Source organism: Poecilia reticulata, chromosome 14 (genome assembly GCF_904066995.2).
Source record: "Poecilia reticulata chromosome 14, P_reticulata-male-v2, whole genome shotgun sequence".
Lineage (NCBI taxonomy): Eukaryota > Metazoa > Chordata > Actinopteri > Cyprinodontiformes > Poeciliidae > Poecilia > Poecilia reticulata.
This window is the reverse complement of record NC_088843.1, coordinates 8249828-8320185: the sequence shown is the minus strand read 5'-3', so window position 1 is coordinate 8320185 and position 70358 is coordinate 8249828. Positions and strand designations below refer to the sequence as shown.

The 70358-nt window shown below is 37.5% G+C and overlaps 6 protein-coding genes and 1 long non-coding RNA gene across 11 annotated transcripts in view; 3 read left to right on the top strand and 4 right to left on the bottom strand.

Annotated features, from left to right (window-relative positions):
- inpp5kb (inositol polyphosphate-5-phosphatase Kb) overlaps positions 1-2404 on the bottom strand; it is a 9878-nt gene extending 7474 nt beyond the window's left edge. For both annotated transcript variants that reach the window (XM_008427164.3, XM_008427163.3), the window contains exon 1: positions 2234-2404. The gene's annotated coding sequence lies outside the window, so the exon portion shown is untranslated. The remainder of the gene's footprint in view (positions 1-2233) is intronic.
- A 1163-nt stretch (positions 2405-3567) lies between these two features.
- On the bottom strand, positions 3568-21238 carry pitpnab (phosphatidylinositol transfer protein, alpha b). Its single transcript, XM_008427160.3, has 12 exons — positions 20925-21238; positions 15202-15232; positions 12933-13078; positions 11581-11672; positions 10802-10809; positions 10425-10499; positions 9620-9703; positions 9450-9527; positions 8387-8497; positions 7988-8110; positions 7319-7400; positions 3568-7175 (listed from the first exon to the last, which is right to left on the bottom strand). The coding sequence occupies exons 1-11, from the start codon at positions 20939-20941 to the stop codon at positions 7353-7355; spliced, it is 813 nt and encodes a 270-aa protein (XP_008425382.1). The 5' UTR covers positions 20942-21238; the 3' UTR covers positions 3568-7175; positions 7319-7352.
- LOC103475497 (uncharacterized) lies at positions 4025-16964 on the top strand. Its single transcript, XR_535335.2, has 2 exons — positions 4025-4115; positions 16741-16964. It is a non-coding gene; the product is annotated as an uncharacterized LOC103475497 (long non-coding RNA).
- Positions 21239-23909: 2671 nt separating the features above from the next.
- On the bottom strand, positions 23910-34994 carry slc43a2b (solute carrier family 43 member 2b). 2 transcript variants are annotated; one of them, XM_008427165.3, is made up of 15 exons: positions 34853-34994; positions 33897-34175; positions 31290-31581; positions 31057-31112; positions 30892-30968; positions 28799-28891; positions 28291-28424; positions 27970-28166; positions 27722-27865; positions 27585-27602; positions 26964-27096; positions 26335-26467; positions 26059-26132; positions 25793-25916; positions 23910-25713 (listed from the first exon to the last, which is right to left on the bottom strand). In XM_008427165.3, the coding sequence occupies exons 2-15, from the start codon at positions 34054-34056 to the stop codon at positions 25552-25554; spliced, it is 1797 nt and encodes a 598-aa protein (XP_008425387.1). In that variant the 5' UTR covers positions 34057-34175; positions 34853-34994; the 3' UTR covers positions 23910-25551. The 2 variants fall into 2 exon arrangements, with proteins under 2 accessions (XP_008425387.1, XP_081471676.1); XM_081615550.1 differs by lacking the exon at positions 27585-27602.
- A 771-nt stretch (positions 34995-35765) lies between these two features.
- On the bottom strand, positions 35766-53600 carry hephl1b (hephaestin-like 1b). 3 transcript variants are annotated; one of them, XM_081615548.1, is made up of 20 exons: positions 53146-53600; positions 50778-51022; positions 49220-49432; positions 48816-49007; positions 48347-48601; positions 46184-46352; positions 44538-44668; positions 44299-44430; positions 43706-43911; positions 43385-43529; positions 43043-43255; positions 42146-42362; positions 41893-42023; positions 41690-41815; positions 41492-41598; positions 41162-41396; positions 40350-40489; positions 40090-40243; positions 39968-39988; positions 35766-38061 (listed from the first exon to the last, which is right to left on the bottom strand). In XM_081615548.1, the coding sequence occupies exons 1-20, from the start codon at positions 53559-53561 to the stop codon at positions 37976-37978; spliced, it is 3534 nt and encodes a 1177-aa protein (XP_081471674.1). In that variant the 5' UTR covers positions 53562-53600; the 3' UTR covers positions 35766-37975. The 3 variants fall into 3 exon arrangements, with proteins under 3 accessions (XP_081471674.1, XP_017164233.2, XP_081471675.1); XM_017308744.2 differs by lacking the exon at positions 39968-39988 and adding an exon at positions 39845-39865 and having other exon boundaries at positions 53146-53599; XM_081615549.1 differs by lacking the exon at positions 39968-39988.
- Positions 53601-57143: 3543 nt separating this feature from the next.
- On the top strand, positions 57144-64975 carry tmem135 (transmembrane protein 135). Its single transcript, XM_008427168.3, has 15 exons — positions 57144-57385; positions 59023-59150; positions 59853-59945; positions 60088-60121; positions 60206-60271; positions 61028-61074; positions 61455-61496; positions 61589-61750; positions 61844-61913; positions 62024-62191; positions 62314-62377; positions 62465-62541; positions 63330-63428; positions 63534-63601; positions 63894-64975. The coding sequence occupies exons 1-15, from the start codon at positions 57248-57250 to the stop codon at positions 64021-64023; spliced, it is 1386 nt and encodes a 461-aa protein (XP_008425390.1). The 5' UTR covers positions 57144-57247; the 3' UTR covers positions 64024-64975.
- A 2256-nt stretch (positions 64976-67231) lies between these two features.
- The window catches only part of ltn1 (listerin E3 ubiquitin protein ligase 1), a 14354-nt gene continuing 11227 nt past the window's right edge, over positions 67232-70358 (top strand). Inside the window, exons 1-7 of the mRNA XM_008427169.3 lie at positions 67232-67392; positions 67583-67789; positions 67967-68065; positions 68481-68711; positions 69275-69327; positions 69447-69627; positions 69764-69937. Of these exons, the coding sequence (XP_008425391.2) occupies positions 67351-67392; positions 67583-67789; positions 67967-68065; positions 68481-68711; positions 69275-69327; positions 69447-69627; positions 69764-69937 (987 nt within the window). The 5' untranslated portion in view covers positions 67232-67350. The remainder of the gene's footprint in view (positions 67393-67582; positions 67790-67966; positions 68066-68480; positions 68712-69274; positions 69328-69446; positions 69628-69763; positions 69938-70358) is intronic.

The window sequence follows — 70358 nt, the reverse complement described above, 5'->3', positions numbered from 1 at the left end:
CACAATTCTTGTAAGTAGTGTTTCAGAAAAGATAAGTAGTATTCTTATGTTTTTGAACAATAACAATATTTTTTAATCTGTTGCTAAGCAATGAGCAAGTTTTCTGGTATCCAAGTGCCACGAAGTAAACATCTGTTTTTACTTTTGCAAAATTTAACTATAAATTTCTTGAGTTTAAGCAGATAAGCAGTATTTCAAGCTTTTGCTTTATAAACAATAATATTACGTGTTATTAATTTGATGTTAAGAGATGAGCGTTTTTTTCTGGTAACAAATTGCCACAAAATATAAATCAGATTTTTAGTTTTGTGTTGAATGTCTGTTTTATAATATATTTACCACCACTGACAAAAGGACAAAAAAGAACTTTCTGCCAAATTCACCAACTGCACAATTCTTAAGTAGTAAGTAGTGTAAGATAAGTAGTATTTCAAAAGAGAAAGAGAAATCTTATGTTTTTTGAACAATAACAATGTTTGTTGTTAATCTGTTGCTAAGAGATGCATGTTTTCTGGTAACCAAGTGCCACAAAGTACTTTAGCACTCTGGATGGAGGAAGTCAATGTAAGACAACATGCTAGTTATACCCCTCATGTCACATTTAGGCTAACATTAGCATTTATGGCGAATTTTAGATTATACACTAATTTTAATATACTGAAAGGATTAAGTACATGTTACTCAACATGCTTGCGACTCTCCACATGCTATTGAGTGCATGGTAGCTTAATTTAGCTTTGATGCTAACTCTTAGCATCAGAACGCTGGGTTCTAACCAACGGGCACACTTTAGCAGGCCCCGTTTAAATTTCTTCAGAAATTTTATAGTTACCTACTTTTTTCTTCTGTATCACCTGCAATTATTCTGTTTGGCCACATGAGGGCAGCACTGTTAGTTTCAAGAAACTCCAAAAAATCTCTAAATATGGCATTCTTCAAGCTGTGAAGTTTTTTTTTTCTCGTCAGAAGGAGTTTGAGTGACACTAAACTTTAATTTAGTCAATATACCACTGAAGACAGGTGACTGTCTTCAGTTTTCTGGTCAGCCTTATAAGGAAATATTATAATTAAAGGGATAGCTCAAGATTTTAAAATTATTAGCTAGTGTTTTATAGTAAATTGAGATTTGTTTGCCCTGGTTAGTTTAAGAGGTTGCCAAAACCAAAGTAGACTTTTAAAAATAACTTAAAACATCAAAGTGGTTTATGTCAAATCTACTTAAACTGTTATAATTTTAATAATAAGCAGTTATTTACGAAATCATACTGTTTCCATTGAAATCCAGGTTGGGATGGTAGACCAACAGTTAGCATCCTCTTTGAAACACCTACTAAGAAATAAATATAGAAAAATATCCCCCCAGACTAACTATCTACTGATAAAGGAAGAGACTGTAAAAAAATCCATTAAATAGAGAAACACTACATGTTCTGCTCTCAATATGTTCAAATAAGGAAGATCGGTTTTGGTGTCCAGCCTTCTACCTCTATGTTACACATAAATATTCTTTGGTGTCTCTGTAAATTATCACCTAATGTAAACAAAAGATACATTTATTTGTTAGAACAGGCTACATGATGTTGATTAGAGTTGTTTTAACACAATAGTCCAATAGTAAAATGATACAATTACATTTAGCAAGCTTAAGTATGTTTTTCATGACATTTAATCCGTAGAATTGCACAGTGAGATTTCTCTTTGTGAAAATAACAATTTAGCTCAGAATTGGAAGTGAAATCTGCACCAGACCCGGAATATAAATGAATAACACATCAAGCAACTGCCCCAGGGAACCACACAGTGTCACAACTGTGCTTTACCTTTTAAATGTCACTGAAAGGACACAACTAAAGAGAGACACAACATGACTTAAAACACACACACATACACAGCAGAGCCACTGTAAAATCTCCATAGGAATATAAAACACATCAGAAATGTTGAAATTTAACTAGAAAAGAGAACTAAAACAAACTAAAAGAAAGCATGACAGTTAACACAAGAAATGAAAATGATTATAAAGATAAAACCAATACAGATATGATTCATACATCGTTTTTGTGAAAATTATTTTCTTGCTATTGTCATTATAAACCCTTTAACTTGTTTTTTGTTTGTTTTTTACTTTAAGCATTCACAGCCAAGACAGAGACTTTCCTACTGAAAAATTTTTCATGACAGAAAAATCAAAAGAACAAAGTAAAAAAGAAAAACAAAGCACTTGAAATTCTACCGTTGTTGGTATATCAATCTTATGTTGTCCAGAAAAATTGTCTTCAAAGGTAAAGATCTCCAAAGACGTGACGAGAAATGTAGTTTCTTCCTCTCTGGAAGGCTGTGATGTTATTTGACAGTTTGTTAATTTCCCTTGTTGTACTGTGCCCTGAACCACAGCAGACTAACAGCGTAACATCGGATTAAGCTAATATCCTTGGTTGGTTAATAACCCAGTGAGAAAGTATTCATGAATAGCTATAATGGACGTATTGTATGTTTAGAAATAATCCCTAGATATTTTAACAGTATGGAATGTGAAAGGTGCTCGAGTATCATAACGCATTTCTTTTTTTATATTAACTGAAAATAACATCTGACAAATAGACAGTGGAAAAGCTTAAAGTCTGCTATCAATGTGATTTCATGTACAGCATTCTGAAAAGTACAAACCTCAGTTTATATTACAAGTGCTTAAACACATTATTGCGACTATAATTACTTTAGGATATATTTGGTTGTTAGCTTGAATGCAAAATTATTTGGAAATGTTATTAGGGTAAGTAGACTAAAACCCTTTTGGTTACTTATTTTTACATTTTCAGCTAATGACTAATATTAATATTTCAAGAGAATCTTTCTCTAACTCCCACAAAGAGAAATTGTCATCCACATTCAATAAGAACGTGTTGCAGCTCTCCTTGTCAGGCTCAGGGTTGATCTTTGGCATCCAATGCCTGATTAATTTTACTACACTTAATATGTCTGTTTTATCTAATGCCAGTAACTGTATGTTCTTGAAAGGAAGACTGAGTTAGGTAATAATTGTAATGTCAACTTCAGTCAGGCCTGCAAAAGTATTCATGAACTGTTTTTACACTTTGTCACATTGCAAACACAAATCTTAGATTGTACCTACATACCAAAACACTATGTGTTGCAGAAAACACTCTGAGCAAAACATTTTCTGTTAAACTTGGTGGTGGCAGCATCATGCTTTTTGACTGTCTTTCAATTTTGACCACACGAGAAGTTGGTCAGTCTTGATTGGACAATTAATGGAGTTAAATACAGATGTAATGTCAAATGTATGTGTTCCCATTCTATTTCTGATCTACCCCACTTGTTTCCCATGACCTTATTAATTTTAGGTCATGGGAAACAAGTTATGTTGAAAGACACTTTTAGGTCTTTCAACATAACATTTGACAATGTGAATACTGAACAGCTATTAAAGGACTTTCCATTCGTAACCCATGAAGTTTATTACAACGCAATGATTTTGTTATGAGTCTGACACCACAGAAACTCTAACAATGCTTCAGGACAAAGTAATCCACATCATGCTCTAAATTCGTATAGTCACTTTGAGTCTTTATTCATTTCGTTATGTCTCTGATGTACAGTAGTGTTATTAGAGAATAAGATGACAAAAAGGCACAAATTCACAATAAAATAAAATAAAAAACAGGAGACAAGGTAACAGGAGTGAGAGGAAAAAGAGAGACAGAGAGATTTAAAAACAGTTCAGGATTATGGAATCATTTGGTTTCTTCATACTCCAATTAAAAATCAAGGAATCTAAAAAGAGATATATTAGATTGTCTCTGTTAAAATATGTTCTCTCATAACTTTTGTGTCTTTGAGCTCTTAAAATCACCCTTCTCTCAGCATCTGCTTGGAAACCACATTCCTTATCAGGGTTCTTCTGTGCTTCCATTGAAGGCCATGTAGAATAATCACCCTTCACGGCTAACGACGGGAGTGCCACAATCCGACATGCATCGGGGATCCACTTCGACGATTTTGCCAAGATGTGGATGAATGCACTGACCCAAGCTACAGTAACGTCTACCTTTTCAGTGAGAGAAGAGAATGTAATCCAGAGACTGACAACAGAGGTACTACAACATTCAGAACAAAAATATATATTTATACACTGTCCTGCCAGTGAGAGGACGTCCCCTCTGAGGGGACAGTGAACGGGGTGCTTGCTTCACTTCAAATGTTCTCCTCTGAATACAAATAGCAAAGCTCAACTGCTGCTAATTTTTTATATGTAAAAATTGTTTTCCTAAATAAATAAATTTCATATTGTTCTTCACAATTTCTTACCTGCACTAAATTTTAGCTACTATAACTCTACATTTTCACACTCAAATGTTTCTGTAGGAGTCTGTGAGGCTTTTGAATAATGGATCAGGAGTGTCTGAGAGGGTGTTGTGCACACTTGGCAGGACAGTCTCACCTATATATATGTGTTCATCTACATTAATTTATTTACTATTTACAAAGTCAGTACACACAGTACATCCACAAATCTCCATGACCCAGTTGACAAACCCAAACAGAGAGGGATGGTGGACACAGACGTGGAGGGGTGGGACATCCATGTTCTCTTCAGAGGAGGTAAAAGACAGTGGGAAGCAATTTGGCTGTTGAGGGCCAAAAGTGCCACAAGTCAATGCATAAAAGAGAAGTTAAACAAACATATGTACATGTGATTTAAATGAAATAAAATCCATTAATTTAACACAAAATACTTTATTGGAAAACAAGCTAAACAAATAATCAAATACTTTGTTAAATTTGGAAATAATTACTTAAGTTGTCCACTCATTATGTTGAAAGGATGCTTGAATATGTCAGTATTTAATCCCATATTGCACGTCATCAAGAATTTATTTCATCTTCCAGCCTTACCTGTCAAGGTAAGTGGGCGGGGCTAACTGCCATGCAGATGGCAATTACAGATGATTGGTCTGTAATTGAGCTGTGTGACTTGTGAGTACATGATTTATTCAACATATAACTGTTGATTTTCACTAGTTTTCACTAGTTTTTAAAAAAATACATTGGTTTAAAAATTATATAAATACAAAACAAAGTAACATATTTATAAATATTTAATATATTTATTGACATTTTATTTAAAGTCTAACTGATATAGATAATTATTCATCAATTTATTAGTTCATTGGATTGTGTCACTTTTGACGCCTGGAAGGCCTATTGAATTACACCGCTGTGAAAAAAAAGACTTCTAACATAATGAAAGAAGATTCTAAAAAGTATAGATGATAATAGTTGCTCTCTCTAATGATTTTATCTCATATTGTTTGTTAAATTATTTAAGTGATCAGTTCAGTTTCTGGATTTACTGTGAAACAAAGAAATGACTGAATTTGTCTAGACCTAATAAACTGACCTAAAACCTAATTTAGGATTAAAATTAAGTCAGTGATGACGTGATGATGACTCATCCTTATTCCAAACAAGCGTTCCCGTAAGCACAATTTCTACAACAGAGGGATCAGTAAAACTTTATAAAATGTCAAATTAAACCAGCTTTTTTTTAAAAAACAAACTATGACTGTACTTCATGTGGTTTATGTCTAATAAAGGCCAATGGGAAGCCCTTCCACTGAATCTTTTATTATTGCAAATAAATATTTATATAGACTCCACATATGTGTCCAGAATTAATCCTTTGAAATTGTTGGACCTAAAGTTCCAAAAATAAATATAATTTTGTAATTTATTGTCTCCAAAAAAAGACTGAAATTGATTAAAATCTATACCATTATGTAAGTATATTGAATCAAACATCTGCTATAGCAACTTTCACAACAATAGCATACGCATGGATTAATTTTTTTAAAAATTTTGTGGCAGTTTTTGTAGCGATCCAAATATAACCAATCTAAGCATCAATGTAATTGATTGGCTCCTTTATGTTGTCTCTTGCACACTCTCCTGTGAAAGTACATGGAATGATAAAAGTGTATGAAATCTATAAAATAAGAAAAAGAATAATAACAAAGGAGACGATAAAAACAGAGAACAATGATGTCGAGTGAGCTGTTCCTCACTTCTTCACCCAGTCGTTCATCAGCTCTCTGCAAACTGTCACATCACTAATCGTTACTCATTCAGTCCTAAGCACAATACCAGAGAAAATGAGTAAGAACAATGAAATAAATAACAAGATAACACTCTATGGAAAGACTGACACTTAAAACCAGCACTTCTGTTAAGCTAATGACATTCAGTTCAGGCTCTGCTTTCCTAAAACTGACCTCACAACAGAAACAAAATAAGGACTAAAACAGATTTGTGATGATAAAAAAAGGAGACCAACATGTCATGATAGTTATTGCTTTTGCTGGATAAGACCATTTATCCACTGGAAATGACACGTCAAGAAAAAAAAAAAACGACAGTCCTCAAATCATTTATGGCTGTTTTCATTTACTGTAGCAACTGTGATTAATATTTTATGTGCATCTCTTTAGACTATTTCTACCTAAATATTCATAGAGTTAGACATAATCTTCATATTACTGCATGTTCATCCAGAGCTTGAAATAAAGTGTTGAAGAAAAACCTGGCTGGAAACTTTGACGACCTATCAACACACACCGGCACACAACAGAAGCATTTACACACAGACACACACACAAACTCACAAAGCAGCAGAAAAACTGACAAACGCCTTGAAGTCGGAAGGCAGGTACTGGGGATAAAACCTTACTAGCTGGTTAGAAGTACACAGCAGACTGCATTACACGCTACTGATGCGCCACTGTGATATTTTGTCTAAAATATGTCCTTAGTTGTAGAGATGAACGACAGAGTTCTCACTGTTCTCTGCAGTTTAGAACAAAATCGAGAGAAAAAGATCGGAGTAACTCACAATATCAGTAATGGTGCTACTGGAGGCTTTAAAAAGTTTAAGCTAGATGGAAGCAGCAAATGAGTAAAAGCAACGAAACAAAATAAGACAAGAAGGACTCAAGGAAGGACAGACGATGTAGAGGAGATCAGCTGAAAACTGGGAGTGCACTGGGTCCAGGTCCGAGAAGACCAAAATGTACTGCGGAAAGTAGGATTTGGACCGTCCAGTCAGATGTATCAGTTGAGACAAAAGGAGGAGTGAATCCGCTGGTTTCAGGTCTAATCTGGTGGGAAAGGGAGACATGAGTGATAGAGAAAAAAACAAAAGCAAAGTTTCTTTATGGTTCACCATGAAGAAACGAAGCTAACGTGTAGATATGCCGACGGACATATTTACACATCTGTTTCCATTACAACTCTGCTTTACCTGATGAGCGGCAGCATTTATGTCCAACAAAGTCTCAGTCCTCTAGAGCCACCATTCCTTTCACAGGATCTTTGACTCTCATCTGACAAGAATATAGAACAACATGCTCATTAGAGAGACACTGAGAAATTATTGAATGAAGGGTATTGGATGGTAGATGTCAGACTAATCACAACCTGTGTTCAACTGCGATGGGGTTGCATCATAAGTACTACTGTAAAGGTGTTTAAAAATGAAGTGAGGTGAAGCACCAAAAAGTGTGAGAAATTTCTAGAAGAAGCTGCTACCTTTAAATAGAGAGAAGCCTCAGCAGATAACAGGAAGGCTCTTTTGCTCTCAGGGTTTTTTTAGAAACTTAATTTTAATAAGGTTAAGACATTTTTAAAATTTTGTGCTTTAAATCTAAGAAGTTGTAATATTTAAATTAGAATAGAACGATCTTTTTAATTCCGTCTTTGCAAAATATGAATTTACAAAAATCGCTATTAGCAGATTGGAACTTAAAAAACTGATAATCAGAACCTGGCCCCAAATTCTCAGGTCATCCTGCATCTCAAATGTCGGTCCAGTCAGTTTTAACTGTAGATAATTTAACATTCTGGGTTATAAGAAACAAGTTTCATATTTGTGTAAGAGATTTGGCAGTGTGTGATATTTCTTTTGGCTTACTTCATCTAGCTCCCTACGAGTCTCCTCCTCCATGCGACGAATATCGTCCATGTTCAGTTCAATCCACTTATCAATCCAGCAAAACAGTTGGCGGTGGAAATTTGTGAACAAGCGCTTCTCTTGCTGTAAGACAGCAACGGAAAAAATCAAATAGCTTATTGTGGCCCAAGGATAATAGATGCTTATTTCCTTATGAATGGATATTAGTAGCATTATCATAATTATTTATGCTTTATTACCACACTTCAAGCTGCTGTACTGCCAGCTATTCTTAGCACATTAAACAAAAATAAGATCTGGAAATTCAGTAAGAAATGTATATTATTCCCTGACTCGACCACTATCTTGTACAAAAGTTGAAAAGCATAATAAGGCAAGAAAAAACAACAGTCAACAAACCTTTTGGATAAAGTTTTCCACTTTATTCTGCAGACCCCACCACTTGAATTTGACAGTGACCAGTTTGTAGGCACACATGTGTGGGCAGTCTTTCTTGTTAGGAAGCTCCTTCTGCATGTAAACAGAAACACTAGCATTAGGGTTGTCATAGGCAACGGGGACCTACTGATACACTTTTGGACTCAGATTTAATGTTTAAACCAACTGTTTTCTAGATCTGTAGCAGAAATGAAAAAACGAATAATATAAGCTGTGGGGCTGATTATGGGCTGTTTATGCATTAGGATACAAAAAGGCTTTAAAAGTTATTGTTTCAAAAGCACAAAAACATGTTCTCATACTGTTCCCAAGTTGACGAGAAAGAGTAAGAGTAACAATTTTATTCAGCTTTTGGGAGCAATTGGTGCATTTTAATTATACATGGAAGTCATGGTTTCTATGTTCCAAGACAGAAATACAACAAGGACATTCAAAGCTGAAATTATGCCTTAGGAAGTTGCAAATTGACAGGTGGAGGTGGAAACTATTACAGAAATTTGTGTCTTCTTCTTGTGTCTGATTCCCTCAGGGCAAAATGTTAGCTTAGAGAACGCTCACTAGACGTCATAGCTGCTGGACAACACATGCCAGTGGGAGGGAGATTTCTTTTCATTTGGCAAATTAACAGAGATTAGGTTGCATGTGTGTTTTATGGAAGCTAACAATGAGACATGGTCCAATAACAAATGAAAGTATTAAGGAACAGTACATGAAACATAGGAAGAACTGAAAATGTATCTCTTTAGGTTAAGTTACTAATATCTTTTAGAACAAAAAGTTGAGAAAAACACCTTGAAAGATTTACAAGGGCTTTGTGCAGGATTAACCATCAGCTGCTTCACAACATGTGAAAACCAAATACTAGGAAAGCCACCGCAGAGAGTAACAACAAAAAGAAAAAAACATTCCAAAACCCTGTAATGAAACCTTTATGAATCAATTTTTTAACACCAGAATTTATAATGTAATTCATAATACGGAATGTAGCATTTACTGTAAAGATGAAAATGTTGGTATTGTTTACCTTCCAGTCTGGTCCTAGAGGACCTCGTCCTGTCTTTGCTGACTTGTACTTGCAGGGATCCTCCTCTGGTTTGTAGTCCTGATACAGACAAGATGTATGTGGGGCATGAAACAATACAAACAACAGCTGCATTCATCATTCCAGCAGTAAAAATGGGCTGACTGATTTACCTTTGGCTCCACCTGGCTTCTGTCTGCAATATCAATATAGACTACATCCACCTTTTTCCAGGTTTCTGCATCCAAACCGTGTACCTAAAACACAACCACAGGGCAAAATCAGAAAAATTGGTCTACAAATTTAAATTACATGCAGAATGTTTATGCAATGTGTTCCTAATGTCAAAGTTATAAGCCTAAACTCAAGAAAAAATACAATCCAATAAATGTTTACCATGTAAAATGACACAGAAATGAAAGAGTTGATAAAAATCATGTCTGTGATCAACATTTTAAAATAATAAACTTCATGGTCTTTATGATTGTAAGTAATAGACCAGCATAAAATAAGTAGATGTGGTGAAGGAGGAAAGTGATAAATGGCTTTCAATTTTTGTTATTAATAAAAATCTAACAATTGTGACATGCATGATATATTACCCTGCAAAGAACTGTCAAACAAAAAAACACATTGCTAAACATACTCCAGAAAGATCTGTAGCTCTTTTTTCTATGAAAATAGTTGTACACAATGCAAGCCGATGTAACTCCACACTTAACAGTATTTGACTTTATTAAATAACAAAAACTAAGACATTTTGAAAACCATGTATCATTTTTCTTCCACTATACACATTATGCACTTTGTGTGGCTCTATCATAAAAACATCCCATTTAAACAGGCTTTTATGGTTGTAGTGTGACGAAACATGATTTGTGTTGACAATTTATTAAAGTTCTCTCTTTCATACCTGAATTCATAATTTTGTTCAGACATGAAAATACACTCCCATAGCTTATGATCTTATTCACTAACATTTTCCTGGTGTCCCATGTCAGGTTTGTGCCACGTTTCAATCTTGATCAGGAAGTTATCTTTCATATACTCATTCTGCAAAGAAAAACACAGACAACCCAGAGTGAAGGCAGTAAAGCACTTTGAAAGAATCCCTTGTAAAAATCTATAAAAGGTTCAGCTGACAGGGATCGGTATCTTGCTGTCGTTCACTAACACCCAGCTACACAAACACAGTCACAGTGTATTGCTATCCTTGTTACAGTCTCACTAAAAAGATCACATTTCTTTCTCGGCTTTCAGGTTAGGCACCTTCTCCTTGTGCACCATAGCTTAGTGTGTCGCATGTGTTGATTTCTGAATTCTTCAAAGCAAACACAAGCAAAGGAAATACTCACAGTGATGACTGCAGAGCCAGGTGGAGGGGGGGGGGGGGGGGGGGGAGTGCAGCCCCAAACACAGAGAAAGACACAATTAACGACAGCAAACGATATCTGAGAAAGCTATTAGCATTTGCACAAGCTGGCAATCTCAAAATGATACGAGAGCAGTGTTTGAGATGCAGTTGGTTTGTGCCTTTAAATGTGTTTGTGTGACAGATGGCGGTCTGGCAGCTGGCAGTGTGTACGGGTGGCGGGATCTTTGCCTGAACGGCTCAAGTGATTGCACAGCTCTTCTCACAGGACATGTAGTAAATTATTCAACTACTCCTTGAAAGTGACAGAGACCCAAAGGCACAAGGAAAGAAGAGAGGAAGAGAGGAATCTAGAGCATGAAAGCATTTTTTTACCTGAAGCAATTTAAAACGTTCATAAATACACCTTTTTGAAGACAACAACAAAGAAATCTCCATTGTTTCTTTTAGTTGACAAAGACGCCACACCAAAATGTGCATTGGGCATGTAGACAAAACTGTTAGCATTAGTAATTTAGCTGGGAGGTTAGCTCCATTGCAGGAACTTGTTCACAACTTATTCCCAGAAGGGATTTGGAACGTCCAAGGTCTGGTCCAAAAGTAGATCATAATTAAAAAAATTAGGCTCAAATCTTCAATCAAGTCTAGACGAAATGACTGTACTTACTAGAAAAAAACGCAATCAGGGTTTTGCAGAGTTCAAATGTATGTTAGTCTGTAAATAGCTGTGTGTGCCCATCCACAGTGTGCAATTATACATACCTGTACGACAATAAGGATATGCATTCCAGGCTTTCTCGTGGATGTTCAGAGCTGAAGATGGAGCCAACATTCTGACGAATGATGGCACTTTACTACAAGAGAATAGAAAACAAACTACATGAGTTTAACTGCTATAAACTTATGTATAGCAGTTGTCCTTGATATATAAAGGTGGTAGAATTTTTTACATCCAGCAAGCATAAATCACTAAATCTGGGGATGAGAAAGTAGCAAGAAGATAGCCATTGTTGAAAGAAGTTTAAATGGCCACAATCTATATAGGGGACACTGAAAACATGGAAGACTTAGACCTAAACGTGATGTGGGAAGGCATTTTTTGAGCCAGGACAACTACCGGTAACTTGGTTAGAGTGACGGGAACATGGCGGGAGCTAAGTACGGGTAAAGATAGGGTGAAAACCTTTAGATTTGAAACTGGGGCAGAGGTTAATCCTTCAACAAGATGACATAAAACCAGAATTTTAATCTGATTATTTAGATTGGAATATATCCAGGTCTTAGAATGGCCCAGTCAAAGTCCAGACCTAAATCCAATTGAGAATCAATGGCAAAAATTGAAAGTGTATGCTCTGTGGTCTCCATTTAATCTGTTTCAACCTCAGTTAATTTCCACTCAACAATGGGGGATAAAAAAAACAGTTTCTACATGTGAATGGCGATTCTATCGCTGAATAAAATAACATTCAAAATCTTTCAAATTAGTTACAGTAAGGAAGATTAAAAACTCTCACTTTTGTGCACTACTTTGTTCTAGTCCATTGGATTGGAATTGCAGGTACAAACTAAACAAAATGTGAAGGAGTTATAGAGACATGACTACTATTATATGGCATTACTAGTACAATGGTATCAATTGTTAATGTGCAATTGCACCATCATTAATAGAAGAAAAAAAGAGTCTCTGCAAAAAGGTCAATCATATAAAACTGATCTATGGACAATCAAAGTGTTTAATGTTTGGCTTAGTTATTTTTTATTTAAAATACTTCTGGTTTGTATCACCAGAATTTTAATATTTCCACCATTGACACACTAACAATAGGCAGGTGTACTGTAATCTGAATAACTGGAGCAATATTATTAACCATAGTATATTTAAAAACTTTTCATTAGAGTCGAATAAAGACCAAACTGCTACACTTTATGATCCAAATAGTGTAGCTAAAGTATTGAGTTCCTGGTGACTGAAAGATGTTGAAAAAGGTCTGAGTGGCTATAAAAAAGAGAGAATGTATTTAAAACATAAAATGAGAAATTCATTCTGTGTGAACGTGATATGTGGACGTTCTACAAGACACACTTTCTGGCACACCTCTTGTGAAAATGCTTACCTCTGCAAATGGTAAATTTTGTGTGTGTACTGGCCCTTCTCTCCATCCTTCTCATACGGTTCATTTTTTAGCACCTCTACTCCTTCGCCTCCGCCCGTCTCATTCTTACTGGCTTCAGCTACAGAGTACAGCTGGCCCACCTGGTACTGAAAAACACAGAACAATGGATTGGACTGTTAATGAAAATCGAGTAAAACAAAAGTCCATAATCACAGGTTATATTTAAAATTAATACCTTATTTTCTCTCTTATTTTTATTTAATGGAGCTCTGAATCATTTAATCTGTTGTTGCAAATATAAACTCCTTTCTCGTTCTCCTCATTTCACCTCCTTCTCCATCTTAAGGCGTTGCATTCAAGCGATTTTAAAACAGAAAACAATGGTTTCCTTTTTGTCTTAATCAGCTCTAATCCATCATATAACCTCAACAAATCTGAGCCTTGGCACAATTATAACACAGCAAGCATGGAGTGACTCAATGAAGGCTCATTTACTCTATTGTTTTCACAATTAAGATGTTTAGTTTCATTTATCTAGCATTTTGAACAGCAAAGTTCAAACTATATAAGCATAACTGAGTCAATGCTGGAAAAAGTTTTTAATGGTAATATATTATATACTTTTAGTTAGAAGGTGTGAGGTTGAAGGAATTAAAATAACTTCACTCATGCCTTTAATTACAGGCAATCAAACTCAAAGGATAAAATCTGTTGTCTTTTTTTCACAGAGCAATTTTATTGAATTTTCTCAAACTAAATCAAACTGTGGACATACACTGAAAGATTGAACTAATGGCAGAATGAATAAGGAGGTTGGGTAGTTGGCAACATTTTCCACTTGGTTGCAAATAACAGAAGACAACAGTTTCCAAGTTACTTAGAAATAAAAGATGTTCCTCCCTGGCTCTTTTCCACTCCTGACTCATTCTAAGAGACTTAGTCTGATGGAGGACAAACTGATCACTTCCTCTACTAATCTCCAATTAACATTATATGCTGTTATTTGCTGAGATAAATCTGCCCAAAACTAAACTCTCTCCCTCTTGATATTGAGTTTTTACTTTTCATTGACATATATATATATATATATATATATATATATATATATATATATATATATATATATATATATATATATATATATTATATATATACAGGCAACGAACAAACAAAACTGGAATCTGAAAAGTTGATCAGTTCTTGCTGACCTAGTTAAGCAAGACTATACACAGTTGTGTATAAAGAATATTATCACATTTACGTGTGCAAAATGTAAGTGTTACACCATTCATTAGATCTTGATTGATTCAATCTTACAAAAAATCTTGAAATGTGTGCTTGCTAAAGGTTATGTGGGTTGTTTATACTTATTTTCTTGAATCTTTGCAGATAATAAAAATGTTTTTGTTTTTCTAACACTGGAAAAAAAAAAAATCTGACTTAAATATTTAGTTTCTGGCACATTTTTATATTAGTTACTTCTTCTGACTGATGCATTTTAATTGAAATTTTGTGTCAGACATAACTAAATCATGAAAGTCAACATTATGAGGACCAATCAGACATTAGCGAAGCTTTTCTATCACTAGTGCATCCCTCTAGTAAGCTTCACATGATAGTAAAAATACTCAGCAACATAATGACAAAGACTACAAGGAATGAGATTTAATGACAGTACAAGACAACATCAATGGTCTCTCATTTAGAGGTCCCCATGTCATTGATGTGATGTGGCACACTGAAGCACTTACTGGTGCTTCACACTCATGCTTGAGACCACAGTGTGTGTGAGCACAGTTTTTCAGATTAAACTGGATTATTTTGCCTGTCTAAAATGACTGTTTTTATAATGTGCATCAAAAGTTCAATTTAAAGTAGCATACAGAGGTGGGTGAGCATGTGATGTCATGGAAGTAGTTTCAGATAACTCATCTGCGATGCAGGCCTTAATAGAGGGGGAAACTACAGTTGAAATAATTATGGTAAGGCCCAAACAGATGGAGAGGGAGAGAGAGAGGCAGAGAGAGAGGGATGATAATAAGCTGTTTGCTTTAAAAAGTCCTATTTAAAGGAACAGCTTTCAGGGTTCCTACACATTTTGCATGTCAACAAATCACACTTGTCCAGTCTCAAATTTCCAGAGTTAATACTGTGTTTAAGCTCATGGCCTAAAAGTGGAAGTGAATCGGTCGATGGATAGACGGATGTATGGATGGATGGAGTCAGCTAACTCACACACAGATATTGAAGAGTGTTAAACTGCACTTACCTCTTCCACAGAGATGGGAAGAATCACTCGACTGCAAGAAAAAAAAAAGAAGTTATTCAAACAAGGACTCGGAAATTCTAGTTCTCCTAAACAGAAATACCATACAAGAGAGCAAAAACAACAAAAAAGATATATCCATGTGGTCACATACTGAACTGCTTTAGTCAAACCAGCAACCCAGATTGGCCTAGATTGCAAGTTTAGCCTTTTGAGAAACATGAAGTTGAATCCTAAAGCGTTCCTTCTCTACAAATTAATTTATGACAGTTATTGACCTAAAACTTTACCAAAACTCAGAAACTGAGGAATCAATAGTTCTATCTTGGAACCAAACTGAATAAAAGCAATACATTGATAAATTAATCAGATCACTGCTTTGCAAGAGACATTGAGAATGTTCCTTGCTGAAGCAACATGAGGGTAAACGAAGCTGAATCTTACAGGCATTTCATTATGTTTCAATTAGATTTCTGAATAGGTAATGTTCACGCTTATGTTTCAGGCCTCATTTAGCGGAAGTCAATAAAAATGATGTTGATGTGCTGCTTACTTTTTTTTTTTTAGCTTTTTACAATACGCCTGAAACTGTCAGTAATTCTCTGTTCCGCCTTTGTTTACAAGAGCATGAAGAAAGCTGCTGGCTACCAAATGATCCTAAACGTTACAGATCACCCACAAAATGATGATGTGGCTCTTAGCTAAATGTCCTCGCACAGAAATGTATATGTAAAAACTAAGTTTTATGCACAAATGATGAATGACACACCTGCAAACAAAGTACATTGTTGGGTACAGAATTTCTTTGAGAAGGAATAGGAATATGTATTTGCCCTTGGGTTTGCTTAAGGATGTAGCATTGACCTAAGCTATTAATTGACAGCTTACCTAATCCAGTTGCTGTGACAACACTAAGATCTTCCTCTATTTTGCTAAAGTCGGGATGCACCGATTTCAGTTTTCAGACTAATAAATCTGAAATGGTCAAAGTTTCAGCTGCCACTAAAACAGGTGACATATACAGGACAATTTTGCTTTGAGAAGCATTAAAACCCCTTTTACACCATAGAATATCTGCTTTACATTTCAATAGTGTGACGATATGCATATCGTCACACTATTGACGATATGCATGGGTCATTACATGCCAAATACTCAATCATTGCCTTTCTATGCATGTTATGCTGTCAACACTGCTTTGAAATTGTGTAAGTCCTTACACATGTTGTAGCAATATTACGATAATTCTTTTTGCTTTTATCACTAATTTAGTTTACAATTAAGATTTTAATAGACAGACATATAACAAGGGAACTTTAAATAATAGAGATATTTCGCAGACATGACAAAACTTGGTGTTTCACAAAATACACTTTAAGGATGCGCTAGTTTATGGCAAAAGAGAAAACTGTGGTTCAGTATGTTAAATTTGCAAAAAATTGTACAAATGTAAATAATGTCAGTTTAATTATGTTTGTCAATGTGTAATTAGTAGAGTAGACTGTGTCAAACAATCCATCCATCCATTTTATGTTTCTGCAGGTTCGTGGTCACAGTGCAGCTCTCTGCAGCCATTGATGACAGAAGCTGATTACAGCCTGGACAAGCTGGCAGGTCATTACATGGTCTGAACTTATAAAAAAAAAAAAAAACTGTCTGTGAGAAGGTACACGTGTTTGTTTTGTAAAATTTGTGCCTCCAGCCATGAAGGTGTGAACTACAGGGAACAAATACAATAAGAACTATAAATCCCACAGTGCATGGCATCAATGGATTATTTTGTCTTTCATGTTTTGCTAGTAGTTTAGTTGGGTGTTACTGGTTAAGCGAGTTTATTGAATAAAGTATTTAAATAGAAGGTTGGATTTGTTTTGTTAAATAAACTCTTATGTGACAAAACAAACTACAAGAAATAATAACAAGTTTCCTGTAATTATTTCTCAATCTGTGTCAAGTTTGCTGTTTAAAAACGCCAATGCTGGACTTAGTCCTTCATCTGTTGTTATTTTAATATCTAAGCCAGGGGTGTCAAACTCCAGTCCTGAAGGGCCGCTGTCCTGCAGTTTTTAGATGTGCCACAGGTACAAAACACCTGAATCAAATGGCTTAATTACCTCCTCAGTTCTCCAGAGTCTTGCTAATTACTTAATTATTCTATTCAGGTGTGGTGCAGCAGAGGCACTTCTAAAAGTTGCAGGACGCCGGCCCTCGAGGACTGGAGTTTGACACCCCTGATCTAAGCAATAACTGACACTGAACATTTTGTCTTTATTTTATTTTATTTTTTTCTTCATTTTACAGGATTTGATGTGGTAAAAAGGTGATCTGGTACAGTTTTACACAAAATGTTGAAGTTTTGCCCTGTAAATTGTTTCATATTTTTCTAGTCAAAATTTTAACCCAAACAGAGTAAAAAAAAATGCATCTGTTCATTATAGATCTCAAGGAGAAATCTGAATTGCTATTACAAAAATAGACAATCTAGACAAAGTACAAAAACTCTATAATGTAACACAAGTGATAACCAAAAAAAATCTAAAATAAAAAGTCACTGAATTAAGTTCTTCTTTGAAACTGTTTTAAGATAAAGTCCTGTTCAGTTTAGAAAACGTAACTAACGTCAGCAGCCACCACACTTTGGCTGCTGAAGGGAGGGATCTTAGTCTAGAATGGGAGCCCACACATTTACATCTAACAACAATGAAACATGGATTCATTTATGACAGAATTTGCAATGTGCATATTTCCAAATTCAGAAACCTCATCCGATGACGTTCCTGCAATTCACAATGCTTCCACCGTTAAAACGCACTGCTCTGCTTCCGCTCTCTGACCTGTCTGCATCTCATACCACTCTATGCACGCATACAGTATGCAGCTTTGTTGATTTTGTTATGTGAGCATGTGAAGTATGCCAAAATTCCCATAATCCTACACCCACCTGCCACTTAATGTAATCTGGGTCCCACAAAGGCGCTCACTGAATAGTAGGCCATATGCTGCTGCGGTTTACAGCTGCTCATTGCAAAAATATTTTAATGCTCTTTCTTAAAAGATGCACCTCATATAACACTTTTTGCCAAGTGTCTGTATCAAAAATCTGAATTTAATTCTAAAATGAAAAACAAGAACTGAAGATAATTTTTTTCCTGTCTTTGGAAGTCTCCTTGGTCCAAAGGTCTTGAGGGATCATGTGTCTCTCTGTGGCTTCAGGAAACAAACACCCCTTCTGCATTGCTCATCTTATATGTCCTTGTAGCTTATTTCTCTTTCTCTATTCATCCTCTTCCCTCTTTCAGCTTCTACATAATTCGCTTTATTGCTTCACATATTGCAAAAAGGATTATTTATTTATTTTTATAAGCACCAAAACCTACTGGGAAATAAGGAAATAAAAGGAGATCTAGGTCAGTGTCAGGTAAGGATCACTAGGTCACAAAGCACCTGTAAGACTTGACTCCTGGCCTCCATGATGGTTTCCTGTTATAGTGGATGCACAAGTCTCTTGCCTGTGTGTTGACAGTGTGTAGAAGCTTTTAGCCTTTAATAGTAACCAATTTAATTAATATCCAGGCTTACTGCAGAGGGCCTGACTCTCCCTAATCACTTCAGATCTTTGGCCATGCCACCACTCTGATCTGCGGCTTTTTGCTGACATTCATTGATTAAATACATGTGATAGGAAATCAACACAACGGTTGTAGGTGATTAGTCTCCAACACACGGAGCAGCGTTCACACCCACCAAACTTCCTCGGATTTTCCCACAAACTTCAATGGACTTACTTTGGATTTTGTGAGGAAGCGTAAGTCAAAACATTACATGAAGTAGAATGATGATGAAATTACTGGTGTGCACTTGTAGTCAGTTGCAGAGCGAACATTTTGCCCATGGTAACTCGGAAGGAGCTCCAGAAATCCATAGCTCAGGTGGGAACATCTGTTGCCAGGACAACTACTTGTGATACATCCCAAAAATACTCAGTATTATAGAAGACTGACAAGAGGTCAATGTGAAAACAAATGACTTCTGAACTTTGCCACATAGAGAGCACAAAAAATATGAGTTAGAAGCTAATCTGGTCAGGTGAAGCCAAAGTCAAACTTGCTTGTCTTCATGCAAAAGAAGATAAACAACTGTGTGGTGCGGAATCCTTTCATCCTGAATAAACCATCCCCACTGTGACACTTTGTGGTGGCAACCTCATGCTGTGGAAATGCCTTTTCAGGAGAAACGGGAAAGAGCTGTTTCCCGAATGGAGCTATTTGCAGGGCAGCACTAGATGAAACGTTGTTAGAAGTTGAAGTGGTGATCCATGCAGCACGCTGACCTTAAGCATCCAGTCAGGACTACAATGGAGTTGTTTAGAAAAAAGCTTATTCGTGTTAAATTGGCCCAGTCAAAGTCCAGACATAAATACACTCGAGAATCAGTGTAAAAATTCAGACTGACCTTAACCAATAATTCAAAAAAGAATGAGCAAAGATTGCAGCCTTTATTGACTAAAATTTGTAAAAAGTCTTAAACCATGTATATTTTCATTCACTTCAAAGTTATGCACAATTTTGTATTGGTGTATCGCGTAAAAGCCGAATGAAAAACTTTTTGCTTGTGAAAGGACAAAATGTGAAAAGATTCAAAGAGCTTTAATACTTTCCAAGGCATGGTAAGCTTATTGGAAGTGGATTTTGTTTTTTGTAGCTTGGTGTTCAGAAAGTATGTGTGACCTTGCCAAAGTTGCAGGGGGAAAAAAATTGAGTTTTAAATACAATATTTAGAAGAAGGTCCTTTACATTAAGGTTATCAGAGTGACGTTTTCTTCAGTTGGCAAAAAGAATTTGCTGTAATGAAAAAACTGAATATAATTTTGGATGTCTTCAGTATTAATATCTGAGTATTTTAATTTCAATCCCAGTAACATCCTACTTTGCCAGCATTGCATCCTTCTTGCCCTTCTGATTCTGAGCAAAGGCCCCAATCCGTTCTTCTATAAAGAACAGAAAGTCCTTGTGGGGGGTGGAGGAGTAACATTGTGTTAAAACAATGCAAAAACAATGAATTAAAAATACCCTTCCTCTTAGCAGGCACAGATTAATATGCCACTGCTTCCCTTCGGCCCAGCATCAAACACAAACCTCGCCATTTGCCCTTTACGCCACCTCCTCTACACCTGCCCATCCCGCACCTTATCCTCTCCAAGCATCCCCTCCACCCCGGGCCATCCAACACCTTCTTCATTCCTCCAGAGCTAAACGCCGGAATGCTCCATCGCTAGTTTCACCTTCACCAGAGCGCATCAATAACATGGCCACAGCGGCGCGGGCACGGCACGGCGCAGCGCGGCAGAGCACGGCACGGAGCGGCTTATGCCAGCCATTTCTGCCCCAGCACCAGCTTCCGTCATTTTAGCAACACTGGCAGAGAGAATTAAGAGCTAGAACTTGTGATGAAGGATGTGAAGGGCACAGGGAAGCACCGGCTGCAGTTGCATCAGCAGCCGGCGCTGTTCTATCCCTCAGTTGACTCTGCGTGATGGAAGGAATCTGATCATGGACATAAAGTCCTCTGGACGTCGACATCCCTCCGGACGCGCTCTCCTAATTCCTCTCCCGGGCTGCTGGCCACAATGTCAGCAGCTCTGCGAAACCGCATCAGCGCTCTGTCACGCAAACGCACACGCACACGCACACGCACAAACTCCACCGTGCACACACTGTTTTACTTACTATTCCTTTATGAGCATCTTTGTGTTATTTCAGCGGTGCAGTGGAGCTATATCCCAGACAGGCGCCGCTCCCAAACGGATCCAGAAACAGGGTCGGATTCCTCCCTCCGTTTATATAGTCGCCTTTATTTATCCGCTCGATTCTCTCCCACCTCTCTCCCCCCCCTCTCTCTATGTCATTCTACCTCCACAGTCGCTTATTTTCTTCAGATTCACTTCCTGATCGGGGCCGCGGCGCGGCGTTGCTGCTGCTCTGCTCCTGCTGCTGCTGCTGCACGCAGATCACAGGGGAAAAAAAAAAAAAGGCGCTGCGTGAGGAAACGAACGCACACTGAAAACGACGGTTCACCCGGAGAATGATCTGCGGTGCACCCGCACGGCCCACAGGTGACAAATGACACGGCCGCACAAATTAAAGAAATGTGTGGGTTTTTTGTTTTTTTTTTTCTTTTTTCGGTTGATTATGAAATTGCTAAACAGATACATGATGAATAAAAAAAAAGAAATAAATAAGAAACAAAGAATCAAACAAGGAAAGTAAAAAGAAAGGAAGAAGGAAAGAAGAGAATAAAAAGATTTGTAAATTGGAATTACTAAATTGTCTGAGCCGTTTCTTAATAAAAAAAATAGATATAGCCTACTTGTTAATAAAACACACTTTTTATTGAGAATGACAGCATAAATGCAAGACATCAAAATAACCTCTGTCCACGCAGTGGTCACAGGAACTTTGCTCTCACCTTTTTTACTAAGAGTGTGCAGCTCACTGCGTCATCATGACAGCGGTGACGTAGAAGCGCGATTCAGCGTCAAAGGATGACACGGGGACCACCGCTGGCAGGGACCAGACGCTCTCTAAGCCCTTTTAACGAAGTCCTCGCTTCTGATGCGATTAACTCCCACCGCTGTGTATCCTGACATCATTTCTGCTTTACAGACACCTTTATTGTCTTGCATAGGGGGTACGTAAGCCTTGTCACTGGGGTAAAGCTTCAATAAACATCCTAAAATAATTATAAATGAAAGACAAAGACCGAACCATAATTCTTTGGCCGTGCTTTGTTTCCCAACACGGGGGGTCTGTAGTACAGTACAAGGGATTCCAGGTCCCTAATCTCGACCCACTTCCTGAATATCACGGGATGTGGAAGCTATGTGAGTTTAAAATTATGTAACAGCAAGCTGGAGCTGTATTTATAGCTCATGTCTCCGTTTGACAACAACCACATATCCGCTTCTGGCTCTTGTAGTTTGTTTTAAAGATACATCTTTCAGTTTATCCTGTGCCGACATAATCTTGGTTTTATGGCTCATGTCCAATGAGATAATTCTACATGCGAGGTTTTTGTTATACAGTGCCTTGCAAAAGTATTAGTAACAGCTTCCATATTTTATTTTACAACCACAAACCAGTTTATTTTATTACAATTGTAAGTAACACACAAACACAAAGTAGCATATAATCATATGCTACTTCTGAGTACAGTGCAATTAACATGATGATTCTCAAATGTTTAAGTCATTTTTTAAGACTTGTCACGAATTCTCAGATGGATTCTGGTCTGAACTTTTAGTTGGCCATCCTGACAAATCAACATACTTTGATCTAACCATCCTTTTGGTTCTCCATTGGTATTTGGGATGATTAGCAGTGTTAGTCTTCCCACACTGTCTTCCAGAATTTAGACCAAAAAGTTACAGCAGCTACCAAATTAAAAAGAATTTGGTAATCAGAGAATTCTCTGATTAATTCTCTCTTTGTCCATCCATCACTTTGGATGACCATTGAACAGTTCTCCATGATGAGATCTTCAAAGTTGTGGATATTGTTTCTTTTTTTATTCTGACTGCTTGAAACACTCCTTAGATCTGTTATAGGACTTGAGAATGTATTTCTATTGTTCACCATGCATTAGCGTTATTATGCTAGATAATGTCTAATGATTGTTTTGGATACTTGATAAACACCCAAAATATGATCAGTTCAGTCTGAGTCCTTTTACTCATTTTGAGGAAAATTCTGAATCACATATTTTATGTGCAAAAAAATAAAAGCAAACCAACAACCTTAAAATTGGTGATGGTGTGTTTGGCAAAATATGCATTTTCTGTTACCAGTTTGTAGCCAAGCTGTTAATGAAGGTAGCAGTTCAATTTTAACTACATATTGAGTTCTACATCCTGCGTTTCAGTCGTTTCATGAAAAGCTGAGCTGGAGCAGCCTCTCCACCTCCGATGTGACTGATGATTTCGCACATCTCGTCTCAGGTGGTGAGAGGTGCAAGCGTCAAGTGATAAAAATCTGCTAAAACGCGATATCAGGTGGCAGCTCAGCGTGACGAAGGACTTGCAAACACCAACCACCTAGATGTGAGAAAATAGTTTATGCTCATCACGCCTGAGCATGTTTTCTGAGTGCTGAGATATTTTGTTAACACTTATTAAAATAGCTTGGTGTTTTAAAGATTTAGATCATTTTCAGGGGCAATGACAGATCATTTGTGCACAAGAAAATTCTGACATTTAGCCTACACACGGTATCGATTTCTTCATTTCTGTTTTAAAAAGTATTCTTCAGCTTGTATCATAATTTTCAAAATTTTATGGTTTTGTTGCTCCTTGCTAAGAAAAAGCATAACCCATAGCATGCTGCTGCCACCACCGTGTATGTCTGTTATATTAAGAGTGATGCTCAGATTTTGTTTGTAGGTCAGCATACAAGGACTTCCTTTGAAACACAGATTCTATGTTTCAGGTATTTTCAGGTTATATTTCAGCATGTTTGAACACACGTGTATTCCACCAAATATGCATCATATTCTTCTTTTACATTTTAGTTTTTAAATGTTCATCACTGCTATAATTTGATGGTACTCCACAGAGTACTGGGTGCTTTGGCCAAACAGAAGATAAACCAAACACTGCCATCTCCTGGTTTGTGTTGGAACAACTTAAAAGCAAACAAAATGCAATAATTAGAGCGATGCAGTGGAAAAAAAAGGAATAAAGTCTTTATTAACTTCCACATACTCTTCCACATACAGACACCCATTTACCAAAATATCTCTACTTTATCTTCATTCAGGGCAGAAGGAGCTCCAGGCAGACAAAACAGAATGAACCTACATAAAAGCAGCACGGCACAGTTAAAGTACACCAAGAATTGACAGTGGAAATGCTAGGAAAAAATAAATACACATATAAAAGGTAAAAGGAAAAGGGGGGATAGAGGTCTGAAGCCAATCATCCAGAAAACATGCCACCGTGAGCTGGGTTTGTGTGGAATTGGGGTAAAAGTGCTGAATTTCTTTTGAAGGAGACAGACTGGAGGAAAAACTGACACAAACTAAGACGTCTGACTAATGGCAGCTTTATGGGGAAATGCATTAAGTCACTATTATAATGCCCTCTGCAGTGTAGAACACCTTCACTGATATGTGTGAAAATGCAATCAGTTAATTTTCACTTTTCAATAAAAAATGTACTCTTTGTACATTTTGAAATGCATTTTTTTTTACAATATGTTAATTGTAGAAAAAAAAAACTAAAGCTGATATATCCATCCATCCATCCATCCATCCATTTTCTTTACACCCTTGTCCCTAATGGGGTCGGGAGGTGCTGGCGCCTATCTCCAGCTAACGTTCCGGGTGAGAGGTGGGGTCACCCTGGACAGGTCGCCAGTCTGTCACAGGGCAACACAGAGACAGACAGGACAAACAACCATGCACACACACACTCACACCTAGGGACAATTTGGAGAGGCCAATTAACCTGCCAGTCATGTTTTTGGACTGTGGGAGGAAACCGGAGTACCTGGAGAAAACCCACGCATGCACAGGGAGAACATGCAAACTCCATGCAGAAAGACCGGGGCCGGGAATCGAACCCAGAACCTTCTTGCTGCAAGGCAACAGCTCTAAGCTGATACATAAGGTAAAATAAATACTCTAAGCATACTTTGAGAAAATTATTTGAAAACAGGCTGACTTCCTTTGAAAAAAATGGACATTAGCCTTACAAAAAGATAATGACTGTCTCTTCTGATGACCCGAGATATATCAGCAAAATGTCTCGACTTTTACTCCACATTTTCTTTGTACAAACCCCTGGAAGACATCCCAGCAGATGTACTGATAAGCACCACCAGGCAATAACATCTGGATGATTTGCATTCAAAATATAACACATCAAAGAAACCCCATAACAATTGGATCGCCCTCTAATTTTAAAGTGGTTAGATGGGAAGGTGATACCGAACCAGGAGGCCGCATATCCCTTTTCTTCTCTTGCGGGGCGAGTTAAAGCAGAGGAAATGCTGGAAAACACTCTGAAGGTCGGGAGAAAGAGGAAGTGAAGAGAGCCCAGAGGATTTGGGGGAATACAGATGGCTGATGCCTCTTTCCTTTCACAGTTTCTCCTCCAATTTGCTCTTCATCTCCCTTGTTTGTTTTACTTTTCTCCTCATCAGCTGTCCATTGGACTCATTTCTACAACAATCCCATTAGTTTTTCAATTGGGGAATTTGTAAAGATGGGTGTTGTCTTTCTTATGGAGCTGTGTCACAATTTTTTGTTCGACACTTCAAGGCGCCTGTTTTGCACGTTGTTTTCTCTATCCATCTCCATTTAAACGAAGGCCTCTGGGCCCTCTGAGCCGTTGATTTTGATGTATATTTTGGCGTCCTCGGCTTTCTGCTGTAGTTCTCGATGGAGCGTCCGTCTGTACCAGATCAGGTAGAGAGGCAGCAAGAAGCCCAGCATGCTGAGCACAAGCAGTCCGATGTTAACCTGCAGGGTGACACAGGAGTAAGCAAGGTTTCAATCTGGCTTGATAGCTGAATGTGTTTAGGTGGGTGATGATTCCTACCCAGAATGGGTCTCCTTCAAGTGGTCCCATCATTGCCAAAAACAGGGGCTGTTGCAGCAAAGCAAAAACAGCACTGGCGAGAGACTGCATCCCTGTTAAGCTGCCAAACTGAGAGGAGGGATATCTAAAAAGAAAACATTTTGTTTAGTTAGTCACTCTGCAGCAGCGTCTACCAACATGGAAGTTTGATACGCATAATGAGTAAAAATGACTTGGCAATTGAAATTAAAATGGGCATGAGAGATTAAAATGACGTTGGTACATACACAGCAGCATAAAGGCCCCCGACGGCAGAGTGAATGAATCCTCTCACCACAGTGTGTAAGATGAAGGAGATGATCTGAGGAAAGAAGAAAAACAGAATCCGTGTTTATTCGCTTTTGCGTCTCATGTGAAGTTAATTCAGTTTCCCTTTAGCCAGATGGTGTTAGTGTGCAATCAGATGCCTACATTTACTGTCAGCTCGATACAGTAAAGTCAGCTCTGCATATGGACACAGATCTGGTGAGGACATAGAACAGGAACATCAAAGGGACGCTCACCTGTAACTGGAGATTTGGTATCAGACAGGTGACACCAAATCCCACCAGAAGCAGGTTGGTGAGGACGAAGGCTCGCAGAGCGTTTGTCACTTTCTGGATCTTTTTGTCTCTGCGCTTTGTCTTGCTTTCACCTCTAAAATGTAAAAAAGAAAAGAAAGTTGGATTACGAGGGAGGGATGCCATGACAGGATTTTATTGGAATCATAAATAACAATGTCTCTAAAATTATTCTAAAACACACCAACAGCACAATGTTTCCTGGGATGCAAGCTCTCTCCCCACTATCCCCCTCCCCTTTTTTTGTACAAATTTAATGGTAATAATTGTAAAACCACTTCACATTTGCCAACTGTAGTCTGTTTTCATGTTGCATTTAGAGCAATGGCTTGTCAGCGTGTGTTAAAACGAACTTGTTTCACTGTGGAAAATGAAACTTTCTTTCCAGCTTTACAAGCAGAAAGAAACAAGGTTTTTAATTCTCTTTTCTGGAGTTGACACACACATTTCCCACCAAAAGCTGCTTTCTTTGGAACACAGAGCCTTTTAAGTCCATTGAGGAAATAAAAAACCACAATATAATTGTTTATACTCGTGCGTAATTATTAGAACAGATCAACACTCAGACTCACTTGCTTAAGGGTTCCTTGTCTTCTTCCCCGTCATCACAGTCCTTCAGTTTCCAGTCCATAATTTGACCAATGACAGGAGTGGTCATCAGACAAAGCAGCTGGAGCACACCAAAGATGGAGGAGTACAGACTCACTGAGGACCAAATGAGGACAACATATTTATTGTTGTTTATTGGAATATAATACAACACTGTTGAAAAAAGATTTTTTTAAAAATGATGCAATCCAGATGACAAAAGTGTGGGGAGAGGTCACTACCTGGTTAGATGGTTAGTCATTGCAGTTAATAAACTGTGTGGGACTGTGTGCAACAAGGTCGTTCAAAAGTCAATATGTTGCCATTAGGGCACATATTTGTGGCTCTGGGAGCAGTGACACATGAAACGTGAGTCATGTGAAGCAGTGTAAGATGTTTGTTCTGCTGATTCTTCTAGAAAAGTTGTTAATGAGTCAACTAATAATACTGGTGGCTTTAGTTTAAAGCTGTGTGACAGTTGAAGGACTCGGTTATTGACAAGGACAACTAAGAAAACAAATGTAGTACTCCACTTGTTGTCAGCTGGATATTTAATAAGCCAATGCTAAGGTAAACTACTGCTAACGCTAAAGTTTTTGTCTTACCAACTTCCATCCTTTCCACTGAAAATGAAAAAGTTACGTTCAGTTGCTTTTAGGTCATGATACAAGCCAGACGGGTGCTGTCGATTGAGTCAGTCTTTGCACACAGACAGACATGTCTCAGAAGCAAACAGACTGACCTGTGTCAAGGTTTCCATCACAGAGCACCTCCAAGACGCTGTTCATGGCCCCCATGTAGAACAAGAGACGGAGCTGTGTGATGCACATGGTCGATGCGCTAAGCAGAAAAATAGGGCTCATGATGCTCTTCAGAAAAGACTGAGCTGCAGAAAGCGAAAGCAAGACATTTAGAACAGGGGTACAAACTAAGTCAGGATTCTTTAAACCTTCATCATTTCAGGAGTTTTATTTTACACTGCACTCTTACTTTCTTCCTGGGGCTTGCAGTCCATTTCCAGGTCCATGGTGGATAGGCAGAGAGTGCGTCCATCCTTACCAACCACCTCCTTTTGTTTCACGTTGTTGCTGACGCTCAGGCGGCGGCCCACTGTGGTCACTTGGTGGTAGAACTGCTTTCCTGTGATCTTATGGTCAAAGCCTAGCCAGCTGAACTTTATTTTCACACTGAGAAGGCAGAGAAGCAAATATTTTTATTACATAATTTTTGATCAAACTCTCTCAGTGGGAGTAGGATTTATGTTGGCAGTGTACTTGGGAGCATAAATATGCAACTGTCTTTGCTACTGACGTGTAGTCCATGTCTTCTGGTCCTGGGAATGGCTCCAGTGGCCAGTTGAAGAAGCAGTTGAGGAAGACAAGTCCAGCACAGGAAGCCCACACCACGAGAATGGTAATGAATGAGGCACCGAAATCATAGATGACCTGTCCACAATGAAGGAAAATGTCAAACTGAAGTGGAGGTAACTTTTTTAACAACTTATGGCCTAAAAGATCCATAGAGCAAAACCTTTAACATGACTATTAACATGGTTTTGCTCTATCTTCTTTCTTCGTAAATCATATCCGAAAGGTATTTGACTGAGAACGTTTCAAAATCTTTTTGTCCTTTGAATACACAGACACAACAGACAATTTTACATTAAATTTCTCAAAAAGTATTGAAGAACATAAACGAAAAAATATTTGTTTGGACAAAAAAAGTTTGTTTATAGCTTCAAATAATATGTGGAATATTTTTTTAGATTTTGCTTTGACTCATTTAATGTTCTTTTTTGAAAAGGAATACTTTTCCATACCTTGACACCAGGGAATGTGACGGCAGACGAAGCATAAGAACCAATCATGAGGGCAATGAAGGTAGAACGAAGGTTTCCAAACATATTAGGGAGCTAAAAGGTAAAGGAAACAAGGAAAAATATCATAGATTAGCATATTCTGTCCATATTGTACCCTACACTAAAACAATGAACAAAGATGCTAAAAAAAAATAAGGTAGATAAGGTCTGTTTCTCTGTGAATGTCAGCATAAAGGTTAAACAAGCATCATAGTTATGTCAGCTGCACTTATTTGGAGATGAGGGAATCATATGGGGGCGCCATAAAGATGATGCCCAATGACACTCAGGTCAGAGGGCACAGTGGGGACCAATCAGCAAGACTGCATGGTTCAAAATGAGGAGGAGGCAAAAGCACAACAAACTGACATGAAGCAAATCAAAGCATAACAGATACACATGAACACAGCTGTCCATTACACCACACAAAACTCTTAGAGGAGGGGGTCGACACAGCTGAAACAGTCAGGGGGGGAGAGAACCAGTCCTGGTACCAGAAACAATATGGACAGGGTAGAGAGTTCATATTTTTTATTTTTTTTTTATTTTGTTTTGTTTACACCCTCTGCTCCAACTGGAAGAGAAGGATAACAGAGTTGGAGGACAAAACGGGGCAACACAACCAACAAAAAGGCATTCACGAACTGTTCTGTTTTCAAGTGGCTGAACAACAACAAGCACATTCTTTTACATAAGACTGGGGAGGGGATTTGCTTTGTTGGGGAACCAGTTTACTGTATTTCTCAGCAGTAACATCATTCAGAAGTACTTGTCAAACTTAACCAATAGACATTTACTAGTCTTTAACACTGACAGAGAGTTAAACTGGCATTGCACAGTGTTTCCTATGCAACATGCAGAGAAACTATACTCCAGAAGCCAGTGATGTAGCTTGTGTTTAATGATTAACCCAACACTCTTTTATAGCGCTTGAGGTTGTTAAGGTGACGAGGTGAACCAGCGTTCAAGGGTAAAGACGTGTTTCCATGCATACTATGGAGAATCTATTATTCCCATAACTTTAGCTTGTGAGACATTTAAGATGTTCAAAAGACGGTAGAAATGAGTGATTTAGTCTGTGTTGTTATTGAGGAATGTTGTTTCACGGAGATTTACTGGTGTAGAGCCACTGTCCGGTGAACAGCATCACCATGGTAGCGTCATGGACTCTTGACTGAGTTATCAAAGGGTAAAAGTGATGGTGAGAGGAAGCAACAGCAGGAGGAAAATCAGAGAGGAAAGAATGCAAATGAATAAAGAGGCGTCCACCCAGTGATTCCTTGAATTAATTAAGATCGTGGGTTGTTTTTCTTTGCCTTTGTATCCGAGGCTCCTCTCAGATTTAATGAAAACCATTTCAAATATGTATCACTTGTCAGTATGTGAAGTCAGATATTGTTAAATGAAGCTATGTGAGATATGATATGAGGCCATATTTTGGTCATGTAAACAGTTTTTTAGTATTACACTCTTATGAACTTGCACTATAATGACTTGCAAAAAGAATTAACTTTTTTTTACAGTGTCACATTTTGTCACTGTGTTACCACAACCATTAAAGTATTTCAATTTCAGATTTTATGTGATTGAAAAGCACAGAATAGTGGATCGTTTTGAAGAAGTAAATGATACGTCTCTTTCAAAATTTTCATAAAATGTGTAGCATATGATTGTATGCTGTCCCTTTCATTTGTGAAACTTAAAAACACCATATTCTTTCTTTTTTACGTGACAATTATGTGCTGCTTTGCGTTGCCCAAACACAAAGAATCCCCACTGCATTCCTATTTCATGTTACTCAGCGGTCCTTCCTCACATCTGAAGCAGAGCTGAAATACACTTCTGCAAATCTTTTCAGAAAAGACCAGAACAAAAGGAGGAATTCAAACAGGAGATGGAACAGAGTGACTAGCCGGGGGTCCAGTAAACAATTCTAGCAGAGTGTTAATGAGGAGGTCTTATAGACACATACATTGCTCGGACAACAGGCAGCTGGTGCACCAGCTCTGCAGCAAGAAAAATGCAAAGCACAGAAACCTGGCAGGCCCACTTACTGTGAGGGAGGTGAAGGTCATGCACATGCCTCCGAAGCCATTGAAAGTGAGTGCAATGAAGATAAGAACGGAGAGCTCTAAAAAATGACACATCATTAGAGTGCTGACAATCACTACATCACATGTAGATATGGAAAATGGACAGATTGGATCACATGGACTCACCATTTGGCTTGTAGGCTCCATAGGCAATGAGTAGGCAGGAAAAGCCAAAGCAGGTGCTGAAAGTAGATGACTCTGTCAAGCATTTTTAGTGACCAAAACTACTTCTCTTATTTTTTTTTTTTACAAGAATATAATATAATCTCAATTAACTCTTGCTGGTTGATTACCCTTCCGAAAAGCAGTAATTAATATCCTGTTTCTGGTTTTTATTGAGCCAATATTGCTTTGCTCACCTGCCCAGCAGTCGAAGTTTCCGAGGCCCATATTTATCCATGACGATCCCCAGCGGCAGTGTGATGGCTGAGAGCAGGAAGGAGCCAACTGTGAAAGCAAGATTCAGCATCTCATCCTGTTCTTTGCAGATCAGCCAGCCGTTCATCCTCAGTGGACCCTCCGGTACGACGGGCTTCATCTCCACCCCGTCTCCCGAACCCACTAAGGATTCGTCCGATTCGAAGGCGTCAGCGTAGTCATGGGGGATCGGCGTCGCCGCAGACTGAGACCGATTGTAGCTGGAGCTGTTACCTGTAGAGCATGATGAAATGATGGTCAGATGGATCTTCTATTTTTTTTTCCCTCCTTGTTAAAACATGGTACATATCAGCTTTATAAATCTACTTTCACTTATTATCTGAAATGTAAAGTCTGCACTTCTATTTCATCACAAGATCATGACGCATCATTACACGGTCGTCACATGTGGAGTGAACTCATCCTCAGTTATCTGTGTGGTAAAAATCAGTCTATAAAATGCAACATGTCAGCAAAAAATCTGCACAGACAGAAGAAATTAAGCAGGAACACAGAGAAACATTTTGACTCAAATCTCGTCAGGCTGTCTGGGATTTTATTGAGACTTTAAATGTGAGTGGAATAAAAGGTGATCAGCTGGCAGAGGCAATGAACTGTTATCAGAACCTTTAGGTTATAATGTGAACAGGTACAAAGGTTCAGGAAGAGACCAAATGATAGAGAAACTTGAAACATTGCCTCTTTTGTATCCACCAGCCAGTAACAGTGTGGCATTGCAAAGTGGAACTTCCCATCATGACACATTTCATAAGATGGCGCCAAAGCCTTCTGCAGAACTTTGTACATAATTTTCCAAATATCCTGAAAATGGGTTTTCTTTTATATAGTGTTTCATGGTGCAAAGTGGAAAAATTTATCTAACTCAGTATCAAAATTGAGTACTTGTTGTGCTGATAAGTTGCGAATAAATTTTGCTTTTAGTTTGTATGAGTAACTATTGAAGAATGAAGTGAAATTAGCCTAAAATAGAAAATAAAAAATGCCTGTTTGTGTAAAAATAAAGAAGAAATGTCCAGCAGTGGCCCCATGAACTCAAATAGAGTTCATGGGAGACGTGATTTCCTGTTGCATAACACATGGTCCCTCTGTGACGCTACTTGCAGAAGGAAAACCAAACTTAAACCACACCACTATCTTGCACATCTGGATTTTATAGCCGTCTCCTGCACAGGTCGTCTAACTTCCACCACTCATCACTTTTCTATCAGCCTTTGTCCCCTCCCTGGTCTTTATCAGCACCCTTTAAACTTCCAAATTACTGGTAATAAATGCTGGATGTGGAACTCTCTGTTCTTCATTTCAAAAGTCACATGGCTGAAAAGAGCTGAGATGTTCTTTTTTTTTTCCTTTTTGGTCTTATGTCATCAGAATGAGATGCAACTCTTGTGGCAGTTTTTTTTATTAAAGTACAAATTTTAGTGTACGTTTTCAGAGTCCATGTAATAGACCAACACACATTTCCACATAATTGTGAGGTGTGTAAATGATAGGTAAGTTTTTTTTCCCCCCCAAATTAAACTCTGAAAAGTGTGTTGTGCATTTCTATACAGCCCCTTTATATCACCAATAAACTGTGATCATATACAGCTAAATTGTGATTTGCAACTCTGGAGGAGCTGCAGAATACTCAGGTGAAAAATTCCTGTTTTTCGTTTTAATCCAGCCCTTAAAAGGCACAGCAAAAATGTGAGATGGTTTAATTAAATGACAACACAAATGAACTTCTTTTAGAAACACAATCTTTGGCAGAAAGCTAACATCACATTACACATGGTGGTGGCGGCATCATGATGTGAGGTTACATTTTTCACACGATTTTTACATTTAAATATAACGGGAATGAATAAGGATTTTACTTTTAATTTATCTGGAGACACATATTCCTTTTCCAACTGCCATTTTTGCCAAGCTTCATATAAAATAAACGACTTGGTCAAATCAGAGATTGTGCACAAATGTTATCTGTTCTTTAAAACACGAAGCACAACCTGGAATTTTATTAAGATGAGCAATAAGACAAAATAAGAAAAAGATTGCTTAATCTTTTTATGGGTTTTTTAAAAAGGAGCAACAAAGACGCAGTTCATGTGGTCCATTCTCGGATGTTGTCTTTCAGTAGGTCAGTGTCTCTGTCCTCATCTAAGCTAACAGAGACAAGAAACAGCACAGTAACATACTGTCTCAAGAAACCGTACTCTATTCTTTTGTCCCTTCGGACCACTTTGCCTACCTGCCTGCCTGAATGCTCTAACGTATCTGATCTGTTTAAACCGCCTGAGTCCAGCCTGGGACATCTTCACAGATAACATTTTATTTTCAAAGACTGGAGAAGATGGGAAGGTATATTCCCAGGTATCAGTGTTGCTTGACATCTCTTGAAAGTCAAAGCATTACTTTCCCCCCCAACCTTTAATTTGAAATGTATTTTCAGAGAGAAAACTCACAGCAATAAAACCTAAATGACTTGTCAGATATACATGATGAAAAATGGTAAACGATAACGATTCAATCTAAACATTCAGACTCACCTTCCTCGTTGCAAAGGTAAGAGTAGAAGCCCTCAGACTTCAGCATGATGAGGAGGGAGCCCCATCCCAGCAGCACAGCGGAAAACAGCAGGTTCTCAATGATGGCGGTCACTGCCATCCACCAGCGCCTGGCGAAGGCTGTGGCAAGGGTCGGAGCCATGGCTGAGGGGGAGAGGGAAAGCTTGAGGAAGAGAAAGGACAGAAGAGGAAGAAGGCTGGAAGAGAGCAGAGAGAGCCTCCTCGACTGACGGTCAGAATGAGGAGTGACGGATTTCTTATCTGAAAAGAGAAGTAGAGGAGGGAGGGGAAGTTGCAAAGTCAGCCTATCGGTGAAGCCAGTAAAACCCTGGAAGGACTGGTTTTTCAATTGAGACAAGGTTGCGCGTCTAACTTTGCACCATTGGGAGATCACTGATTGTGTGAAAGGATTGTAAATGAGTATTGTAGTGAAAGAACTATTTTGATGGATTTAATACAAAAAGGAACAAATTATTCTTATAAATTGTGGTGATTTATATACATTCTTGCTTATAGTTTATAAAAAGATAAATAAAAGAACAATCAAATATGAGCATCACAGAGTTTCTGCAGGCGAACAAACTGGTCCAGACTGGACTGAAGACTGGTCAACCGATGACCCTCTTGCATTTCTCCTGTACAGCCTCCTCCCCAAATGTCCTCTCCAACCAACCGTCAAAAACGTTTTTCTGCAATTACTATAGTGCATTCCAAACAAATTAAACAACCTGCTTTGTTTTTTTCACTCACACAGAACACACCATCCAAATGAGATGCAGAAGCAGCAGATTGAAAAACTAATGTCCACAGAAGTCACTACTTCTAAGAGTAACGAGTAATGCACAGATTAATAACTTAAATTCCTATTCATGTCAACCTAAACATTGTTAACCATTTTTCTTGTTAGATGTCTATAAAAACATAAAACAAATTCTCACCACTCCAGGCTTCAGGTAGTGCTTCAAAGCACCCAGCTCTCTGTATCTGTCTTGGCTCCCTGACCAGGTATCTGTGAAAAACAACATTTATATACTCAGCAAAGGGCGCCCCCTATTGAATTTTGACAGCGTACAGTCTGTCCTCTCGTCAACTCCCAATTTCTGAGAAAGACTTGTGTTGAGGGCAATGATGTGAAAACGAGACTATTAATCTATTTAGTAACCAAATCACCTAGAATGATAATGTCATGCACCCGTAACAGAGGTCGTGGGAAGATTGAGGAAAAACCCCTTTCACAGTGGCGTTTAAGTTTGATCTTATCAGTCGTTGAAGAATGGGACGTGTAGAAATGGATGGGATTAATTGCGCCAAACATTGTCTGAGAAGTTAGAAGACAGCATATCTGCAGGTCAACACTTCTGTGGCTCAGTCGTAACTATTGATTGATCAAGAGAGCAGAAAAAAAAAGAAGCCTTGACGCAGATTCAGTGCTTATGTGAGCGGTTCTCAGATGTTTACTGTGCTTTGTTTTCGAACTATGGCCAGCAAGCAGTGGTGTTTTTAATAAGGATGTTGGCTTCCTGTCTAAGGCAGCGTGACCAGCGGGGCAGCATAAGAGCTTCCAACAAGTTTGTATGTCACTTTAGCGGGGCGCAAATCTCTGGGAGAAAACGTTCCTCGGTTGACCAGGAGGCAGAAGTTGGCATCTGACATACAGCTTCTCACTTGATGGTAACTTAAAGAGCCATTTGATCATTTTCAGTTATGTTTTTATGCAATTCAAATCTAACAGAAGACTATTATCAAAACAAGATATATCTGGAATAAAATAAAAAAATTAGACAGTTGACGGATGGGGTGGAGGGTGGACCCAGGATGATGCCCACGTTTTGAAGATCAAAGACTCAAAAGCTGTTTTATATAGTTTATTTTATTAATTTATGCATTTAACACATTCTCGGATGCTGAACATTAGGCTTACTCATGTTGACCCGTTTTTTGACAAAAAAATAAAAAATAAAACAGTCATCAGTAATTCTTCATATACATGCATTCATGCCTAAAGATATAGAAGTTAAATGAATTGCACAAAAGCTGGAAGGGTTACAAATACATAATGGTTAAAAGTTGTTTTTCAGTTTGGGTAGTGTTTGTCTTGACTTGCAGTGGACTCTGGATCTGATGTGATCAATATGCAAATCAATCACTGAGTGAGCATCAGCAATCACAGGGACATAAACACTGATATGCTAATTTCTGCTGGTACACAGGTCAAACTGTTAGATTGAAAGGTAAAGAAACACTCCTCTATCACATCCTGGGTTTGTGATTCAGGAAATGATGGTGGACCATCTCCCAGACCTGTTACTGTGAGAGCCCATGAGAGGCTTAATAATTACTCAGTCTTATCACAAACCCCTGCATACACAAATAGACCACAATTAGAATTAACAAACAGTGCATCATTTTTACTTCATAGGGTTTATCCATCTCGTGATATATCTGGTTAATTGGGGAAGATACCAGAGGAGGGATGTGGGGATTTGAATGCATAAAGGTTCTGAATTGTAATAAAGGAAAATTCAGTTTTAAAATTTCAAGGCACTTGTTTTTCCCAGGTTTCAGGCTCTGTGGGCTCCATGGAGCCATACAGCTGTTATATGCAGACAGATCTCCAAGTTCAGATCCCATCAATCCTCATTTTCTCTAACAAGCTGCGAAATATAAATTTTTCCAGAATCTCTCACATTTATATTTTCATCCTTATTGTTTTGAATAATAAGATGTCTGGCACATGTAAATCCATCTGCCACAAATACAAATAACTACAGGCCAGTTTGAAAATGTTGTGACCAACTAAAGGATTTCTTGAGGAAAAATGTATTATTTTCGAGCAACATTAAGACTTAGAAAACACACTACAATCACTTTTGTAAAATTGATGAATTCCATTTTTTGTCAGTAGATTTGTAAATAACTGCTGTGCTGATATTTTCCTTAAGTTGCCAAAAGCCTTTGACACAAGTGGGCACTGTCTACTATATCTTAAATTACTGGTCAGCTCAAAATTTGCTGTCATTTTCCTCTTTCCCCTTTGCTTTCAAAACAAGAGGGGAATTCAGCCATTTGATTCTTGTGTTATAAGATAAACATATTGAAAAAAAAATGGGGTCCTTTTTAAATTTAAATGTTTTTGTCAAAGAGCAACATGAACGAGTGATAATTTTTTTTCTTATACAAGTCAACATTTTTTTCAGTTCATATTGATGTAATTGAAGTGAAAATGTTTTTTGTATTTTAAAGTAAAACGTTTATTTTGTGCTGAATTTCAACAGCAAAATGCAGCGAGTCCACAGTCGCTGTGTAACCAAAAATATGAGCACTTTACTAAGGTTAAAATGTAATTTCAGTTAATAACTAAATCAGAAACAAAATCCACCTTATGAAAAACAATAAATGGTTTGAATGAAGTTTGACTTAAAACTACACCACTGCTTTCTTGTTCCCCATTTAAACAAAACTTCCCATGAAAAACTAAGCAATGGACTGAATCCATCTGGTGAACTCAACATAATTTCACAAAATCTACAACATTCACACCATTTTACATCACGCTAATCTCCATAAAAAGAATCCATAAATCTTTGAACAGTGATGCAGACTCTGCTGACTGCAAAAAGACTTGACGACCTGCTCTTTGTATAACTTTCCGTTTGTTTCCAGACTGAATGGATGCATGAATGATCACCACCTTGTGGTAGTAAGAGATGCTCACATGCAGAAGTCAGAAAAGAAAAAAAAAAACAGTGGTCTTGCTTTTCGTCAAAAACAAATCGAGAGAACACAAAACAGCTAGAAGAAATAGATTTATCCATACATTCAAAACCAACTTAAAATATTTGGTTCAACATCTCTCTTTTTTTTAAATAATGGATTGACAGTGCACAATTCAAAAATACCATAAAGTCATTGAAGTAGGCATGACCATCCAGTGGTTGACATAACATACACAATACAATCTATTGCGTATTATCTTACATAGTTTTGATTACATTAGGTAATCAAAAGAAAGGTGCATCATTGACCATAATTGTGCTTACACACATACAATCATCTGTCCCTCATCTATACATTCTTCTTGCTAGTAGACTGAATCCAGATGCGAACAGCAGCGTCTTGAAACTGACTTTGTGTTCTGGGGCTGCAGCTGTGAGGAACACAAGACAGTTAGTTCTCTGACCACACAAGGAACAAGCTTAAAGTAACTCCAGAAATGCCTTTTCTAAATATTACTTTTTAATATGTTCATGAACACGACTGCCCGCGTACTGTCAGCGCCACAGGGTTACCTGACCCAGATGATAAAATGTTCCTTTACTTAACGCTAACCAAACAGAATCAGATTGTGAAAAACATTCCAATTGCTTCGCATAACCACTCTAACACTGCAACCTGCACCACTCTCCAACTGGTGCTGGAGAGAGTTATATGAGTGGCGATCTTCTAACAGGCTGAATACAAAATATTGACAGTAGCCAAAGAATACCTTAGTGTTTAAATATACTAAAGTTTGTTTTATTCACACTACATTGGACTGTTGTTCTATTATAAAATAGGAGCATAATCACATAAGTGTGTAAACCTTTCCTATTTCCTTTGGGACAATCAGAACAGCAACAGTATTGTTTACAGTATTGTTCTGTCTTTTCTGCAGCCTTGTTCCCTCTTCTCAGACAAATTTCTCCCATGGGAGACAAATAAATAATCATATAATTACAACTGTGTACATACTAGGCTTCAATTATATTTTCATTTTCTGTTTTCTATTTTTAACCCCTTGCGTGGTTTACTTATGGTGTTTTGTGTGGCGTAGTTATGAATGCTCTGTTTCAAATAGTTCATCTGTCTAAAACAATTGAAGCCATCATTAAGCCTAAAGTTGCTCTCACCTTTGTTAGATTTAGATTTTAAAAGAAAATGAACATAACTAATAGTTTATGATAGGAAATGGAATAGACAGCACTTAAAACAAAAGGCTTGAAGGCCTTCTTTTGATAACCCTAATCTTTAGCTTCTCTTATAGAAAGGAAATAAGTGGGGTTTTTTCATAAACTCCTTCATTCAACAGTTATTAGCACTCCCTTTCTGTCTAATTTTTACTTGGTGTTAGGAGAATGCATGCTTAAATGTGTCCAAATTAACGACAAGGATCCTGCAGTGGTTGGAGCGCTTTGTAGTCTTAAAATTTGTTTCAATGGGATGAAATTTTGTACTGTATATAGAGGCACATTTCTCTTTCACACTCACTTCAGTGAAAGGAAAAAAGGGACATGTCATTCAAATGAACCAACTGTGTTTCGAATTTCCCAACTTAGGGGATGGCCACAAGAAGGGAGCTATTTCCACACAATTTATTCATATCTGCTTCAATAATACAACTGAAACTTTGGTAATCAAGTCCAGAAGAAGGCCTACGTTTGAACTGATCCAAGAACAAGAACAGGGAAATAGTTCAACAAACATAAAATGAAACTTCCTCTGTCAGTCTCAGTTTCTAGACCTAAATCTTATATAAAATCCGCTGTTTGTTCTGAAGAGAAAAGTGTAGAAAAGATTACTTAAACAAATATTCAAAGATCCCTCTCTGAATATACTCCGACTATCTAATATTGCAGTTTCAATACTCTCCTATTTACAAAAGAGAATGGCACTGGCACTGTAATCTGACCCACATGACATTTTTACCCTCTCAAAAAGTTTTTTCCGAAATTATTTCTGTGTTAAATTACAAAGCTGCATATTTTTAAGTTGTTTTTTATTTTTTATTTACCAGAGGTCACTCATGCCTTAACAAATGTAGAGGGTGCGGTAGCTGATTATTTACTCAGAGCAAACTTTTTCAACTCATTCTACAAAGCAGGACAGCACTTGCACTGAGATTCATTTTCTACTGAATGTATATAAAAAAAATCCTTCTATAATTTGCTCACCTGGCAAATTTCTCTCTGTTGCTGTAAAGACACAAACAAAGCAAATGTAGGAAGGACAGTTCAACAACTTGAATATGTGTATGTTTGACATGTATAAAAAAGATTATTCTATAATTTGCTCACCTGGCAAATTTCTCTCTGTTGCTGTAAAGACACAAACAAAGCAAATGTAGGAAGGACAGTTCAACAACTTGAATATGTGTACGTTTTATAAGCGGCACAAACAGAATGCCTTAAATACAAACCGTTTATTGTGTAAGTGGTCTCCATGCCTGCATGGATGTGGTCAAAGACGTGACAATGGAGCAGCCATGTCCCTGGGTTTGCCGCCACCATCTCAACAGTCTGGAACGTCCCAGGGAACAGATCGAAAACATCTGCACGATGCACGTGGTCCGTCTAACACACACACACATATCAGTCCATAAGGTACCGCAAAGGGAACAAAGAAGAGGAAATATGCAAAACAACACAACGGAGGAACTGTGAGTGTCCTGGAACAAACCCTGTAGATGAAGGTTTCGGCATGAAAGTGAACTGTGTGCATGTCTATTTCGTTGCCCATGCCAAGCAGATACCAGTCGACTCTCTCATTCTCCTTCATCACCAGTCCATGGAGGTTACCATACACTCTACCATTTATTCCTGTAACACACACATTTATAAGTCACACAACCAGCTGTGACAGGAAACCATCTGAACATAAAATTAAACCTTTTTACCATAACACTACACTGTTTTCACTATAAATGATGTAAGCTGGAAAGGAGCTGTTTTCTACTTTATTGCGCCATCTTTTATAGACTTGTTATTGTACTTGTGCAAGATTTTTTTTTTTAATCTTAGGATTTTACCACATTTCTCAAGCTGTTTGTTTCAGAATCTAACATTTACTTTGACTGGATGACCACACTGGACCACTGTAAATGTAAACGCTTCTGCTGTTGTAATTTGTGCAGAATGTGGTTTTGGCATTCTCTTGACCAAATAGGTCAGTTGCTGCAAAGCGTCTCACAGAGATCTCTTAAACGGTCCGTGCTTGCCAAAAATAGATGGTCTTTTTTTTTTTAAACGGACGACACTGTGACCATGACGTGCAGACAGAATATGATTCATAAGACCACAGGGAAATGTTTTTAGTCCATGTCGCCATGTTTCATAAGTAAGTCTGAGACAATGTCCCCAAACGTTATATTCAAGGTACGTCTCATCCACACAGTATTTCCACTTGTTTATTTCCACTCTGTGTGTGACTGAAGTTTGCAAATCATTTAATTAAAAAGTAAAAGTTTCCACACCGCCCTCTTTTGTTCGTACCGTGCATCAAGTTACTCTCCTCAAAGTCTTCGTCTTTTGAAAATGTTCCAGGATCAACGCCAAGGTATGTCTTAATGTTGTCATCCAAGTACCAGGACTGGTTTTCATCATACACCAAAAACAGCAGCGCGAACTCCCTGTCTGTGTCCCGCCTTCGTCTGTCGACTAATGCGCCACGGCCCAGAGTCCCAGGCCTGCATATCACCAGGGGCCCAAGAAGACCACTGAAGAGATCCTGAGCATGGACACATGAGTGCTTTAGCTACATGAAAATTAAACTGCAAATTATGTATTTATAAGTTAATGTTTCTGTAAGAGAGAGGGATGTACCTTGATGTAGTCAACAGATGAGAAGTAAGCATAGGTAATGCAGTTAGGATCTGAATTCGTTGGGCCAGAGCTTACAGGAATATCCCAAGTCAACTCAATAATGTGGCCTGAAGGACAGATAGAATATATAAACTCCATAAAGTCAATCCAGGGAAAGCAGCTCCTGTTATACAGAGTTGTTGTTTTCCTTATTCTCACCAGGTTGAACAGCAACGTGTGCACCGCTGGGCTTGACTCCATGTGGTGTGATGGAGTAAGGCCGACTAGCTTTGTTTTTGAATATAATCAGAATCTGCTCTCCCACCTCTCCGTGGATTATCGGACCTACAAATGGAAGAAAGATATTATCTACCATTCTGTGTTTATTTAGCAATGCTGATGCAAGGAGGTGCTAATCTCACCCAAGATGCTCAAGTGTTCCTCCCGTGCCTTCTGAGTTTTGAAGGTTTCATCTGTGTATTCACGATACACTACCTTCTTATAGCGGGAGCCAATCCTGTTCTCCCCTTTACCCACAAATATATTGCCTGGACTGGGAGACATGTACCAATTAGCTTCCATCAACAAACAGTAATAAGTTCCACCACTAATTACAGGCTCCCGGTGCAACACGTAGACACATCATCCCACAGACGTCCTGCCTTACTCACACACCTCTCCTCTGGATTTGTGTTGTGTTTCTCCAGCTCCCAGTGTCTTGTAGGTGAGTAGTCCCATTCAATTTCCTCTGCACTGATATAATACTTCACAATCCTGGTAGGGTCAGAGTGTGGGGCATGTGTTCTTTTGCCCTTGCAAGGTTTGACTTTGTAAAGGTGCCTCATGCCAGCTGAGAAGTGATCTGTTGTTCTGCAGTCCACCTCAAAAAAACCTGAGAGGGTCAATGAACAAAACTAATTATTTCATCAATTTTTATTATCACGATTCTTAGTAAATTTCCTGTTGGAACAAAAAAGATTGTCTTCAACTGTTTGAAGGTTTTGTGTGGGAGGGTAACACACCCCTCATTCTGTTTTAAATTACGTTTGTCCCATAGCTTCAGCTTATCACTTAAATCCAACTATTGAGATTTCCTGCAAATTGTCCCATCAGGAATTTTGTGGAACTCATGTTTTCCTAAAATTCAAGCAATGACACAACAGGAAATGTCATGATACAAACCAAGAAGACCCTTGTTGAGTCCCAGGTATACATACTACACTTTGTGAAGACTTTTTTTAATTAATAAGCAATTGTATTGGATGAATTGATCAGCAAGTATATAAAGCCTATGAAAAAGACAGCGATACATTTTGTTCTACTGGATGTTGATATCTATAGAAAATGAAATAAAAAACAAAGAATTTGTTTAGCAAATTAAGTGCCAAAACCTGAAAACCCGAAAAACTCCAACCTACATTTGCTCTTTGCTATTTATTTTTTTGCCAGCGATATTAACAACTATTGTGGAAGGTCCAAAGGGTCACAGGGTTTTGGTCTCCAAACATTATCCTCCCTTAGATCATATTTTATAATACTTTTGCAGTTGCAGAAAATGAATGCATAACTAACCATGATTATTTGGCTGCATGAAGAGAGCTGCAGTGGTGTGGGGAAACAGGCTGACTGTATCGCGTGTAGAGCTTTGTTTCTTGAAGGTGTTTCCCTCAAAATACACTCCGTGTATGTCTGCCTCTGTGCCGAGCCCAAAGGTGTACCACATGACATTGTCCCCGGCACACATTTCCAGCCCCGGAAGGTTCCCGTACATGAGTCCATTTATAGCTGAAAGAGAAAGGGACAAAATAATTAGTGGAAGTACAAGCTGGATCTCGAAAGATAAAACTATGATCTTCGTTCATAAAAGACTCATTAAGAGAAAACTGTGCAGCCTTTTTCAAACAAACTGATTACCATGCATTTTGTTGCTCTCCACAAAGTTATCGTCTTCTTCATCTGTCTCAGCAGTGCCGAAAAGCTTGATGTTTTCACTCAAGTACCAGCTCAAGTTTTCGTCCATGACAGAGAAAAGGAGGAAGAACTCCTTGTCAATACCCTTCTGTTGAACAATAAACACTTACAATTGAGGAAACAGAAGGGCGTTTAGAAATTACAGCATGTGTTTATGTATGGCTTTGTAGCAGTGCACCTATAATTAGAGGATACATAACACAGTAGGTAGGATTCTCTTATTGTGGGAAAAGTGTGTGTGCAAAGAGATTATAAAACCCCTACCTGGATTCCATTCTCCCCCAGCGCTCCTCGTTTACACACAAGCAGAGGTCCGACTAATCCGGAGTTGGTATCCTTGACAGGATCCGTGGCGGAGTAGTACAGGTAGGGAATACAGGGAGAATCGGACGACGACGGGCCTTCCAGCACCCGCCAAGTGTAGACGAATTCCTTACCCGGGTCAACATGCGACCCTGGATTGTCAGAACCTGAAACATTACAGACAAAGCAATGAAAGTTCAGTTAATACACCTCCACAGTCTCATTATATTTTGTGTTCGTTCAAATATAGTTTACCTTTTTTTTATTACTGTTACTATTTTCTTTTATTATTATCTTAATTCCCTGAGTCAATATTGTTTTTAATTTTTTGTGAATCCAACTGTATCTCTGTGATTTGGAACAAATTAGCAAAACAGTGTGAAACTAAAAAAGTTTAACTTTAAAAAAGAGTAGAGATATTTTTGACAAAGGCACAACAAAGTTTTTTTTTAAATTTAATTTCATAAGAGGCTGAAAGAAAAACCTCCAGAAGCAGTAATTTTTTAGCCTCTAAAGTTTGCAGTGAGCAGTATTGTCACCGACTGCTTCCTCACCATCTTCGTAGCTGGTTCCCTGGAAATGTTTCTCATAGTGAAGTCCATGAGGATGAATGCTGTAGCTTCTATTGGCCTTGTTCTGGAATGTCACTCTGAGAATATCTCCCTCCTCTGCCCTCAGAACAGGACCTGGTCAAAGGTTTGAAAAAGGAAATTAACAGTGGGCTGCTGCAAGACAAGCAACTTTAACATTAAATAAGACATTTGGAGAAAAAGCCAGAGAGAAAAACAAGTACCCAAAAGTCCATGATCGGATGGGGATGCTTTGACGTGGGTGAAGGTATTGTCTGTGTACTCTTTGTATATTACTTTTACATAGGTACCGCCGATTGCTCCGTTATTTCGGCTAAAAAACACCTCTGATGCCCTACAAAGGAAAGGACAACAGAAAACAACCAGATCAATAGATCTATTTTTCTGTTCCTGACAGACACAGAAAACTTGATTCAACAAAACATGATCAGCTAAGAACAAATCAGAGCCCAGATGCAGACAGACAATGCTTCCTATATGATGTCAGTTTTTATAGGAAGCTATAAAGCTAGAACAAGTGAAGCATATAACAAGGATTACATTTAACAAGGATTACATTTCCTACAAAATTAGTATAAAAATGAGAAAAGTTCATAACAGACATTTCTTACTTCTACTACCTCTAGTGGCAGTTTTTAAATAAAGTATTACCAGGTGAAAAAACAGTAAAACTTTTTTACAACTGCTAGCCAGCTATTTTTTTTCTGTGTTTGTATTTCTATGCTTAGCCAAGATCTCTTAGATCACAGTTTTTTCTGCTAGTTCTGCTAGAATAACTAAGCTAATAGCTTAACTTAGCTATTCTTGCTCTTCCTATTAAACAAGTGTTTTTCCCTCATGTAATGTTTATTTCTCCTTTAGCTCCTTCTTACTTATAGATCCATTTACCCAGTTATTCTAATTTTAAATAACATTTCTGCTGATATTTGTACTCCTCTGTTGTTTTCATTGTCACTTCTTGTAAATAGCCTGTTGTTATTTTAATGCTGAAATACACATGCACATGTTGTACATTTTTTAAATGATCTTACTAAGTTGGACATGCCTTTGAATCAAAGTACACCATTTTTAATAATGACGTATTTATCAAGATTATTGTGTGAATCTTGATGATTCAATTGCCTGTCTCTTTGCTGCTGTTGCTCCAGAATTTCCCTACTGTGGGATAATAAAGGATATTTCTATTCTATTCTAGTCTTGTCTGGTCTGATCTAGTCTAGTCTGGTCTAGTCTATTCTGCCCACAGCCTGCCCAGGTTAGGGCTGACTGCTAACCTCTTCACTCCCCCAGATGATGTTGCTTTCTAAGTTTTCTTTCCTACCTCTTCCTAAGGAGATCCAATCAATGCCTCTGTTTCCTCTCTGGGGGCCTGGCCAAGATTTCCACTCTTAATCCTGTATCTCTCACAGCGTCCTCTGCTCCTTTCATGCCAGTGTTAAGAGCGGTATCCCCACCCCCAGTAGAAGGTCCTCAACTCATATCCTGGGGATGTTTGGATTACTTTGGTGTTTCTTTTTTTGGTTGTTGTGACTCAGTGACAAGTCTAGTTGTCTTACAATTGGAAAGTTACCTGTCAATCTATTCTGGTGTGTGCATTTGTGAATAGCTGTAGTGTAAAATGCTTTGAGGTGTTAACGTGACAAGATGTGGGCCATTTAAGTTCAGACCTTTCATTATTTATTGGAATTCAGTCGGGACTCTGGCTCAATCACTTTAAAACTCATACACCATTTCACTGAAAGTCCACATTTTCAGAGCACAAATCTCACCAATGGGCCTTAGTTCTGGATTATTCAAAACATTACACTACTAGGCCTCACATGAGACAATGCTAAGCGTGATTACTCACCTGCCTTCTTCAGTAAGCGATGTGTTTTTAATCAGATTCTTTTCTGAGGGGGCATAGTTCCACTGGACTTCCTCTGCTGCCAGGTAGAAATTCCTGACAACACCAGGTGTTGGTGTGCTGCCAGACGAAGAATCACATGACATCACTTCGTAAAAGGCCTGCATACCAGCTGAAAAAAAAAAATCAAATAGGCACAAAATATGAGTTTGTTTTCAAAAATAACTTGCTTATCTTTAAATGACAGGAAATTGAAGAACATCAAAAAGTGTTACTGTTACACCACTTATAGACTTTAACAATTAATGCCTTGCAAAACATTTTACGCACTTTCAACATTTTCACAATTTGTCATGATCCAACTAAAACATTCACTGTATTTTTTTTTCATAACTAATGTCACACACCAGCACATATTGGTGCATACCGGTGAAGTAAAAGAAAGAATACATGCTTGTCTAAATGTTTTAAATGTTCAAATAAAAAAAACTGACATCCTGAATCAGTTCTTTCCGACCAATTTTGGTGTAATTAACACTGGACTTTTACCTACTTTGGAAATAAGACTGAATCTTTGTTCTTTGCAGAATAGTTAAAGCTCAGTCAGACTGGGTGGAGTCTGGGATGACCATTTAATTCCATGTTTTGACACATTTTGTCCACCCAAGCTGATGATTTTTGCAGCACCTCCTGAACTACCATGGGACTCTTTTCTGTTTCACAGTTTAAAGCTCTTCTTGCAAGACCAATTATCTTAGGTGATCATATTTAGGCAAATTAGCAATCATGCTTTGTTTTCTTATTTTTATAGGTGTTATATGGACAGTTGCCCAGGCTGGTTATAAAAAGGGGGCTCCCAAATAAGGTTAAACAAGTATAAAATGTAATCTGTTTTTGTTGCTTATGCAATCAATAGGAAGCTGGAAACACATATTTGCTACTGAAAGTACAGAGACTTTTGTTTGTACCTATTGAAGACTACTTCACTTTTTTCCAGCCAGAAATGAGATGAATTCCTGTGTTTTTATTGGTCAGCGAATGGCAGACTAAGAGGATTTCTAAGGGTGATTTTCATACAAAAACCATAACTGATTATGCTATATTCTTTCCAGTTTTAGATGATCAATTGTACAGTTCTTTGTGAGATAGTTTATACTTATAATACAGTTTTATAAGAAAGCCAATTTCTCAATTGGTTTATCTCTGACATGTCTGCTTTGTTCTTTAGTTTTCAAAATTCTGTTTGTTCACTACAAACAAACCTTAGAGTCCTTCACAGAGCAACCACATTCAAACCGAGATCAACTGCATTAGATATTTTTTTAACTGCTTCCTTAAGTCATTTGGTTGCTCTGGCTTTTGCTAAGGAGTAACAGAGTAGTGAAGTGGAGTAAATATAAATGGTGATGGCATTCTTCACACCTCATTCTCCATATCATCTTGATCTGTCATGTCTTGGAAAATAAAACTTTCGCTTATTTACTGGGAAGAATGAACTGATAATGGAGGTTGCTGAGCGAGTGTTATACTTAAGGAACTGATAACGGAAGTTTCAGTGAAGATGTTTTTTCTTCTTTTTCCAACCTAAACCTGTTTGAACCAGGTTTGATTTAGGGACAGAGATATCAATTAACCAGAGATGGGAGAAACAGAGAGAAACTCCCTACGGGAGAGAGATGGGTCAAAGGCACCATGTACGTGACTGATAAGATATAAAAGAATTGTTATGTGTTAAGTTTTACTTCTTCCTTCTTCTCTCTTCCGATCTTTTCTCACTCGCTGATACTTACTCACTCTGATTTTCTAAATAAAATATATAAAGACAAATACGCATTTCTCTGACTGATTCAGTGTCTTGCTCTCTCCCAAAACGAAAACAATTTTTCCTAAACAGTTGCATAAAAATGTGAGAAACATTTTCAAGGAAATGTATTTGCTGTATTTTGAGAGAGTACAATTCTTTGAGGCGGACGTTCACTGGACTTTGGACACCAATAAAACACATCACGGCCCGATTTGGACAGAAACACACCCCTCTGCTATGTGAATGCTGGTAACACAAAACAGCAGCACCCCACAGAAACACATTCTCCCCTGTCAGCAGCTGTTGGCAGCCAGTTAGAGGGAGCAGAGGCGAAACAAAGGTTAAAGGGCAAGTTGTCCTACCTTGTAAGTGGTCGTTAACCTGGCAGCTCAGCAGCCACTTTCCTCTCATTTTTGGGACCATTGCAGCCGTAGCGAACGTGGCTGGAAACAGGCTGATTGTGTCAGTGCGGTGGCCTCGGTCCAGCAGAGTGTTTCCATGGAAAAAAGCACTGTGGATGTCCACTTCGTTACCCATCCCAAATAAATGCCAGGCTACAGGCCGGTGCTGGCAGAGCTTAATACCAGGCAGATTACCAAATGTGTACCCGTTTATAGCTGTAGTGCAAAAGAACACATAATTAAATGAACAGCAAATAAAAAAACTAGTGTATTTACAGAATCTAGTGTTATTGCAATTAACTTTTCAACAAAAGTGAAGCAGAAAAGGATTACGATCAGAAAACTAATTTACCAGTAGAAAGTATTCTTTTGATAATGCGTGCAGTTGTTTTAAACAAGGACAGTCTTAAAAGGGGAGAAAGGTTCTCACCATGCATCAAGTTTGACTCCTCAAACTCTGAATCGTCTGAAGAGACCCGATCTGGTTCCAAGCATCTCTTAATGTTGTCTTCCAGGTACCAGCTCAAGTTTTCGTCCACCACACTGAACAACAAGTAGATGTCCTGATCGACATCCTTGCGGGCCGACTCCGAAACCTGTCTTCCAGGATTCTTCAGAATACCTTAGAGAACAAATAACAGTTAATGTCTTTTCAGATATTTTTATTTAATTGGAGAACTTCTCCTACAATTATTTTTAAAATTAATGCTGGGTTCAGCTAATTTATTATTAAAGACATATATAGTGCAGATAAGGACAATGCAGTTCTTCTATATTATATACACAATGAAACTCTCCAGAGAAGCTGACAGTGTTTCATATACTTTTTTGTACCTTTCTTGCATGTGATGAGAGGTCCAATGAGGCCTGAAGCAATATCCTTTGGAGTATCAATGTGGGAGTGATAGATCCAGGTCAAGCAGTTGGCGTCATCGTTTGTGGGGACAAACCTCGGTCTTACCTCCCAGCGGTAAGTGTAGCTGCCCCCTGGAGGTACAGAGTCGTCCTCCTTCCAATTATTGGGTGTCTTGTCTGGATACAGAGCCCCTGGTAAAACAAAGCCCATTATTAGTGCTCTCATTATTCGCGTTCAGATCAATTTTACAGAAGAGGAGCAATAATATACTTTCACTTCCTCAGATTTACCACATCATTCAATTACTTTAGGTTCTCTTGAGTTTATTTACGTGATTTTGTGGCCTTTTAACTTAAAATTGGTCAAGAACTTAATGAAATATCAACTTTCTTTTCCTTAGCATTCCATCTTTTGAGCGCAATAATTTTAAGTGAATTTAATGGGTTTAAAGTTTTGATTTACAACAAATTCTACAAATCCAACAGATCCAGATTATACAGAAGCTTATAGTCATCTCAGTTCAATCATACAGAAGAATTAAAAGATGATTAAGTACATTGAAACTTGATTCCAGCAAGGCAACAAGGCAGTAAAGTTCACAACCAACTGCATTAATTAACTGACTATGCAGCAAACGCGTCTCCTGATCAAGAACAAGAAAATAATGAAGAGATGGCGTTAATATCTTTCCAGCATTTCCTCAAACTGAGGATGAATTTGGCAAAAGTGGAAAAATGCAAAGAAACTTCCTACTGTCATCTGCCTGTGCATTTTACATAATTTTAGAACTGTTTTGTAGTTTATAGAATGAATGTAACTGTTTACTCTATATTTCCCATTCAAAAAGCTTAATCACACTGCATTTGAATTTGGAGCACTTTGCACTGGTGAACCTTAAACCAAAAGCATTTTCCTCACATGACAGTGGTTAATAACTAAATGTATTAGTTCTATGTATCTGATGACAGTCTTTATAGTTCCTCTTTCAAGCACATATTCTTCTATTCCTGAGCAGTTTCAGTTTGGTACATCTGCAGAAATTTAACAGAAAAGCTTCATGAAGATAAAAAAACATAAATAAGTGGTTTGTGTTTTGACTGTGATTAAAAAAAGTCTTCGCCAGGATGGGGGTGTGATTAAATGGGGTGGTGGAGAGCAGGAAATGCTCAACAGAAACTAAAGCCTCTCAGAGCTGTCACGGTAATCTTACTCTTGTGTAATGTAGCAGCTGGAAGAGACCACTGAACACATTCCACTAGAGTCTGTGACGATCAGGGAGTAATGGAGCTTAAAACGGGGCTTCCCAGTCATTTTATACTGGAGAACTAACTGAGCAGAGATACTTTCACTTTCTAAAATAACACCATGACAATAATGCTTATATGTACTGTATATAAGCAACTGTAGTTGACATACTTAGTGTAAATTAATGCTTCATGGGTCCACATGTTCAGACATGCCTATCCAACACATGTTCTTTATAAGAACTTGTGATTCCTCTCCAACTGTGAGTTTGTTCATTGTGTGATATTTTACCTTCTGTGTTCTTCTCGTAGAAAAGTCCATGGGGATGTATGGAGTAGCTCCTGTTAGCAAAGTTTTTTAGGTGAATTATGACGACATCATCAAGCTCAGCTCGCAATACGGGTCCCAGAAAACCAAGCCAATCTGGCCTGGCCGCCAGGTGGCTGTAGGTGGCATCTGTGTACTCTCTGTACATTGCTTTCTTGTAGGTACTGCCAATGCGATCTTTCCCTCTTTCCAGGAAAATAGATGCATGTCTGAAATAGAAAGAGGAGGAAGTAGTTACATGTAAAGTAGAGGAACTATACAAAAGAGATATATCTCAGACCATAAGGCCATCTTGAACACTTATGTGTTCTGTTTGGAGAGCAAACCAATTCTGTTGTGTTGCACATAGTAAAATTTTACTCAAGTAGCTGAAAAAATTGTAGGTCTTACAGAAGCTGATTTTTGCTAATTATGCAGCATAGTTTAAAACTGGCCAGATCCTCTACAATGTGAGATGTTTTTGTTATGATTACATGTTTTTCAAGGATAATAAGCTGTTTCTGAACCTGTGACAAATGCAGTTTTGCTACTATGTATCCACCTCAAAACTACAGCAATCAGAAAAGAAGAACAATGTATACTTGTAACTTCTATTTTGATCTTTTTGCAAGGTCGCGGGGCTTTCTGGCTTGTTGTGTAATAAAAAAACTTCATGGCTGTGTGGTGATAAGGTGTTTTATAATTGTTCATGTTTTTCTGTTTTCTCTGGCAATGTTCAGGTGAAGTATTAATTCAATGTTTGGCTTTTTATGAAAAAAAAGGATTCTCTTCGATTTACTGTGATCAATTTTTCTTTTTCTTTTTTTTTTACAAGAAGTAAGTAACTGAAAGAGAGAACATAAGAACAAAATAATTTTTCCACAAATCCTGCATGTTAAAAAGCTCTGTTGCTTTCAAGTACACAACCTATTCCTTCACTTTTATTTATTATTTAAGAAATTGCTGATGCTTGTTTTTAAATGTCAGATCAGCTGTTGAAATATCCTACATCAAATAAATCATACAAAAATCACTAAAATACAACCTGCCTAACAACATGAGGCAGAGTCAGTTTGCGTCATGTCGAAACAGTTTCTTGTTGCTTTTTTTGATCTCAAAAAGCAGGAAGAATTTCAAGAAGCAAAAGAAATTCAAGAAGTAATGAAAAACAGTGACACAAATTGATAGCAGTGGCTAAATTACTCCAAGAGCACTGCAATAACTCATCCAGAGGGTCACAAAAGAATATGACAATAATGCCAGAGGCAGAAAAATTATCCATAGGAGAGATCCAAAGTAGAAACAACAGTGAGATCCATCTAATATTTGTCACAACACTTCTTGATGTTCCTTAAGTATTTTTGGTGTATGAACAGATGAAACAAAGATTAAACTTTTTGAAAAGTGTCTGTCGTATTACATTTGACATAAAACTGACATAACATTTCAGAAAAAGAACATCATACTCATAGTCAAACATGGGAGTAGTGTGATGGTCCTTTAATAATGGAATATTCCACTCTATAAGTGAAAGTTTTGCAGAAAGTCTGGAATTGGGTCTTGAAAAGTGAAAATGATACAAACTATGAAATTAAGCAAATTAGCATGTTTATCTGGGAATTGCTTAGAAATGTCAATAAGTCAAAAACAGGCACTTAATCTGAGATCCTGTGACCTGACCACAAGCAGGCCACCAGTGGTCAAAAATCCTTGATGCTGCCTCCATTAGATTTGGAGGGTAATTCGTTGTTTTTCACACTGGGCCATGTGTCCGGTTTAGTTTAAAATCCTAATTTGAGATTTTGAAATAAGTTTGTATTGACTCAGTTGGTCTGAAAGAAAACTTGCTTTTGTGTTCTGAAACAAAAATAAAATAAAATTGAGAGGTATACCAAACACTTTTTCATCTCACTTTATATAGGTATAGCTTCACCAAAATAACTTTTAGACCTTCTCTTTCCTGTTCTGTGACTGGTGTGAAAACACGTAGTAGGTGCATCGATGCGTCAGAAGAGCAGCGCGTTTTTCTCTGTTAACATTTCGGGCATCAGTCAGACCACCAGCCACGCACAACAGTCCGGCCAGAGGTGGACTGTTGTCCACTGTTGTCTCTCACACCTTGATAACGTGCTCTAATAACCCGAAGAAGAATATTTTCCATCTAGAAATAGTAAATCCTTTCTCCGTTCATTTTCAGATTCTTCTTGTCTCTTCACTATTAAGCACATGTGAATACTTTCACACCTCATGTGGGTTGGTCACAGAAAGTGATCAAATGGATGAAGATGGAAACGTAAAGATCACCACTAAAAACGTCTCTCCAACAAGCCTGAATAGACTCATAAAAACTTACTCGTCATCTGCGATGTTTTGGCCGGTCAGTAGATTTTTTTCACTTGGTGCGTAAGACCAGTCGTCCTCTATGATTCCGATATAGTAAACTCTCTCCCTGCTGTATGCCCCTTCCGCGCCAAACGAGAGAAAAAGCAACGCATTACTTAGCAAGAGCCAGAGTCTCCGAGCCATGTTAGGATGTGACCTCTGTGTGTTGACGGGAAGGAAGCTCGGAGGAACAAGTGAAACCTCCGCAGAGAGACTGAAGTGCGTCCAGGGTGCAGCACTTACGAAACCCTGCAAATGAAAACAGTTAGTCCATTCAGCCGGAGAGCACCGGTGATATGACCGCCTCCTGTGGCACCAGATGGGCAGGCATAACAAGCACTCGCTCTGGCACGTCAAAAATATAACCAAATTCCTCTGCAGAGACATTAAGATAGTCGATTAATTTTACGGACTCAAACACACAAGAGAGCTCTAATCTCAGTTTGCTGGTTTTTTTTGTTTTTGTTTCCATGAATGTGCACATTAATTGTTATTTGCTTTCTCTTTCACATTGCTATCAATTTACAGCAGTGGTTCTTAAACTTTTTATTTATATACAAGCTCAGTAAATTTACTGATTTTCAAGTACTTACCACTTTATGACTAACATTTGAAAATAGACATTTCTCAGTTAATTGAGAACAAAGGAAATAATAATAACCAAACGGGAGTAAAGCTTCAGAATCCCTGGAAACTATACTCAGAGATCTAAATTCAATTGAAAATCAGATAATTAAACGAATATAATGGTTTGCGAATGTAAACCAACAATGGTTACCAACCACTTGGTAAGTGGTTTACATTATCATGACTTCTGACTCAGCCATGCAATAAAAATATATAATCTTTCATTAAGATGAGCGATGTTGAAATTTTCCATTGACTCTTTGTTGTGAGTTTTTGATGCATTCCCTAATAACAGCAGATAAGTAGCAGATTTTGCACATTCTGTCATTTGAGCAAAATGTTCTCTGTTTATTACTGTATGTGAGGTATGTGTTAAGAGATGTTGATAGAAAAGTTTAATCTTCCTTACATTTACAAACATTTTTATGTAAACATTGACTGTTTAAAGTAGTAATTCATGTCTGTAGGCACCTTCACAACTGTCAGAACTGAACATTGAATACTAGCGGTTAATTCTAATTAAATTAAAAATTTTAAATGTCAACATATCCATCCACACACATACATTTTCAGTTTGGGCCATTGGGGAAATGCCGCACACTGAAAGTGTCTCAGGTCAAACTGACCTACTGCCCAATTATTACCAGAGTAACCAGAGAAAGCAGGTGTTGTGGCACTCGTATTCTGGTCATACAAGCCTTTTTTTTTTTTTAGGTTTTCTAGTTGTTTGTTTTTCCAGTGAAACTATCTCTAAAAGTTTTTGGTAATTTGTCTCTGCACTCTGCCATGTGTGTCACCACATAAGAGCAGTGGGTGAGTAAGGCAGGAAACCACATTGGTCGTGTTATTGTTCTCAGTGGTGTAGAGTTGCCTCTTCTTGTCCAAACAAACTGAAGGAGCACACTGTTTCACTGGATTAAACCACAATGTCCAGGGGGATGTTCATATTATGCTAAGAGCTCCACAAAATAATACAGATAAAGTCATCAAACAAGAAAATATAATAGCTTATGATAAAGAAGTTCTCCCAAATTACATTCATAAGTGTTAGAAGTGTGTTTAGAAGTTAATCCAGTTAGGGTTAAACACTGTAGATTTTTTTTTTTAATTATAGTATTTTTGTGTGTGAAATGTTGAAGCTGTTATGTGTTTAACACTAATCTCCTTGTCAAGCCTTGTCACAAAGTACTACACAATCTAATCTGTAGACTTTTACTAACTGCTTGTTATTGACTGTTTGGAGAATATATTGTTCCACTTCTTGTCCTATGACTATTTCCTCCTTTGACTAGGACACTCCGAAATGTGTTAAAAGTCCTTCTTGCTGACCTCAACAGATTTTAACCTTAGAATAATTCAAATGGTTGATATGGATTTTTTTTAAAAAACTTTTGCCTAACAGTGGAGGAGTTCTGATGTTGAAATAATTATTGGGGGATTCCAATATGTCTTCTGATTTGAAATTTTTCTCATAAAATATTTATAATTACAATATGAGAAATATATCAAAATGTACACAATAATATGTCAGTTAATCTTATTCTCCATTAGCCTTGTTGACTTTTCTTCTTGTCTCTGCATGTATATTCAATTACTACTGATTGAGTATTGAGTAACAATAAAAATTAAGAAAGACACAAGCCTCGAAGGAATAGTTCAGAAATTTTAGAGTCGAGTTCTGTCAAAATATATAATATATATAATATCCATCCATCCATTTTCTTACACCCTTGTCCCTTATGTATAATATGTAATATTTAATATGTGAGCTGAAGTAGATAGTTCTTATACTGTCATTATTTAATATATGTCCATATTAATTGGTCCTAACGGCTGGAGGTAAGTGGTTTATGTGAAAACATTTTTTTTTTACTTTTAAGTAGTTTTCAAGTTTGCAGTGGGTTGTAATCCAAAAAGAAGCCAATAGTTGTTTGCACCACAAATATGTTTGTGAAATTACTGAGGTTTAAATGGGCCGTATACTATAAAAGGGGGATTTTATTGTTTTTCATGGCAGAGGATAACTTGATCTAATCTTTGTCAGTTTACATTGTTTAAAACAATGGAAATCAGGCCATGTGCAAGTTTATGCAAACAACAATTTTTTGTAGCTGGTCCTGATCACAAACAGACCAAACAGACATCTGTATACTTTTATTATTATTATTATTATTATTATTATTATTATTATTATTATTATTATTATTATTATTATTATTATTATTATTATTATTAATAATGGCTTCCTGCCTTTTATATTTGTAAAAGTGGCCACAGGAAATGGACCACATTAAGTGAAAGAGAAAGTTGTCACATAATAATGAAAGATTCTTCAGTACTATGTGGAACTAAAAAATGAAGGTGTACACTAAATAATGTTTTAGCTACATTGGTTTTTATATTGTTGATGCTGCCATCACTGTGTAAACCAATAAATTAAGTTATTAAATGTGTTTAAGTTAAAGAGAATATACTTGTAATTTTAAAAAACATATTAGAACCTCTAAAAAGATTTTAGAAAGCAATATAAAGACAGACTGTGCTTCTGTGAATGAGCACATTATTAGAAGTGTTTAATATGACTAGAAATTAGAGGATTTTTTTCAGTCACAACCTGTTATACATTGAGTGAGCACCTGGCAGAAATCCTTGCATTGCCACACAAATTGAGGAAGTGCATTTCTTGTTTGTGTGGAAGAGCATTTGCAACATATTCAAAAATGTTAAGGAGTATTTTCTTTCCTGTTAATACAGTATTTCCACTAAAAAGGAGAAATTCAATGTTATTTCATTCAAAATGTATAGCTAAGCAACAACACAGATTTTTAAAATTAACATTCCTGCTTGTCACTGCGTCAGTTTAAGTGGAGAGACCTGTTCTATGTCTTACATGTGGGTGTTGGGCCTTCCATGTTAGCTTCTAATAACGGAGCCAAAAACGACTGCTTTATGTAAAAAGCCAAAATGAAAGGCTAGTTTTAGAAGTTATTCTTAATTTTGTGCAATGTACTCACTTTTTAAAAACTAGAGCCATTTTTCTATGTATTATGTCATATTTATTTGTTTTCCATTTGTTTGCGTGGATTGCTTTTATATTTTTCTTAAATATTGGAAAGCTCAACTCACCTTATTTTACTCAATAAAGTGTACTCTTAAGTGTATTTTTTCCTTGGTCTATAATAAAAAAAAATCCCCTAATTTGACCTTAAAACTAAAATTTCTTTATTCAGTACATATTTTGACAACTGACAAATTTAAATCAGGATAAGTGAACACAAAAAACAGCTCTCTGAAACCCGTAATTGACGATAAGCTCTAATTTCCGGGGCAACGTGAACGCAGCATACGTGCACGGACAGCGTTGGGCCCATGGTGCGCGTGTCCCCCCCACCGCGTTTGTGCTGCCGCCCTCGCAACAGAGTGTGTTTCTGTTCAGCCTCACAGTCATGGCTGCTTTAAGTAAGATACCACACAGCTGCTACGAGGTCGGTCATACCTGGCACCCGTCGTGTGTGCAGTCTGCCGCAGACATAACTAAGGGGGCTCTGGAGGTGTCCTTCAAAATTTACGCCCCTCTTTACCTGGTAAGTTGCTTTGAGTCTCTGTCCGTACACTGGTAGCTAAGTAAAGTTGTCTAGCTAACCGAGTGAGCATAGTTGCTGTGAGAAAGACACTACGGATTAGCTAATGCTACAATTGAGGTGCAAGTTCAAGTCCTGTAGGAGGACAAACAGAGAAGCTAGCCTAATGAAACCCGTCAGTTGTTCTTTACTGAACGTCATAAACAGGAGGAAAGTTACAGCAAGTTTTCTGCGTCAGGAGTTTTGTGTTAGTTCAGAGTAAGCTTTGTCTTATCTCGCAAACTCTAAAACGTTTTTGCTGATGCTAGAAAAATATTCAGAGGCATTCAGTATTCTGTATCGTTAAACTCTCTTTTTCATTGACATTATCTAATAATATTTACAACCATGGCATGACTCAGATGCCATTGTACGCTGGCTGGTAGAAATAGGGTTGTGATGCATTTATATTTCAGTGCCTGTAACTACAATGTCACATTCCCCCTCCGGCCCAGGTTGTACATACAGTATTCATAGAATCAGAGACTGAACCACAGAACACTTTATAACCAAAAAGCTCTGTTACAGATTTTCCCTTTAAAGTCTTCATGTAGAACTGTGTGTTTTTTTGTCTGGACCCTGAGAAAAATATACATTTTAGGTATTTCAATGCTAACTTGTGAGAAATGTTTTATTCTGAACCAATGTAAACTAAGGTTTAACTCAAAGCTGCACATGCAATGTCACTTTCACTTAAGCACTGGTTAAAACACACAAGGTCACTTTCATTATTTAAGCACCAATAAAAATACGACCATGTTTGCCTTGACTGAGCAAAGTACGACTGTAGGGAAGCAAATATGTAAACTAACTACAAGAATAGCAGGCCTTTTTTGAAACATACTTTTTGAATAGGCCCGTATGAACTTCTCACAATATGATAACTTTGATTAAGAATGCCATGATTTGAGATTTGCACAAAAAATCTACGTGGAGCATAAATAATATAATTAAATCAAGGAGCAACAATTATTTCTGTTGTTAAAATAATATCTAGAGTATTAAAGTTAAACGTTGTCATTTTGCTCTTTAGATTATGTGTATTGATATAAACTGAAACATGTCTTATTCATAAATGCAGTCTGATCTCCTTAAATCAGGCTGTTTTTCTGCAAGTTCATGCACATATGTTCTGTTCTTTTAATATGACTTTGTAATGAAATTTGGCCGCATTTCTAAGGTATCCACATCTTACCTTCAACACCAACAGAAAAAAAATATGGTGGTGAAATAGTTGCAGATTTAGCTTAGCAATTTAGCAATTTTAAAGAAGGAGGCAAATGTTCTGTTGAATTCTTTGCAGGGTTGCATTGCGTCTTCACATTGAAAATAGACAGCGTTAGCTTAAGATGCTATAAATAAAATTACCTTGATTTTATTTCGGATGCCCATCGACAGTGAAATTAGTATTGAATTCAGCACTGTGATAAATATCAGAAGTCACATCGCATCTTCTTATGATTTTTGAGAGCAGTGCTGAACAAGTAAACCACAGAACATAAACGTTTTTTGCTGCTCAGTATATGTTAATTACTTAAGCATAACTTCTCTCAAATTGAGCCCTGCAAACACAGTGACTACTGTCTGACTGCGTATTGCAGATAGCAGCAGTTCTACGGAGAAAGAAGAAGGATTATTATTTAAAGAGGCTTCTCCCTGAGATCCTGTGGTCTACCTCTTTCCTAACTACCAATGGAAGTCTCTTCATTGTTTTCTTCTGCATTCTCAGGTTAGTAGTTCTAGCAAATGGAAAAGGTCCTGCAATCTGGAAGTGACATTTTAGAAGTGCTGCTGTGAGGTGAATTAGTTTTTCAAACCAGCTTTAAGTTTTTTTAAAATACATTTTTCATGTCTACATGTCTGCAGAATTTAATAAATACCTGTTGACAGTTTTAATCTGAAGTCAGATCTCAGAAGATTGTTTTCTTTGATTACTATCCAAGCATGCCTACATTTTTAATTATAATTACAACCTTGCTTGTTTTCAACAAATACAGTCTAAAAGTCACTTTAATGTTTTCAGAAAATCAGACAAAAAATTTTATTATTAAACTCTCCTTTTGATGGTACCTACAACGCACAAACAGTACTTGTGAGGTCCATAAATTACAGTGTATTGTCAGAAAGAAAAAGTTTACAGTTTGATCCTGAGTTAAAAAAGACATTTTGTGTCCTGAGAAGTTCAACCTTAGACCTCATCATATTCCACACATATATTAATCCAATTTTGCATTAAACTCCCAAATTAAGAGGAGATGTGAGTAAAAGTGATCTGAAGTGTTTCCTTTCGAATTCCACCCAAAGGCTTTGCAGAAAATATATCTAGGTTTAAACTAAGTGGGATATCAGACCCCAATAAACAGAGGTAATTTTGTGAATTTCCTGGACTGTATTGGCATTTTTCAAAGTGAAAGTGTTTGTCTCACTTTAGGAAATTGCTTGGAGGGTTTTACCCATGGTCCTCAGGGTTTGGGGCAGCTTTGCCGGCCTCCTACATCGCCATCCTTCTGGAGAGGAAGAGCAGGTGAGATTTTTGTCCTTTTCTAACATTTTTATTGCATATTTTTGCCATTGAGAATAATGTATATTTTTGGCCCTAGGTTTCTGGATGGTTTGAATTATAATAATTTATATTTCCTTATTTTATTGCTGTCTTTTCTTTCTAGGAGAGGTCTGCTGACAATATACATGGCAAATCTTGTAAGATTCTGTTCAGTTGCAAATTATCTGTCTCATATGTGCATTTATATTTATTAGTTGATTTTTAATTTGTTTTTTTGCCAGGCCAGTGAGACTTTGTTCCGCATGGCAGTGACACGAGGCATCGTCAAGCCCATTAGACACGGAGAGGTGAGATAAAGCCTCTTTATGATTAAATATATTGCAGGAAATACAGCACAGCAAGCAAAACACCCTGCATGAATTCCTATTTTGAAATCAAATATGAAAACAGATTTTGTTTGCAAAATATTAGGGAATTTTGCAATGTTATGTTATTGGTAAAAATTGAGACATGTCACTTGAAATGTGCCTATTTTCTTTCCTCTCGTTGTCATCTTTGCTTCCTACACTCTGTGACCTTTAGCAGCGTCATTTGTTTCCCTCTGTCAGGATCTGCTGCCATGAGGCTCTAACTGGCTTCATCCGTGGTGCACAAAGTCAGTCCTCAAGGAACGGCGTGTTATAACTCTTTTCCTGCCTCAACACACCTGAATCAAATGATGGTTCATTAGCAGATCTCTGCAGAACTTTGACATGTTTAGGAAATCGTTGGACTATTTGAATCTGCTGTGTTGGAGCTAAAGCTGGCAGGACTGGTGCTGGACCCCTATGAACTAGATATTACATTAGTATAAAATGTATGGTCGTAACATTTGGAGTCCATTGTATATTGTCACTGATACTGCAGTGACAATATAGCTGTGATAAATTGTGCAATCTTAGTTTTGATCTGTGTGAAGATATTACTAGTACTGAGGAAGTATTGTCTTACCACTTAAACTGTATATCTAAACTGATATCATCATGGTGTTGACGTGTTCAAATGACAAAAGAAATATTTCCTCTTATAGTCCTGATTTTATTTTTCATGCTGCTCCCAATCAGGTGCTCTTGTTCTGCATAACTGCATCAATCTTCATGTTTCTCTTCAGGTAAGAGTGTTGCATTCAACATATTGTGAATAACACTTAAACTATTGTTAAGCATAAAAAAAGTATTTGTTCAGAAGGGCTGAAGACAAATGTATGCCACACTTTTCAGAATTGAATTTGAAGAAGAAAACAAAAACCTGGTATCATTCTCCCTCTACCTCACTCTTCTGCTCTACTTTGTGTTGGTCTGTCACGTAAAATCCCAATAAAATAAATGTAGGTCTTAGATAGTATGAAACTACCAACAGACACACATGCATTCACACACAGTTTGAAATGGATCAAGCTCTCTGAATACTTTTTAAAAAAACTTTGGGTGTAAAAAAAGAAGAAAAAAAATCACTTTAATAGTTTGAGTTGAACTTGGTTTTATTTTGCAGAAGCAACGACGGCCTTAAGGGCTTCGCATTTTCTGCACTAAAGTAAGTCAGCTCTCATTTTGTTTATACTTCAGGTTCAAATGCCAGAAGTGTTTTGATGAGTCTGATAAGTTTGAGTTTGTGTTCTATTACAGATTCATTATTGGGAAAGAAGAGATTCCAACTCACTCTAACATGGCAGACTCTGTTGACACGCCAGCTGCCATAGAGACCGAACACTCACAGGTCTCAGCAGAAAAAGTCGACCACAAGAGGAAATCTCTGATCGCCTACACCAGGAAGCTGCTGGAATCAATGTGAGAATCAAAAGCATTTCTACGTCAGAAAAACAAATACCTCAGTAGTAGTTAACAGCAAGTACTAACTTGTTTGTATTTTTCATGATCCAGATGCAAACATGGTCCAAGACACAGATGTTGTAAACATTACCAGGATAACTGCATTTCCTACTGTGTTAAAGTAAGGCTTCTTACCTGTTTTCCTTAAACAATGGATGTAACGTGCTTTGAATATACTGTATATGCAAATTCGATAGTAGTAATGCTGATGTTCCATCATTGTCCCCTCAGGGTTTCGTCAGGATGTTCAGTATTGGCTATCTTATCCAGTGTTGTCTCAAAGTGCCCTCAGCATTCAGGCAGATGTTCTCCAAACCATCTCGGCTGCCTTCTGTCTTCTACAACAAAGAGAACTTCCAGCTGGGGGCCTTTCTAGGCTCTTTTGTCAGTATTTATAAGGTGTGTGTGTACTCTATGTTCTTCTATTTCTTTAACTTTTATGCATATTACATGTTTCTGTGCTTTCATATTCTCTTTCCATTCTCCTGGAGTCATCAGAGTGTTCTGCCTTGTCTTTTTAGGGAACGAGCTGCTTGTTGCGCTGGCTGCGTAATATTGATGATGAACTTCATGCACTGATAGCTGGTAAGAAAAACCCTGCAGAGCAATCTTCTGTGGGATTTTGTTCTGTTCACAGCTGTCCCTTAAACCCTCTCTTTTGTGTCCTTTCAGGCTTCCTGGCTGGTATCTCGATGTTCTTCTACAAAAGCACAAGCATAACCATGTACCTCTTCTCTAAGTTGGTGGAGGTAAATCACACCGCATCTTAAAGCAGACTCACACTTTGTCAGAGAAATAAATGTCTCTAGTTATGGTGATCGAATCTCAAGGATGCAGAAACTGTTAACAGTGAATAAACTGCATGCAAGCACAAATCTAAGCTAAAAAGAAACTATAAAGTTAATCTAAAAAAGTTTTATTTCATGTCCCTATTTTTTGAGAGTTGATTATCTTGCAGGTTTTGGGTCACTGATTATGTCCAACTAATTTGTTTCTGTTTCATCTGTTTACAACTGGATTTTAACCAAAAATGTGTTTCTACCCAAACCAGTTATAAGTTTCCAACCAGCTGCTATCATGTAAATCAAGCACGTCAACTTCCTGTAAGAAAAAAAAAAAAGATTCAGCTTGTGGCTGATGTTGAATCAGCAGGTCTATGGTGTTATAAGTATTCATAAATGTTGTTGTTGTACAATCTATAATATGACTTGGTAAGATAAAACAGCATTCATGAACACAAACTTGCTCAAGTCTTTCAATTAGACGATATAAAACTAAAGCTGTGGAACTCAGATCACCTGCTATGTTAACATATAATGATTGAGTTATGTAATAACAAAAAGGTTGATGGTTAAACCAGCTGAAAAATCACATTAGTAGTAGCACAGGTTTCAAATTTCTTTTCCTGACAGTTATTTAAAAATTGTGTCGAGCTGACATATTTTAATGATTGTAGTTCATATGCAGTGTTGACTAATCCAGGTTTTTCTGAATTAGGCTTGTTTTATCACTAACCACATGTTATCTCTCTTTTTAGACCATGTACTTCAAAGGCATTGAAGCAGGCCGGTTCCCTTACTTTCCACACGCAGATACGGTTATTTATGCCATCTCCACTGCTATCTGTTTCCATGCTGTAAGTAGCTTTGTAACAAAAACACCCAGGTACTGACATGAACATGCTTCATGTGCAGTTTTTTCTGCTGACTAAGGATATGTCTGGCTCATGACATTTCCACAGGCAGTAATGGAAGTGCAGAACCTCAGACCTTCATACTGGAAGTTCCTGCTGCGCTTAACACAGGGCAGGTATGATCATATGCTCTAAAGACCTGAACGGTTGCTTTTGCTTATTACACAAGTATATTGTGTTTGTCCCTAAAAAAAAAGATTAAATCAGATAAAAAACTATGGATTTTTATCACGATGATTAATTTGTTAAACAGCAATCAAATTATCTTAAGCTAACTATTTCAAACATCAACAGTGAGGGGCATAAAATTGTAGTACGGGTGAATTAGTTGGTTACTAAATGACTCAATCATTGGACTTTATTCTGTTCTTATGGTGATTAAGGACTATTCCGTGTCTCTGTTCCTAGATTTGCCCTGATGAATCGAGAGCTGCTCGACGTGTTTGGGACAGAGGCGTCCAGGAATTTTAAAGGGTTTGGACCCTCGCTAATCAGCCGGACTGTGCTTCCACCTGGAGGGGACGCTAAGCTTGGGTGACTTGAGGCAAAAGTCTTGAGATAAGACAAAAGAAACGACAAGAGAAAGTGGACCATCAGAGTTACTTAAGGCTTTGTAATGGTGACATACCTGAGAAGAAGAAATATTGTAGCGATTCAAAACCTGAAGATTGGGTCAAAGCAGGACATTGTGACTTTCGTTTGTGAAGCAGCACAAGTAAGCATACTGACAGTGACTGAACACTTGCAGGTAGCTGGGAAAAATATATAAAGATCCATAATTACTTTCAAAACATATCATTTAGTTTAAAAAAATTCTAGTGTAACTAAACTGAGCAAAGCAGAAATCTCACAAAGAAGCCCTTTTCTTTTCTGAGTAGAAGTCCAGGCCCACATTAGATAACCTTCAAACCTACTGATAATCAGTCTTCAGTTAATAAATTGCTATAAATTCATTGGTTGTTCCATTCTGGCAAAAAGACTGCATATAAAAGAAAAATGTAAAAAAAACTTATAACTAATAAAAGAAATCTAGTAAAAGTCTGCTAAACTAATCCTTGCATCACATTTAAATATAACAAGATCGTAAACAAATACTTTAAAACACCAGAGGTGTCCTCTTAATATATTTTAACCGTTTCAGAAAATCTGATCTTGTCTGATCTATGAAATTTCAAGTTAAAATAAAGGAGACATTTATTTCCAACCTACTCAACAAGGAAATGACTAAAGCTATGGTTTTGTTTGACAGGAAATACAATTTGTGCTAAAATGTAAACTAGAGTGATGTAAATAATCTCAGTTTCACTATGGCCTCCAACGTTCAGCTCTTTATTCAGGAGGACTTATGATATTAGCAGTTTTAGTTTACTGCATAAAAAAACACACTCGTTCAGTTTTCAGTCATGTCTTTCAGTTTTAAGTCACCATTCTGTTCTTTGTGACATTGTTTCATTGGTTTTGTTCAGATAAGGGATGGAAAGCAAAGACTGTGAATAAAATATGGAAAAAGTAAGTTCTTTGTTAGGTACTGGTGTGAGTGTACGTATGTTGAGCTGAGAGGTTTTTTTTTCATGAAAATCTTTTTCTGAGCCACCAAAGGTCAAAGACCAAACGGTGCATCACCAGTTAGCATGTTTTATTTTCCTGGACCAGATATTTTCTGTTTTTAGACAAGAACGAGTAATGGAAGGTGATGCATGAACATTTAATATAATTTCTTTTGTTCCAGCCAAAAATAACGAATCAGATCATTTCTTCATAATTAGTTTAACAAAGATCGCAGACATATTTATTAAATATCTACATGTTAGCCAGCCGTAGGAAATGAATGTTTTTTCAGCAGTTTAGAAGAGAAAAATATTTTTGAATGCGGTTTAGTGTCGCCAGAACGTTTGAGATGCTTCATCTAGAGTACGAATACACTCAGTTTCCCTCAGAGTATGATATATAATTTTTTTTTTCAGTCAATGTTCGTTTCCTGTAAACTGGATCACATTTACATATGCCTGAGATAAAAACAAAAACCTTTAGATGTTATCAACATAATTTCACGATAGAAATGCATACAATGACATTAATTCTAACCAAGAAAGGAATAGTAACGCTGCCTGTGATTGTTGTACTTACTGAGTGGAATCTGTCTCTTTTTCTCAACAAAATTTAACTGGTAATACTATGTTTAGAAACGTGCCTGTGGAAGTCTGTCTATATACCAATGTGTTCTATTTATTGAAATACTTAGTCACCCTGCAGTCAAATGAGATTATTCTACCATACTTTTGCAGCATAGGAATGGTAGGAGGTGGGTTTTATGTATATTGTAAGGAGTGTCTGAAATTTACTGATCACCTGCCTACAATTGTATTGCTTTTTCATAGTTAAAGGATTAATATTTGATTAGACTTGGATATAATTCACATTTCAAATTGTGATCAAAGGCGTTTTCAGAATGTTATTTGTTACTGGCAAAATCATTTTTGCACAAATCCAATGCTGAATTAAATTTTTAATGTAGATTTTTGTTCAAACTACCTTCACCCAACAACTGAATGCCACAACCAAGAATTTGGAGAAATTGAAAAATATCACAGAGCACAATAGTTTTCTTTTCTTTTTGAACAGCGACACAGATGCTTAAATGATTTTGTTCCTTGTAGAGTGAAAAACAAGCTCACTTTAAAGGAGATTGTCATCGTTAAAATTTTCTTTCAATGGAGGGTTATATAGTTTGTGAAATCTTGCACACATATTTATGGAAGTTATTTGAAATGCCAGTTTGTTTATGTTAAATTATGCAATCACTTGAATGCAGCTCAGCTTGAGATGCACCTGACCTCTGCTAGAATCCATAAATATGACAAGTGCTTAGGAAGTATATATATATATATATATATATATATATATATATACACATTAAATGTGAGATTGTATGAAGTGTGAAATTTTAAGTAAATATACTGTTGATAGTTACATTGTAATTGTTTTAGGAATTTATTCATCTAAAGAGGGTTTATATTAAAATGATTCTTAATCCAAATTCAGGACTTGTTTTTTTTTTAATTGTACTGATTATGTGTGTGTAGATTATAAACAGTGTTTACATAATTTTGTTTTTACACCAGTGTGTGGTTTTACATTAATTGTTAGGTTAAAATATTCAGTAGATTTCAATTATACAGAAATTGGACTGCAGTGTGATGTAATAAGTACAGTTCAGTATAATTTTGAAAAATGCTTTTTGGTTATAATTTAGTTGTATTAAAAATTGTATTGACTCAGAAGTAACCCAGAAAATAAGTTGACTACGTGTGATAATTCTAATTTGTATAATTATTTAGGTCAGAACACTTGCTACCTGTGAAACTGGTGCCAGTTTTATCATTACTTCTAATTGTTAGTTTGATAGAACTTCATCACAGGGCTCTTTTGCAAATCTTTGACTTGTCATCTTTGAGCTCTTTTTCTCAATTACTTTTCCGGATGTTGCTTTATTTTGAAAAAAATTGAAAGGAAATCAGCAGTCACGTGATTTTGTTTCGTTTGCTGCGTTCGGGAACATCGGAATTTACATTTTTAAGAAATAAAAATCAAACAACTCAACAAAATTCTATTATGTTAATTATTTCGGTGCGGCATTCAATATTTACAACATGCCAGGTTATCATTAATCATTTGAACATATTCTGTTTCATACAGAAAGCGAGGAGAGGGACTATTTTCTCAACTTGTTGCTTTAAATATGTTAAGGTCTATAGTGACGTAGGACTGAGATGGTTTTGGTCACTTCCGAGTTGAGGTCCCTATGTGATGGCTAGTAAGAACACATTTGTCTTAAGTTATAGAGTTCAAATGTAGGAAGATCATCATGGGGGGAAAGAACAAACAACGAACAAAAGGAAATGTTCGGGTAAGCCACCACCAATATCTGTGAAACAGCGTTGACGGTACAAATCGAGCTAACACGAGCTAATATAAACTTCGTGGTTTCAGCTAAAACGACGCATGTTTAAACTGTTTGATGACCATAAACTGACCATCAGGCGTATTTTTATTACCTCCGTTGCTGTGTGAAATCACGTATTGTTTCCTGTTATTAGCCGTCCAGCAGCGGCCGAGCTGCGGAGGTTCTGGCCCGGGAAGGGGGTGCCATCCCGGGCTTCGTGGGCTTCGACACCACGGTTACTTCTGAGCTGAGTTATGTCCCCGCTGTCCACGGAGCGGAGGAAATAGACAACCTGGTGGATGCTGATTTCCGCCTAGTGCTGAGGAAACTCTCAAAGAGGGATGTTGTCACCAGACTGAAAGTGAGCTTGATCTGGATCTGTTCTGAATGTTAATCTGTAGAATCAGGCATATGCATATTTGATGCTCTTGTAAACTTGTAAGCGAAATATGTTGTTTTCTTTGTAAAAAATTAGGAGTAAAAACATCACCTTCGAGCTCGTATCGTTGAGTGTGTTTAATAAGCTTGTTCTTCCCAGGCAGTGCAGGACTTTGGGGCCATGTGTCAGGAACGGGATGCAGAAGAGGTGAAGGGAGTTCTGCCATACTGGCCAAGAATTTACTGCAAGATATCAGTGGTAAGTTGTTAATTCACCTGACATTCACACAGTTATCCATTAAGCATAGTCACTTTACATGATGTAATTTGATAAACCGATCTGCCAGTGATGAAAGTTGGCCATTTGTTTTTCTATTCATTAAGCTTTAAAACAAAATAACTATATCTTTGATTTATACGCACAGCAATTAAGTGTGTACTGTGATGCATGTGAGACATGATGTGATGCATAAATGTAACTAATAGTGTAACAGCACATTTTATTCTCATTTTAATCCTTAATAAAATAGATATTGGTCCATCCATCCATCATCCATTTTCTTACACCCTTGACCCTCAGTTGGTCTTGGTCTCAAATTTTTTTTAATAGTTGAAATAATTCATTTTCCAATCATGCATTAAAGTGTTTCTTTGTTTCTCATTTTATGTGTCAGGACCATGACCGCCGTATCAGGGAGGCCACTCAGCAAGCTTTTGAACAGCTGGTGCTAAAAGTGCGTCGCAGCCTGGCCCCCTTTCTGAAGAGTTTGATGGGCCACTGGATTCTATCGCAGTGCGACACTTACACACCCGCAGCCTCTGCTGCCTGCCAGGCCTTCCAGGCTGCGTTCTCACCTGCTAAACAACCTGAAGCTCTCAGCTTCTGCAAGGACGAGATCCTTACTGTGAGTGGACATGTTGGCTTTTCTGCAGAAATGTGGATTCTTGTGCTAAAATACGCAGAAGTGGTACATTGCAGAAATATCCCTACTCTTAAAAGTTTTCATATCATTTTGCAACTGCAAACATCAGTGTATTTTGTTTCGGTTTTATGTGCATAACAGAGTTTAAAGATATTTTCTTGTCACAGAATTTTATTTAGAGCTGAACTTTGACTACACCATTCTAACACATGACTGAGTCAACATGATTTTCCTGTATTTGCCTGCATCCATCAGTATTTACACTGATTATATTTCACACAGGTGGTCTCAGTTTACTAATTAATCATTACGGAAGGCAGTTGCTTTCATGGACTTTATTTTTGAAAGCTATGACAGGAAAATTAGCTGAATACAAATGCATGTCATCCATATATTTATTTGTAAAAAATGTTCTTTACAAAAATGCATTACTTTGCATTGGTCCCTCATAAAATCAAAATAAAAATGCTGAAGTTTGTGGTTGTGATGTGACAAGACATTTCTAAAGGTCCTAAGACACATATAATGTTATGACTGTGTTGCAGGTGCTTCAAGATGTTCTATTAAAGGAAACCGCAGACACTCTCAGTGATTCACAGTATGTTAAAAACCTTTACTTAATCTTAGCTTCTGTCTATTCCTTTTCTGTGTGTGTGCACTAATGATACATTTTTGAGAGAAAGATTTACTGAGGCACAGGTTTCTCTTGTTCAACAGAAGTGTGACAGAAGAGGAAAGAGAAACCAAATATGTTCGCATGTTGACCAGCTCGCTGTTGGGGGTGAAGAGGCTACTTTCCTTACTGCTTCAGGATGACAGGGCCGCACTGCAGCAAAGATTAGCTCCACTGGTTAACTCTGGGAAGTTCTGGAAATACAGCAAGCACAAGACGCCACAGGTGTGCATTTAAACGACATTTACATTCAAAGCGAGAAGATTCGAACAAGAAACATTTGCTTCGTTGGCCCTTGTTACTACAGCAACTCCCTGTCAGTCATTACTGAGTTGCAGTAACCCCGTGTGTTGCTCCACAGGTCAGAGGAGCCTTTTTTGAGATGCTGTGTGCTCTGTGTGAATTCACACCAGATCTGGTTCAGAGCGAAGCGGCACGACTCTGCCCTGCTGTTCTCCTCAGTATTGATGACACAGACCCTGTTGTGCTTCCTCACGTGTGGGAGGCAGTTCTTCATGTTGTGTCCACTATTCCTGTAAGTTTGAACGACCTGTTCCAGAGGGTCCCAACCCTGCTTCCTCAGAGCCCACTGTCCTGCATGTTGTAGGGGTTCCTCTGCTGCGATGCTCCTGACTAGCTGAATCAGTTCTGTTGGAGCAGAGTAGCATCTAATATATGTTTATATGTTGTCTAAAATTGTGAAGTCAGTAGGTAAATCAAAGATAATTCTAGATGTTTATTGGTAGATCAGGTGAAAAGATATTATTCCCTGTTTTGATACCAGGAAACAAAGCAGAGATATTTCTGAGTGAAAATCACTTGCGTATTGCTAAACTTTTTAGTACTTGCCATTAGCACTTGCCATGTGCAATAAACCCAAAAACTGCACCTCGATGTTTACAGGACTGAGTTGGTATGTTACATGCTACATTTCAGGACAATACTACTAGAAAAAA

Bases quoted from the DNA above. Each gene is read 5' to 3' on its own strand.
- pitpnab (XM_008427160.3), bottom strand. The intron at 13,079-15,201 runs GTAAGTGCAGTT...TGTGTTTTTCAG, and splicing joins TTCCCATCTCTGTGGAAGAG to TACCAGGTGGGCCAGCTGTA. The intron at 9,528-9,619 runs GTAAATCAGTCA...TGTCTGTATCAG, and splicing joins GAAGCCAGGTGGAGCCAAAG to GACTACAAACCAGAGGAGGA.
- slc43a2b (XM_008427165.3), bottom strand. From the start codon at position 34,056: ATGGCTCCGACCCTTGCCACAGCCTTCGCCAGGCGCTGGTGGATGGCA. The intron at 31,582-33,896 runs GTGAGTCTGAAT...CATGCTCTACAG, and splicing joins TTACCTTTGCAACGAGGAAG to GTAACAGCTCCAGCTACAAT. The intron at 26,468-26,963 runs GTGAGTCTGAGT...TTTACATTTTAG, and splicing joins GACAAGGAACCCTTAAGCAA to AGGTGAAAGCAAGACAAAGC.
- hephl1b (XM_081615548.1), bottom strand. From the start codon at position 53,561: ATGTCTCTGCAGAGGAATTTGGTTATATTTTTGACGTGCCAGAGCGAG. The intron at 48,602-48,815 runs GTGAGAACCTTT...TTTGCACTACAG, and splicing joins GGAGTCAAACTTGATGCATG to CTATAAACGGGTACACATTT. The intron at 39,989-40,089 runs GTTTGTATTTAA...GTGTCTTTACAG, and splicing joins GACCACTTACACAATAAACG to CAACAGAGAGAAATTTGCCA.
- tmem135 (XM_008427168.3), top strand. From the start codon at position 57,248: ATGGCTGCTTTAAGTAAGATACCACACAGCTGCTACGAGGTCGGTCAT. The intron at 60,272-61,027 runs GTGAGATAAAGC...GCTCCCAATCAG, and splicing joins AGCCCATTAGACACGGAGAG to GTGCTCTTGTTCTGCATAAC. The intron at 61,751-61,843 runs GTGAGAATCAAA...TTCATGATCCAG, and splicing joins AGGAAGCTGCTGGAATCAAT to ATGCAAACATGGTCCAAGAC.